Source organism: Sphaeramia orbicularis, chromosome 10 (genome assembly GCF_902148855.1).
Source record: "Sphaeramia orbicularis chromosome 10, fSphaOr1.1, whole genome shotgun sequence".
Taxonomy (NCBI): Eukaryota; Metazoa; Chordata; class Actinopteri; order Kurtiformes; family Apogonidae; genus Sphaeramia; species Sphaeramia orbicularis.
In genome coordinates this window covers 15694358-15761290 of record NC_043966.1, presented here as the reverse complement: position 1 = coordinate 15761290, position 66933 = coordinate 15694358, and the positions used below count along the sequence as shown (strand labels likewise).

Here is a 66933-nt window from a genome sequence, read left to right as displayed (position 1 = left end):
AGAGCACCATTATAACACTGAGTTCATCTGTCTATATGTTTAGTTTTTTGATTTGGACAGGAGGAGAAAGCTGCAGAGGTTAAATATGTATCTGTGAACAGTAGTTTTAGCTCTTGCAGATTCATTGGCTTTTACACACTATTCATATCAATTGACAGATCAACTGCAGTCCAACAGTGACTGTGACATCGGCTGGACCAAATTCAATGGCAGCTGTTACATGGTTTCATCCGGTAAAAAACCATGGACAGACAGCAGGAATGACTGCAAAGATCGAAACGCTGATTTGGTGACAATAGAGAGTCCAGACGAACAGGTGAGAAAAGAATAGCACAACGGCAAATATTTCACATAAATGATAGAAAGCCTTTACTTTACATTCTTTACATTCAATACACAGGCATTTGTCAATGGGTTGCTGAGGTCACGTGAACATGCCTGGATCGGTTTGACTAACAGGATGACCGAGGAGTGGAAGCTGGAGTGGGTGGGTGGACGGGACCCCAGTCACTACTAAGTAAGTTCAAGATAACCTCTAAACGTCATCAACTCCAAATGTTTTCTATTGTTTTAATGTGAAAAAAGTAAAATCACATTGTAAAAAGGTTTCCATTTACAAACTACCCTTTCACACACACACACACACAAAAAAGACAAATCTTGCATTTTTTGGGGATCCACGCAGCCACAGTATGACCGTAGCAGAAACAAACACAGAAACAGCTTCAATTCCTTTGTGCTACTGCAGCTGTGTCCCGAAAAAAACCTGAGTGACGGTTTCGTTTATGGTTCGTTTTGCTATATAAACAAATGGAGTGTTTATGGTGGAGTACACTTTGGGCCTGATTTACTAAGATCGCAAATAACAGGCGCAAATGTGCTTGCTTGTGCTAAAAAAAAAGGGGCATGCTATTGATTTGTGTGTCACGAGTGATCAACTAAGATTGCAAAGTCTTGGAGACCGCCCAAATTAAATGAGGATTTTGCGTGCGCTACTGGTTGTTTGGAGACAGTATACTTTAAAAATGAGTTGTTTATTAAATCAGGATTGTTAAGTTTAAAGAAGTGGCTGAATTAAGGACATTGCTGATTGTGTTTAGAGCAAGAAACTTTTGCTTTTGGACTTTTGCTGCAAATGTGCAGAAATTATTTGTTTTAGTATCACAGGATGAAGAACATAGAAGGAGGTTTAATTTTAAACAGCAAAGGGTTCGGATTAATGTGAAGAAAATGTGTATTTCTGTTGTGGGTGTCAGAATGTGGAATTCTTTGGCAGTGGAAAAGAAGAGCTGTACAAATATTTTTCAGTTTAAGAGGTTGTATAAGGAAAGAATAGAGAAGCTTAATGAAAGCATGTAATGACATACAGGGGTTGGACAAAATAATGGAAACACCTTCACCTCAATGATAATGCCCCAGTCCATACAGCTAGAATTGTTAAAGAATGGCATGAGGAACATTCTAATGAAGTTGAGCATCTCGTATGGCCGGCACAGTCCCCAGACCTCAACATTATTGAGCATTTATGGTCAGTTTTAGAGATTCAAGTAAGACGTCGATTTCCACCGCCATCGTCTCTAAAAGAGTTGGAGGGTATTCTAACTGAAGAATGGCTTAAAATTCCTTTGGAAACAATTCACAAGTTGTATGACAATACCTCGGAGAATTGAGGCTGTAATTGCCGCAAAAGGCGGACCTACACCATATTAAATTATATTTTGTTGATTTTTTAAGGTGTTTCCATTATTTTGTCCAACCCCTGTAATTCAGTTTATGGATGTTGGATTTCTTTTATTTGCATTGACTATTATGTAAACTGTTTACTGTAATAACTGTAATGGCAACGTATCTGATGTAAGCATGTGTTTCAAGAAAGGGGCAGGTATTATAAGTTCTTTTCATCCTGCTCCTTTCCAATCATTTAGATTGGAATGAATGAATGAATAAAATGAAATGAAATGAAAAACTGCTCTGGGATACCCCAACACTCATGAATATGAAGTTGCTTTTTTTCCACATAGAGGGATGAATGGGTATTTCTCTGTTGTTGTTTATCAGCGGTGAAGTGTGTTATTAGTGAAATAAATACTTTCTCTTTTTATGTCGCTCTGTTCAGTGAATGAAAACTTTTAAGTCCATGGCATGAGAGAAAACCCTCCGCATCAGTGATTATATAGAAGGTTTAGGAGTCCAGTCACAACACTGTGGACAGCCCTGACTGTGTGTGTGTGTGTGTGGTGTGTGTTGTTGTGCAGCACTAGAACCCATCCCGTTCGGTCTCCCTTGTGTACCAGAGAAAGAGAGGCGTCCTTCAGGAGTCGGGTCCTGGCCTAATGGTGATGTGCCACTGGTGGAACTGGCAGGCCCATAAAGTGTGTGTGTGTGTGTGTGGGGGGGGGCATATGTCTGAAATTATCATTGTTTTTCTTCCATCATTCCATAAATGTTGATGTGATCAGATCAGATTTGTTTAGTGCGTCTCCTTTGGTTGGGCCGATGCCTCCTCCTCACCACAACAACTGCATACAGTTTTGCGTGAAGCTGTTCCAGTTAAAACCTGCTGGTCAGACATGTTAAATATAGACGCAAAATCAGCCACCACAACCAGTTTCAGGTTTGGTAAATCACATTGTGCGCTGTAGAAGCTAATAATGTAATAAATGCCAATAACGTAATAACGGCTGATAACGTAATAAATTTGCCATTTTTAAAAAAAAATGTAATAAGCCAATAACATAATAAAAGTCCTGAACCAATAAGATAATAACTTTTGGCCAATACTGTTATAACTTATTGGCTGGTTATTATGTTATTGGCCTGGTAAAAAAAAAAAAAACTTTCCAAATGTGATAACTGTGCCAATAAGTAATAAGTTATAATGCTATTGGCCAAAAGCTATTACGTTAGCAGTTCAGGACTTTTATTACATTATTGGCCAGATATTACGTTATTGGCCTATTACATTTTAAAAATGGCAAATTTACTACATTATCGGCCATTATTACGTTATTGGTGTTTATTACATTATTGGCTTCTACACACGCGCTAAATAAATATTTGCATCTACTCCCCAATAATTTGTGCATTCTGGCAGAAACGCCCTATTGCATATTCATCAAGGCAAACACGCTAAATGGGTTGCACGAGCTATTTTGCCCATTTGGGAGGTGCAACCCTTGGTGCGATTTCTCCCTGTTTGCATCACAACATTTCTTATTTATTGTGTTTAAGAAAATCTAAAGATTTACTTTATTTCATTTTTTTTTTAATTAAGGCTTCAACTCCATTATTGTTTCCTGTTGTTTGCGTCCTGAACTGCAAAAGAAATGACACAGAATTGACAAAAGTAGATAGAGAAGACTCTCTCTCCCACTCTTTATCAACCCGTCAGCATTTATTTTGCCAGTACCAACTTGTGGTTTTTTAGTGCCTACTGCCATCTGGAGCTGCGAACTTGCCCACATTACACAGATTCTGGGAAGAAGTGAAGTTTCACAGCGCTGTTTTGCATCCAGAACACAAAGAAACTCAACAGCAACATAACAACAGGACTTAAAATACATTCTGTTACCACTATTTTGTCCTAATTTTGTATTTTATAAATAACCTGTGTACAAAAGCATTTCCATGACCTTTTTTCTTCTGTTTATCGTCAGGTTTTGGGAGCCCAGCAAATACAACTTGTTCAGAAGTTCGGTACTGTACTGTGGAGAACTTGTACAAACCTCATCAAACGGAAAGTGGAATGATGAGTTCTGTTTTTCTCCTAACGTCTGGATCTGTGAGAAAAATAAGATGAACAAGCTTTAAACTACTGATGTGACAATGAGTGGCTTGAAAATGCAGGTCTAATATTGAACTGTGATGGTTAAAAAAAAAAAAACAACTGTGATTTTGTGGAAATAAAAACAGTAACAGATGCTTTAATGGGAAAAAATGGATGTATGTGAAGGGGACAGGGATGGAATGCATAAATAAGAGAAGGACTGCTGCAAATAATCAATAATCGATGGTAAATCACAATAATAAACATTTATGAGTGACTCTAGCTGTTGTATTTTTGCACCACTTTACTCCTGAACATCAATTACAGTTTTTTTTACTACAATTATTTTTGGGCTTTTGTTTATCACCAGTGATTTTGTGTTTTTCTTCATAACAAATCCAATAAAAAGATAAGAACAAACACTCAAAATTGCTGACAGACAGATCATGCATCATGTGTTGCTGCTTCCAATATTATCCACAAACTATTAAATCAGAATACTTTATAAAGTCAGCAGAAATTGTTGCATGTTACAGTTACTCAAGTACAAGTATAACATAACGCCACAGCAAAGAAAGTATCAATTTAAAAAAATTTGCTGAATTTTTTTTAGACCACCCCTTGTTTTCTTCAATTTCTTGTTCATGTTAATGCCTGGTACAACTAAAGGTACATTTGTTTGGACAAATATAATGATAACTAGAAGCACTCGGAGAGCGCAGACCTCCACCAAGGCTGATCAGTGGCCCCCCCTGTGGGCCCCCCCACCCCCCATCACCACCAAAATTTAATCATTTCTTTCTTATCCTATTTCCAACAAACCCTGAAAATTTCATCCAAATCTGTCCATAACTTTTTGAGTTATGTTGCACACTAACGGACAGACAAACAAACAAACAAACAAACAAACAAACAGACAAACAAACAAACCCTGGCAAAAACATAACCTCCTTGGCGGAGGTAACAACAAAAACAGCTCATAAGACTGTAATTTCAGAGCTGATATCTATCTATTTTCCTTGTTTTTCTTGATAATGAGTGAGTACTTGACTGCATAACCATGGTTTTTGATGACTTTTGATGGTTTATTTTTGATGGTCTAATTTTTTCCACGACTGTATATACCAAATACACATATATAAAAACACAGTTGTACAATGTACTTCAAAAATATTATCAATATGACGAGTAAAATAAATATGAATAAATGATCAGAATATGTGCTGTTTGTTTTCTTTGTGCACTTTTCCCTTATGAAACAAAAATATATGGCAATATTGAAAAATATAATGCATTATATTAAAAAATACATTTCCATATATGGGAAAGTAGTGCATATATTTTCCAATATACTGCATATATGCTTTAATCATATATTGATACATATAAAACATATATTGTAATGAAGACAAACACTGCCCTATATTTTTACATACAGTTTTATTGAAACTCAATTTCTTTCCATTGACACAAGCTTACATAAAGCAGATATTTATCAACACTTACATTACTTGGAATGCATAATAACATATTTTTGAAAATATGCATCGTGATATACATGAAAAAAGTGTTAACTGAAAAAAGATGCCTTCTTAGTCATTTTGGCAACATAGGATGAAAAAGATGTATATGTATATATATATATATATATATATATATACATGCATATTTTTTGAAGTGTATTCACTAGACAATATATGTATGTATATGGACACATTCATTATGAAGTGTATTACTAAATATATAATGACATTATTACATATATAAGTAAATATATTGTCACATATGTTCCAATATATGGAAAGCGGCAATTCCTTATGTATTTTTCAATATATTGTAATATAATACAAAATATATTGACACAATATGTTATTCTGTATATTTTAAATATAAATATATATTATACAGTAATATATTTTCAGTCAGTAATACACTGACAGTCTATATAGAGAAATATATTTTCTGCGCATAAGGGTTTCTTAACCTTTTAACATTTTACTGAGGTCTCATCTGTCTGTCCATCCTGAAAAAAGCAAAACACTGAATCAATGTAAAAAAAAAAAAAAAAGTTCTTCAGTTGGTCACATCTAATAAAAATTTGAGTGAACTAAATTAAAGTCAATAAAAGTCAGTTTTATTTAGTTCACTCAACTTAATTTTATTAGATGTGGCCAGTTGAAGAACTTTTTTTTTTTTTTTTTTAAACACTGATTCAATGTTTTGCTTTTTTCAGTGCATATATCCGACCGTCCGTCCATCCATCCACCATTGCATGAAGTGGTTGAATTCTGATTTTACTTTCTCTTTTAGTGAAGATTAACTCAGGAAGTTTATTAGCAAAAAAGAGAGAAGAGAACCTTTGACAATCCACAGCCTTAGAGAGAAAAAGGAACAACAACTGATCTACCTATTTCAGTTGTCTTGGAATTACACAAAAAATTAAATACAGGTAAGGACAACCAAACGGTTGGTGAATGCAACAAACGAATGATTGAAAAAATACTGTCACATTGTTAATGATATCCTCCTGAGACCCAGCAATGCATTTTTGTCCTCTGTAGGGACAAGAGTTTCACAGCTTTACTTAAAAAACAAACAAAAACTGCACTGCAAAGGACATTCCATTTAAAAAAACAAAAACAAAATGTACTGGAAAAAACCTTTACATGATGCTGTTTCCAATCAAGACCATTATTTAATGTAAAAAAAGTCAAACTTACTTTCCTGGGTCTCAGGAGGATATAAGTAGGTTTTACAGAAAGAGAGAGGTGTTAGAAAGGCTCTGAAATCAAGATTAGAAATTATTTGCTTCATCCTGGCTAAAATAATGGAATTTTATAAGAAACTCTACAGATTTCATAAAAGACTCAAAGCCAAAACCTAAAATACAATCAGATATACTTTGAATCATCTTATAAACTCAGGGATCATATAATATACTTACATGAGCAGACAGTGTGTGAATTGGTATATTAATAACCAGGCATAAATTTCGGTTCCTAAAAAAAAAAAAAAAAAAAAAAAATCCCTACAGACAATCTATGTCCTACAGTGAGAATACAGATATAAACACCAGTTCCCTTCTACTGAACACACCTATTATGGCTATATGAATAAAATCATTGCGAGTTTGAATATGAGTTTTGTCATCTTTGGGCTTCCATTGTGGTCAAATTTAAGCCAGTAATGAGTATTTTTCAGTTTTTACCTTGTGTTCACAGAGTTAAAGAAATATATGCCTGTAAGTATCATTGTCCATGTTCTGTATAAAGTATGTTGAATTAAAAAAATTAAGTTAAAACTTTCAGTTGCAATGCTAACTTCTGCTAGCCTGTCAATGGCATTTTCCATTATATGTTAGCATCAGGCTAACTGTCACTGTCCTTGTTACGTTCTGTTTGACCTGTCGTCCTTCTTTGGTCTGATCCAATGTGTATAAATATTTCCAAGGCTGCTATATTTATTCATAATTCTACCAATATATAAGTTTTTAGAATGGGATAAGTGGATATCAAGATTCCTAAGAAGTACATATTGAACATTGAGTGAATATATGAGCCGAGTTATTTAACTATATGGAATATTGTCCTATTATTACTGTAAGAATATCTAAAATCATGATCATGAGAAAAAAAAAAAACTAAAATAAGATTAGACATAATCTGAACTGGAAGTGAGAATAATCCAACCTATAATTTGATGAGACAGGCAACTTCCTCAAAAGTAACATCCTATTTTGTACCTAATAAATATAACAGCTGGTGTACTTTCATTATTACTGTGTTTCTGTAACTCGTCAGATCTGAAATCAGTGCAACCCATTATTGAAGCTTTCATCTCAAGGCAAGTGGATATTTTATTTAACTTCCTGGTTAAATTTAGATTGAACTAAATGAAATAATGATGCATAAATATTAAAAACAACACAAATTCATCCATTTTGACTCCGTTTTTGAAAATAATCCACAATGTTTTATGGTTGTTTATGTGTAGCTCTGTAGTTTACACACTTTGCCTCAATATTGAATTAAATAGTGTTGGACAGGTTTTAAATCTATTTTGTTTTGACAATTATTATTGAGTTTTCCATTAATTATGTACATTTTGTTTGCAGCATACATTGCAGGTGAGCATATTCAAAGCATAGCAATATTTTAGTTTTAACGATCAAGAAATCAGGGGAGAAAAAAAGGGTGGGTGGGTGGTTTAAATAGTCGTGGAAAAAAATTATTAGACTATCAAAAGTCAGCAAAAACAATAGTTATGCAATCAAGTACTAACTCGTGTGTGTATCATGTGACTAAAACAGACAAAAGAAAACATGGAATGCCTAAAAGCACTGTTTTTGTCAGTACAATGCCATAGATATTGATGTAAGAACTGAAGTAATTTTGGTTATTATCAAGAAAACATGGAAAACGGATAGATATCAGCTCTGAAATTAAACTCTTATGCTATTTTTGTTGTTATCAATATTTGTCCAAACAAATGTACCTTTAGTTGTACCAGGCATTAAAATGAACAAGAAATTGAAGAAAACAAGGGTGCACTCATAATTTTTTCTGCGACTGTATATTTTTCACATAATATATGCAGCAAACAAAAATATGCAATGTGTTCCTGCTGCTCTTCATACACATACTGTGTAAACACTTTACACAGTGAATGCGTTAAAATTACCACAACAAACACTCCACATTCCCACCTACTGCTGTGAAAAATTTACCTGTTTGTTGCCAGTCTTAATGCATCCTTTCTGAGGCTTCAAAGACTGATCGTTGAGCATGTTTTTTTTTTTTTTTTTTTTTTTTAAATAACAAATAATTTGCCTCACTCAATGAAACTGAAGGGAACCAAAATCATTTAGGCAGATCATAGATAAGACTGTCACTGGAAAATCACAGTAAAATCATCTCATTCTGCAAAATGTGTTTTAATTAAGACCATGAAGACAATGGTGTTCTGTGAATTTTAGCAAATGTATCTGATATGAGCAGTTTGAGGCTCTGAGAAACACTGTGTTTTCTGAAGAAAAGCCTATTTGCATGGACTTGTTCAAAACTGTGGAGCTCTGCTGATTTGGAAATGAATCCCACATGTTTATGTTTCATGTGGCACATTCTGACAGAATAAAAAAGTCTGTTTTATACTTAAATTTACTGACATTATTCCAAAGTTCTGATGTCTAGGGCAGGTTCACCACTCAAAGACAACTGCATGCATGTTAACTTTGCTCTTTCAGTCTACGCCCTTCCTGTATCACAACATGAGCATCCTGGATTTCCACCTAAAAAATGTTCATTCATCACTACTGGTGCAGCCTCCATCATCCTCCACCAGGAAATAGAGTGAATAATCACAGAGGGAGCAAAAAAAATTTGCATATTCCTGCTCATTATAGGGATGTTCATTCACATGGGTCTAATATTTTCACAGGACCTCTGTGTTTGCTGATTTGCGATGAAAATTTACTGAACAAACTACTGACATGATTCATTTGCATGTAGTAAAATCATTGACAGACTCTAAAATTATTACAATTTACCAGAGATTCACAGGTGATACTTGTCTGTCTGTCTGTCTGCCTATATGTGTGTGTGTGTGGTGATGGGTTTATTGTACTCCTGTTGTGCAATAAACTTTACATACTGTTTTACATATATACACATAATGTTTTATAGGAAATGCATACTGTTGATACTAGAGATACATACTGTTTCATAATATACATACTGTTGTTCATGGGTAATACATACTGTTAATATTGTTCATATATATACTGTCACATACTGTTTATACTGTAAATTCTGCCTATTCATATTTTATCCAATTTTGTTTTTTATTCTACTAAGCTCTATTTTTATGTTACTTTTTTAAAATGTAAATGTTTATCATATTTTCTTATCTTATTTTAGTTTTTGTACTTTTATATTCACTTTATTCTTATTTTTGTAACACTGGTATTTGTAAATATTACTGCACTGACTGGAGTTGATCCCCTGATTTCATTATACACACAATGACAATAAAGGCTATTCTATTCTATTCTATTCTATTCTATTCTATTCTATTCTATTCTATTCTATTCTATTCTATAAACTCAGACTCAGAAGACCATTCTATTTTGAGCGTCTGGTCACACACTACTAATGAAACACTATTTAAAATGAGTTTCCACATCTTATTTTACTCTCCACTTGTAAAAAAAAAGATTAGTGGACTATGACTAAGTTCTGAAAATGAGAAACTGTGGCTTTTCAAACAGGAAAGCAGCAGAAAACCTCACCGTCAGCATTACAAGAATGGATTCCCAAGAAAGAAATGACACCGAATATGAGAAGTTTGCAGTGGAGAACTTCAATACCCAAGGTACAGTTTCACTGTGGACAGAACGTACACAGCCACAAATACAAGACATTTCTCACAATTATTAGATTAATGAACCCAAGATGTAAATATGAAACATTTCACTCTAGTTTCTATACGTATCTCTGTTGTAAAACATAAAAGGAATCATTTTATGAGTTTTCATTGTACAGGGTTCAATACTTGACCTTGATGCCTCAGCAAAACACAAACTAATAAATGGTGCCAGGCAAACAAACCCCGCCCCTCACATGTATTGTCACTTATTTTGGCATCGATCCAACTGATGTCATCATGTCTATGCGTATGTTGATGTCAGCATATCAATTGCCTCTATATATGTGCCAAGTTTGAAGTAAATAAAAACAAAATTGCTGTTTTTATAAACATGAAATTTCACCCATGATAAGTAAATGGGAGAAAAAAACGATTTTAAAACTTCATAAAATTTTTAACTTTGAACTACTTTTCCCAAATATAACCATATCTATTCTGGGTCACTGGCAATCTATAAACCCAGTTTGGTATGAATTCAACCAATAGTTCTGTTGCTACAGACATTTGAAATTTCGGACATTATAAAGAAATTGTGTGAGGGGGAGGGGTGTTAAAAATTCATAAAAAATTTTAACTTTCATCTATTTTTCCCAAAATGTAATGAGATCTATTCTGGATCACTAGCAATCTATAAACGCAATTTGGTATGAATTCAACCAATAGTTTTGCTGCTACAGACATTTAAAATTTTGCCCATTATAAGTAAAAGGGGGGGAAAAAAATGATTAAAAAAAAAAAAAAATCATAAAAAAACTGAAACTTTGACCTATTTTTCCCAAAATGTAATCACGTCTATTTTGGGTCACTAGCAGTCTATAAACGCAATTTGATAGGAATTCAACCAATAGTTTTACTGCTGGAGTGTTAACAAACAAACAAACAAACAAACCCCCAAAAACAATACCCCTTGCGTCCCCTTTGGGGGTGGGGTAAAAATTAGATAATGTTCAGAAACTAAAAATAAGATAAAATAATCCTTCATTCATCCCATCGGGGAGATTTACTATGTTACAGCAAAAAAACTGCAGCAAAAGCAAGACATTATTAGTAGGTTAACTGGTTAATCTAAATTACCCATAGGTGTGAATGTGGAGTGTTGTTTGTCTCTATATGTTCAGGTCGATATTGAAAATGCGAATCAGTTCTCAACTAAACTACCTGGTTGAATTGAACTTAAATTATTAACAGTAAAAACAATAGACAACTATACTATACTAAAAGTGTTAAGAGTTGGAAAAAAACTACCAAAAAATAATAATAATAATAAAAATAGAGAGCAAATGAACTCCCATAAAAAAGTCTAAAATACATAGAAAAAGTATAAAAAGAAGATGCATACAATATATAGAGTACAGTAGTGTTAATACAATATAAAACAGGATTGTGACTTTTTGTTGCAGTGTTTAATGTAGAGGATTTTCAGAGGAGAAGGCGGATCTACAGACGTGCTGTGGTGTGTCTGGGTTTGCTCTGTGTCGTCCTATTGGCTGCAAACATCGGACAGTTTGTGAACAGTAAGTGATCCGTTCATTGTCAATAAAGATGTCAATACTTCACAGCTAGCTTATTTATTTATGTTTTTCTTTCGCAGATAAGATTCAAAACCGTCCGGAGTTGGGAGACCATCCCAAAATTGAGGCACTCAGCGCAGAGAAAGACCAACTGTGGCGCAACTGGACCACCATTCAGACCCAGAACCAACAGTTACATCTGCAGAATCGGATCCTGACGTTAGAGAAAGAAGAACTGCAGAGGAATTACACCACAGTCCAGAGTCAAAATGAGCAGCTGCAGACAGGAAGAGATCAGTTACAGAAGATGGTGAATGTGATGAAAGTAAAAATCAATGGTAAGTTTTTCAATCAATTCAATTTTAATTATAGCGCCAAATCATAACAAAAGATATCTCATGACACTTTACATCGAAACCAGAATGTCAAGAACATATTTACTGCACAAATCCAACGGCAGCTCAGACTGACTTCCACGTAACAAAAAAAAAAAAAAAATTCTGTTGTTTTACTAGGTATTTTTATTTCACCGTTTTAATTGTACAGCTGTTTTTATGTCTTTTTAATCTATTGTTGTATTTTAGTCTTTTATTTTGTTTAACTTAAAAAGTTATGGATGGATTTTCATGAAATTTTCAGGAAATGTTGATACTGGCACAAGGAAGAAATGATTAAATTTTGGTGGTGATCGGGGGTGGGGGGGGGGTCTGTCTCTCTTCTATCATTAATTGCCTTTTCCTTTTTTTTCCATTTTTATAGTAACACACTACTTTCTGCAGTCCAATACTGTTCAAATAATGCTCCCAACGGTATGGTACTAAAGTGTGTTCCAACACTACTTTTATGCAGAAAGAGGGGGTTGGAAGGAATTGACAAACGTTGGGACACCTGTAGGAATTGGTAGCACCAACTTACGAGGCTTGATCAACCTCCATTGCTGCAGAACTCCTTTAAGTTGTTAACCCATTTCTTGTTCGCCTTTGTGTATAATTCTGAAATCTACATTATTTTCAGTTTTGTTAAACCTTACCTTTTTTTTTAACCTCTGACAGTTCACCGCTTACCTTTGTACTATTTCAAACTGTTCATTGGACTTGAACTGCTTGAATTTCAATACAAAACTGGAAAAATTGGGGTGTTCTAAAACTTTTGACTGGTAGTGTGTATAGAGGCAATTGATATGCTGACATCAACACACGCATAGACAGGATGACATCAGCTGGATCAATGCCAAAATAAGCTACAATACGTGCGAGGGGCGGGGTTTGTTGTGCCTGGCACCACTTGTTATCGTTGTTGTTAAGGTTAGGATAAAGTTGGTGAGAAGAATAAAAATGAGACAAATGTTGTAAAAATATTATCTTTCTTCCTTTCAGCTGCACGAAGTTGCTAAGTGACTGTAATAGGAACAGCTGTACAGATCAGTTTATACTGTTGCTTGTACAAAGCATCATACTGGTATTCTTCATTGTATTGATTTCTTTTTTTTTTTAACTTCCTCATTTGCAGGTATGTCCTGTGAAACAGGGTGGAGCAAGTTTGGTATGAACTGCTACTATGATTCTGTCACTGAGTTAGACTGGGTGCACAGCAGATTGGTTTGTCTCAGTATGGGAGCGGATTTGGTCAGTATCAACACCGCAGAGGAACAGGTGAGAAAGGAAGATCAGTGCAGTCCCTATTATTATTATTATTATTATTATTATTATTTTATTATCATTATTTTTAACCCCCCCAAGTTGCTCCCAGTGACTGTTTCACTAGTGTGTGAATGTGTGAGGGTTTGAGTATCATCAAGGGACAAAGGTGCTGTAATATAAGCCCAATCCAAGGTTATTATCGTTAACGAAAACTAGCGAAATGACAAAAACTAGAATTGAAAAACCACTTTCTAAACTATACTATATACTATAAAGAAAAACAATAAGTTTATGTTTATGCATTTGGCAGATGCTTTTTTCCAAAGTGACTTACAGGGGAAAACCAATCAAATCACTCAATCAATCAAATTTTATTTACATAGCGCCAGATCACAAAAAAGTTATCTCATGACACTTTATATATAGAGTTGGTCAAAACCAGACTCTAAGCCAATTTACAGAAACCCAACAGAATCCTCCAGGAGCAAACACTTGTGACTGGTGACAGTGGCAGGAAAAACTTCCCTTTAACAGCAGAAACCTCAAGCAGACCCAGACTCCTGGAGGATGGCCGTCTGCCTTGACCAGTTGGGGTTAAAGAGAGAGGGTAAAGAAAGAGAAAAAGAGAGAGCGATAGAGAAAGAGACTGGGGGAGTAGGGGAGACACATAGAGGCAGTTGAGGATAAGTGAGTGGTGATGATGAGGGCAGGGAAGAGGCCGGACCACCGCAGCAGGTCCAGAGATAATCGTGAAAGAATCTGTGGTTATCCTGGGAAAAACCTTATTAAAATTTAAAATGGAATGTTTGAAAGTGCTAGGATAGGAGGTGCTCTCGAAGAGCTGGGTCTTCAGGAGCTTCTTGAAGATAGGCAGGGATGCCTCTGTTCTTGAAGCACTTGGTAGAGCGTTCCACCAATGTGGAACGACCCATGAAAAGAGCCTGGATTGTCTTGTACAAGGTCTGGGGACCACCAGACAACGTTCCCCAGATGAGCGGAGTGGTCGTGGGGCGACATAAGCTTTTATCAGTGCACCTAAGTAGGTAGGAGCAGACCCACGGAGAATTTGTAGGCTAGGATTAAAGATTTGAATTTGATGCGGCAGCTATGGGTAGCCAGTGTAACTCAATGAGTAGGGGGGTGACATGTGCCCTTTTAGGCTGATTGAAGACCAGACGCGCTGCTGCATTCTGGACCATCTGTAGTGGTCTGACAACACAAGCTGGGAGGCCCGTTAGAAGAGCATTGGAGTAGTCAAGACGGGAGATAACCATAGTCTAAGATAACCAGATAACCAGAGCTGGTGGCCTGTTCGGTTAGGTATGGCCTGATCTTTCTTAGGTTGAACAGAGTGAAACGACATGATCGGGTGACAGAGGCAACGTGATCTGTGAAGGTCAACTGATTATCAATCATGACTCCCAAGTTACGTACTACACTGGTAGGAGCCAGAGATAAGGAGTCAATACTGATGGAGATGTCCTGCTGTATGATTGGCTTAGCTGGAAAGACCAGCAGTTCAGTTTTGGACAGGTTCAGCTGAAGGTGATGGGCTTTCATCCATGCAGATATGTCAGAGAGACAATCTGAGATTCGCACTGAGACTGTGGAGTCATCAGGTGGGAATGACAGATAGAGCTGGGTATCATCAGCATAGCAATGATATGAGAAGCCGTGTGAGTGGATCTGACCGAGTGAGGTGGTGTATATGGCAAAAAGGAGGGGGCCCAACACAGAGCCCTGGGGGACCCCCATGGTGAGGCGTGAACTGCTGATGTGCCCTGGCCAGGACACACTGAAGGACCGACCAGTAAGGTAAGATTGAAACCAGGAGTGCGTGGCCTGTGATGCCCATGTTCCAGAGTATGGATAACAGGATATCATGATTGACAGTGTCAAATGCTGCTGATAAGTCCAGTAGAATGTGCTGAAGACTTGGCTGCTGCTCTAGCCTCTTTCAAGGCTTCTGTCACAGACAACAGAGCCGTTTCAGTGGAGTGGCCGATTTTGAAGCCAGATTGGTTGATGTCAAGGAGATTATTTTGGGAGAGGAATTCTGTGACCTTTTTGAAAACCGCCCTTTCGATGGTCTTAGAAAGGTATGGGAGGGGTGAGACTGGTCGATAATTCTCCACTTGAGTTGGGGTGAGGGAAGGTTTTTTGAGTAGTGGTGTTACCTGCGCTTGTTTAAATACTATAGGAAATGTTCCTGATGTCAGTGAAGCATTAATCACATGTGTGATTGGTGCTGTGATAGTAGGGGCTACAGACTGTAAGAGGTTGGATGGAATAGGGTCCAACAGGCATGTTGTAGGACGGCTAGAGGAAAGGAGTTTAGACACCTCGTTCTCTGTGAGGGGAGTAAATGAGGGAATGACGCAGTTGGACTGTTGTCTGTTGAGTTAGTAGTACCCATAGTCAGGGAGAGGCAGTGTGGATGGATGATTTGAAGAAGGAGGCGTGCAGTCTATGGGTGGATCAGTGAACTGACTGCTGATAGTAGACACTTTATTTGTGAAAAATGAAGCAAAATTGTCTGCTGTCAGGTTAGTAGTGGGCGGTGGAGGTGGAGGGTTGAGTAGTGTTTTAAAGGTTGAGAATAGTTTCTTGGTGTCGGTGGCAGAATGAATTTTGTTATTATAGTAAGCCTTCTTCGCAGCAGTGACACTGGTTGAGAAGGATACCAATAGTGACTGGAATGTGATCAGGTCAGAAGAGCTTTTTGTTTTGTGCCATTTTCTCTCTGCGGCTCTGAGATTGGTACGCAGCGACCGGAGGTATCATTGAGCCATGGGTGGGACTGGGAGGATCGAGCGGGTCTTGTGGATAGAGGGCACAGACTATCCAGACAGGAGCTAAGTGTAGAGCACAGAGACTCAGTGGCATCATTAACCTCTAAGGAGAAAAAGTGCTGGGGGAGGGAGAGGGAGGCTACGACGGTGGAGAAGTGAGTGGGGGACAAGTAACTGAAACTGTATTGTGTGCTTACAAAACTAATTAAAACGTATAAAAATGATGGATAAAATTTCCTTTGTTTTTGTCTTTCTCAATGTCGGATTGATATGAAATCAATTTATTTCATTTGAGCAATTTGAGCTGGAGTCACCATATGGCGCTTCACGGTCCATCACTTGTGCTTTAGAGTCATCTTCTCATCCCCACTCTACCTGGCAACATGGAGACTAAAGTTGGGGGAAAGCAGCAGAGTTCTGTATGGGATTTATTTGAATACGACGGCAAGAAAAATACAAAATATGAAAAAAACTAAAACTGAGCTAAAACTAAGCATTTAGAAAAAATTGAAACTAATAAAACTAGCAAACCTGCTCTAAAACTAATTAAAACTAAATGAATTAGAGAAAAAAAGTCGAAACTAAATAAACTAAACTATAATGAAAAATCCAAAACTATTATAGCCTTGGCCCATTGTACTTGTTTCAATTCCCAGATGCAATTTTTTTATGAAACCAAAACTGCTTGGTCGGGCTTAGAAAAACTGTTTTGCAAAAGTATTATTTCATCATTAAATACAAGACAGAAGGGTTTTCTTGACTTTAAATATCTTACAATATTTCAACACAGATGAAAAACATGGATGGGTTGAACTATTAAAGCTGCTCTAATTAAAAGACTAGGTTTCACTAAAGTCTGTAGATTCATCATGATCAAATATGACCATGAGCTTTAATGAAAACTATCGTCTCTGTTCCATATTTACTGTGCAGGCCTTTATCAATGGACTGCTGAGTCCCCAAGTGAACGCCTGGATTGGTCTGAATGACATTCACAGTGAAGGGAAGTGGAAGTGGGTGGACGGGACCGCGGTCACTACTACGTAAGTTCAACTGTTCATCACAGGATCGAAACCTCTCTAGTCAGCTGTGCAACAGTACAAGGTGGTATTATTTTATTTTCTGAGGATTTACGCTGAACAGAACTTCTTTTGAACAATTGTCATGGACCATCCTTTCTCCATTCCCAATATATGATGAGAGAATAGCGTCACTGTTTTCCTGCATCTGATCCATACTTACATAATCACATAGACTTCCTAATACTTTAGGATACAGTACTTTCACACCTGTATGTATATAGTGTTTATTTACTTCCATTTCCTGTAGATTTGTACATATGCAAATCTTGTATTTTTTTCTGCTTTATTAGTGTATTCTATTTCTATTCTTTATTGTATTTATCTTTTCACATTTACTTTAACTTTTTTTGTGCCTTTTTGCTAGTGACACACACACAGATAGATAGATAGATAGATAGATAGATAGATAGATAGATGAGATAGATAGATAGATAGATAGATAGATAGATAGATAGATAGATAGATAGATAGATAGATAGATAGACAAAACAAAATTTACTTAGGGGGTCAAATGAGTGGCCATTTTGCATAGCAGAAATGCATAAACTGTGTTGAAATAATGCTCATACATTTGTGCACAGACTACTGATATTATTTGACAGTGGAAGCTCTATTTTCAGAAATATTGGATTTTGAATAGCACGTGTATGTAAAACTTTTGCTGGTGGACGGACGTGACATTACCCATGATGCTCTGGTCAGTATCAGGACTTTATTAGTAATAAACTTATAGACTTACTATTGCTAATTCTGCTCTTATTCATAAATGTTAGTATTGTGAATCTAAAACAATAACAGCTGAACAAAAACACAAAATGCGGCAGTGGACGGATGTGACATGGTTGTTACAGATCCCATCATACTGATGCTCGGCAGCCATGTCACCGATTCCACAAATGATCCCTGTGCAAAAACTAGTATCAGAATTATTTATTGTATAGTTTATCATCAAACTAAAGAGTAAATAACAATATAGAATTGTTATTTCTTTATAAAAATGTTCATTATTAGAAAACTGTTGATTTAAAAAGTGACGTGTGACATTCTTAATGTATGTATTGGCATAACATAAGCAGGATGGATCAGCATGATACTCCATACTGAACCTGTAAAAATAAAACTGTGATATGTAGGATAGAATCTTGTAAGAAAAATTGAGGAATCTAAAGAATAGAATATTTGTTTTTCAGATAAATTCAGTTAGAATATAACTTGGCTATTTGTGACATGAAATATAGCATTAATTGTGATGAAATTGGACATTTTGAGCTGAAAACATAGTTCATATGACCATCAACATGTTGAAACAGAACTGAAATCCTGTCAATTTGCAGAACTTGCATTTACCAACACAGAGTTCCTTTGGGGATTCACTTATATTGATTTCTTATGCACAAAGACATAAAGAAGACCTCTAAGCAAATTTTAGCCGATATAATATATATATATATATATATAATTATATATATATATATTATATATATATATACACACACACACACACCACACACACATATATATATATACACACACACACATATATATATATTATACACACACACACACACACACACACACATATATATATAATATATATATATATATTATATATATTATATATATATATATATATATTAAAAAAAACACTAGGGGTGTAACAGTACAGAAAAATGTCGGTTTGGTATGTTTTTGGTACAGGGGTCTTTGGTTCGATATATTTTTGGTACGTTTTCAGTACAGTGAAGGAGATCAGTGATGGGGGGGGTATATGACCGGTATACGACCCAGCTTCTGTGCCTCAGAATAAAGTGGGTTTTTTTGCAGCGCTAACAATGTATAGAGAAACCCTGCACATGGGTTCTGCTTGCAGCCACCCTACTCATACTGTGTGTGTTCTGCTTCAAGGTCCATGTGGAAATTTTAGGCAAGTGTTTGCGTTCTTCACATAGCCTACACGTATTCATTCGGTACACCTCCATATTGTAGTGAAGGCCCCAAACCGAAACGGTTTGGTACAAACAAGTGCACCATCACATCCCTATTACACACTCAGGTAAATGAGTCTATTTTTGTTTTTTAAGTTAGATTTTGTAAACATGACATTGTCTCAAGAAAAATGTAGAGGACTTGTGATAAAACTTCAACACAAGTTGTAATACAAGTATGTGGTATTTTCTGTTACTGTTTTCCCGTTGCTAATAAGCCAAATCTCTATCGTCAGTTGAACAGTTAATAGTGCTAAGCCTGCTACTGTAGGAGCCAAAGTGGTCTCATTTCAATAGGAACAGTCCAATTAATTTTTGGTTTAGGCTCACACTTACAGAAATGTCAGATCAAATTGCCCGTTTGTGTCGTAAACACCACATGGATCTGCACAAACAGCATGCAGTAATCTAACGGTGGAGCGAGGATTTTCTGGTATTTGTCATGGATACGGGGATATGAAGGATCAGACGTCTATGTGTTCTGTATAAACAGTAAATCCAGAGTACTGTTAAGATTTAAACCACAGAATTAACTCAACGAAATTGAAGAATAACATAAATTAAGAGATAAAATTTGCATTTGTTGCCATTCTTGTGGTGCAACACGAGTTTAGAAACAACAGTTGTGTAAAACCTGTTAGATTAATTCATTTTTTCTTCCTCTTTTAACATTTACATTAGGTTCTGGGGACCCGGGCAGCCCAACAGCTACAATGGAACAAACCAGGACTGTGGAGAACTTGTAGAAAACTCATTAATGGGGCAGTGGAATGATGAGGACTGTTCTGCTGAAAATCTGGATTTGTGAGAAATAAGATGATCAAGCTTTAAGGGGTTCTATGTAGTACTAATATCCCAAACTCTCAACCACAGGAAGTCACGTACCAGAATACAGGACTACCAGAACCACCAACAAATCAATGCTATGCACCCACAGACTGTACCGCTCACTGAATAAAGAATTAAGCTCATTGTTTCTACACATCTGTATTATGGTATCATCAAGTTCTCTTCTTCAAACTAAAACTCACAGTGCTTATTTTAACAGTCGGTCAAAAATAACACTGTGTCTTAGAATCTGCATGTGCTGTGTGTGCTGATAGTTTACATTAGAGCTCTGTTAGCTTAGCTCTGTTAGCTTAGCGCTGTTTTTAGATGGAAAACAGTCACAGTAAAACCACAAATCACCCTTTTCTGTACAGTTTGTGTTGTCAGTAGCTGAACTAAAGATCTGATCAGAATTGTCCAAACAAGGTCAGAACTGTCTCAGTTTATTCAGAACTGTGGATCAACAAACGGTAATTTAGCAAAGATAATAACATCACATAATGGTCCAATCCTAATTCACCCCTTGGCCCTCCCCCTTACCCCTAACCCACTGTTTTGCGCGTACACGTGAAGGGGTAGTGTTGTCCCGATTCTCAATTAGACGGAGGTGAAGGGCTAAGGTGGAGAGGTGTTTGACCTTCGAAATGGTGATTTTCCAGGACCACACTACGAACAGAGGAATAGGAGGTTTTTCCTATAATTCTATTCAATTCATTGGCAAGATGGAGGTAAACACAGCCAAAAAGTGCAGCAGTGTGATGAAAGAAACTCACAAATGTATGTATTTTCTTCGTAAACAACTTAATCATTTGATCGACCGTTTAATGGCATTTCAGTGTGTAACAGATCGCATTTCTGAGGTTTACAGGGTGGGGAAGCAAAATTTACAATGAACATTTATTTGTTTTTTCTCAGCAGGCACTACGTCAATTGTTTTGAAACCAAACATATGTTAATGTCATAATCATACCTAACACTATTATCCATACCTTTTCAGAAACTTTTGCCCATATGAGTAATCAGGAAAGCAAACGTCAAAGAGTGTGTGATTTGCTGAATGCGCTCGTCACACCAAAGGAGATTTCAAAAATAGTTGGAGTGTCCATAAAGACTGTTTATAATGGAAGAAGAATGACTATGAGCAAAACTATTACGAGAAAGTCTGGAAGATACTATTAAAGAAGAATGGGTGAAGTTGTCACCCGAATATTTGAGGAACACTTGCGCAAGTTTCAGGAAGCGTGTGAAGGCAGTTATTGAGAAAGAAGGAGGACACATAGAATAAAACATTTTCTATTATGTAAATTTTCTTGTGGCAAATAAATTCTCATGACTTTCAATAAACTAATTGGTCATACACTGTCTTTCAATCCCTGCCTCAAAATATTGTAAATTTTGCTTCCCCACCCTGTATAGTTGATAGACACAAAAAGATGACCAAAGCCCATGGAACAGAGACGGTTACAGTACTGAAGGTATGATGAATACTTTCAGAAACAAAGTTTTTGCATCTGTTTACAGCGGCATCGATGACTGCTGATGACGTAACAGGTCTGGAAGGGTCGTCCCATTTCATAGGGAAATGATTCAACTCCTAACCCTTGGAGCTCCATTTCAAGGGTAGTGCCAAGTGCAAGGGCTAAGGGGTGAATTGGGACTGGGCTAATAACTTTATATCTTCGGAATCAAAGACATCCCTGTTGAAGAACACTGCCATTTCAACATCAAACTCCATTCTTTTCATTTACAGCTGTCCAGTGGAAAAATCAATGACTTCTATTTTGTTACCCCACCCCCAAAGGGGAGGCAAGGGGTATTGTTTTTGGTTTGGTTACTTTGTTAACACTTTAGCAGCAAAACTATTGGTTGAATTCATACCAAATTGGGTTTATAGATTGCCAGTGACCCAGAATAGATGTCATTACATTTTGGAAAAAGTAGGTCAAAGTTCACATTTTTTATGAATTTTTAACCCCCCCCCATTCAGTTATAATGGGCAAAATTTCACATGTCTATAAAAACATCAATCAATCAAATTTTATTTATATAGCACCAAATCATAACAAAGGTTATCTTATGACATTTTACATGTAGAGCCGGTCAAAACCAGACTCTGAAGCCAATTTACAGAAACCCAACAGAATCCTTCGGGAGCAAAACACTTGTGACTCGTGACAGTGGCAAGTAAAAACTCTTTTTTTCCCATCAATTTTGTTTCAATTTACCTGAAACTTGCCACATATATAGAGGTAATTGATATGCTGACATCAGCACATGCATAAACATGACATCAGCTGGATCGATGCCAAAATAAGCTACAATACATGCAAGGGGCGGGGTTTGTTGTGGCTGGAACCACGTGTTATCACTTCTTTTCTTTGATTTTAAAAGTTGTTTCTTAATGGTTCTCATCCCATCTGGTCACTTTCTGATGCTTTAGTGAAAGTTCCTATGGCTTTAGTTTTCATCAACATGGAAGAAGTGACTTACTACTCCTCTAGTGGTCACATAAATCTCAACCAGTGTAATTAAATTCAGTTCATATCTATATGGCATAATTTCAGAGCTCTCTATTGAAACACTTTAATGATAATTTTAAGACATTTCTTAGTTTTTTAAAGTGGAAATACTACATATAACCCCTGTAACACATCATATTTTCTCCTTGGGATTAGTAAAGTATTCTGATTCTGATTATTTAAACTGCTGATAATGGTGTGTGTGGCTTTAAAACATGGTCATAATATTTCACTTACTCAGTTTATTACAAAATTATTACAAACCGTTAAAATCAACTTCATTTACAAGATCCATTTTGTAATAGGACACCCTAGAAGCAGTCCTCAGCTTATAAACGGGGGCCCTTAAACATGTGGTAAGAGACACAATTCACATTATAATCTTTGATAAATTCAAACGTTCTAAATAACTGCAAACATATTTTAAAATATTTGCCTCTTTACCTAAAGAAGTTTCATTTCCTTTTCCTGAGTCCTATTGTAGTTAGCATATTCCAGTAGTCTCAGATAATTTAACAGTCAGACATTGTCTTCAGTGTGTATTTTTTCTTAATAAATCCTCTAAAAAAAAGACAACTAACTGATTTAACACATATTACCTGTGCCATAAAACCTGACACATCACATTCCTCTGTGTTGTAACCGCCACTGTTGTCCAGAAACTAATAAAAACACATTAATGAGCTGGAACGTTCCATCATTACGAAGAATATGGCTGTTGTAATTTATTTTTAGCTGATGCCACATATGTCACCCTGCTGTTTTAAATATTTAACAATGCACCAAATATGCCTCCGTTATCTTGTGCTTAAAATCTGCAGTGAAAATAATGACTCGCAGATGTGGGGAACATACTTTTAATGGCTTTCACTAAAAACAATAGTGTTCAGGCGTTTCAGCAAATACGGGAGCAATTCTGAGGCACTCCCAGTATTTTACCAAGAAGTATAAGAGTTAAGTTTAATTGTACTTAATGATATTATTCACTAATATTATAGCCATATTAAATATTATAGAAATAGCCTCAAAAGTGTTAAATGCTGATGTTAACTATTAGTTCAGGAGTTCATTCATTACATCATTACAGGGAATAAATGATCAATTTCTGTTATTTTTTATGTTTCTTCAGTAAAATAAAGGCTTTAAAGAGTCAAAAGTAAAACTATTTGTAGTATTTTAAAATTATATTACTCCTTTTATTTCAAGGTTAAGAGAATTTTAATGTTGTTATATATATTACAATGTGTGTATCTCAATGTTTTTCCTTTTTTTTTTGTCCTTACCCATATTAACCCATAAAGATTACTTCCGTGCTACTTTCGTGGCAGTTCCCAAATGATTTTTTTCCTATTTTTAACTTTTCTGAAGTGATTTATCTCCATTTATTCTAGTAATATGGTCAGTATTTTACATTTTTGAAAATCTGGTATTTTTCCACATTCCACATTTCCATTGTTCACTATAGCTTTAAATAAAAGTCATAATTGTTCATAATACATTCATATAAAAGTATGAAAACCATGTGTCAGGCATTTACTGTAAAAAAACTTTTTTTTTTAATTATGAAAGTATGATTAAACTTTATTTAAATTTATCAAAATCAAGAGGAATTAAAATGATTAGAATCGATGTTATATTATTATTAAATGTAGAATCATAGAATTTTCCTCACTCATATTGTTTAAAATGTAATCAATACATGATGATTAATGTTTAATTCAACTCCATATTTGTTAAATGTATTAATTTCATTAAGCAAATGTTATATTTATTGATTAAAGTATGAATTCTTATCTTATTTCATAGTGTTATATTGCAGGTGTGATCCGCAGCTTTACCTAATGACTGTGTTTGAACTGTGGATTTATACCTTCCTTACATTTATATGAGATTGTGCAGACAGTGGGAAGTTTATCTGTGAGAAAAGGGAAGAGAAACCAGAGGAGGAGACAGTTGGAGCCTGATCCACCAACCTACTTGACCTTGGATTTCATTAGACCCAGAATGTGAGCTGACATGATGGATATACGGCATGTGCTTCACATTTTTAGATCGTGTGTAATTTGATAACAAAGTGTGAGACGCAACATTACTTTTTCCTGACAGATATATTGACCCTTTGAGAATAGTGTTCACCTTTTAAGAAGCAAGGTAAGACATTATCGATCATCCTACTACATACAGTCGCGGAAAAAATTCTAAGACCATCAAAAATCATCAAAAACAATGGCTATGCAATCCAGTACTAACTCCTGTGTGTATCATGTGACTAAAACAGACAGAAAAGAAAACATGGAATGCCTAAAAGCACTGTTTTTGGCATTACAATGCCATAGATATTAGGGGTGTAAGAAAATATCGGTTCTGCAATATATCGTGGTACAGTCTACTCTCGTATACCGCCAACTTCCGTTCACGGCCAAATTGGCGGTATAGCGAAAATGGCGTTACAACGGGTTGCGTCCATAATGTGCATGTCTTTACTATTGATGTCTATGCTGCCTCCGTTAACCCGTTCTAATTGCGTTTCTAAATAAATCTTGATTCTGTTATTTGTAAGGGATCATTTAAAGTGGGGAAACATTTTAAGCATTATTATACCGTGTCGGGAAATGACACCCCATCATCTTGAGGCTTTGGCTTAATCCCACGTCCTCTTCCTCTCCTGACCTACTGAGTGTTCTGCGATAAATGAACGGTGGCCGTTCCGTAGACCTACTCGTAGCTTGTAGCGATCAGCGTCTGGCGCGTTTGTTTCAGTGCATTGTTAAAATTTATGTGTACTCGATGGCAATCACGCTGGCGGTATAACGGTCGGGAAATCAATGGTATAAGTGTTGTTTGTGCATGGAACTGGGCTGGCGGATGGCGATAGGCGGAAATGGCGGTATAACGGGGCGGTTTAACGTGAGTAGACTTTTCATTTCACAATACTGTATCGATATTAAAAAGTACTGTATCGATATTTGTAGGTATTTATTCAAATGTAGTTATGGTAGAGGTTCATTTTTGTTTTTTGGTTTTCTTTTTAGTTTGTATTTTATTTATTATTTAACACTGTTTTATTAAATAATGGTTATTTGAAGCATCCTAAAAGCACTTTTAGTGTCTGAGAGTGGCAGATTTTAGTTCCTTTGGAAACCAGGAGAATTTGAAAAATTTGGTGATACAGCATTAGATCCTGTTCTGATCAAATTGTGTTTAGTTTTGTCCATATTTCCGGTGTAATTCAATTGTTCCAGGAAATAATCTTAGAAAAAAAGAAACAAAAAAAAATTACTTTTTTAACAGTATCATGATGTATCGTGATCCTGGTATTGTGATTTGTATTGTATCGGTAGATTCTTGCCAATACACACCCCTAATAGCAATTGATATAGATATATAGAACTGAAGTGATTTTGGTTATTATCAACAAAACCATGGAAAATGGATAGATATCAGCTCTGAAATTAAATTCTTATGAGGTATTTTTGTTGTTATCATTATATTTGTCCAAAAAAAATGAACCTTTAGTTGTACCAGGCATTAAAATGAACAAGAAATTGAAGGAAACAAGGGTGGTCTAATAATTTTTTCCGTGACTGTATATTATCAGATTTAATCCTTACTTCCCTCCAATTTTATTTACAGTAATAGCATGAATAATTCAATTTATGTTACCTGCAGCATAGTTAAAATGCATGCTTTAGTACAAATAGTCATAATCAACAGTCACTGAAAGAACATTTTCAGTTTTTTTCTATGTGCATCTAACTTTCTCTGTATATATTAATAAACCTTATTCAAGTACAGATAAGTTTGATACAATGCAATACAAATAAGACAATAAGAAGCTGCAAAAGTTCAGGGTTTAAGAACCTAATGTGTAAATTTTACAGGAAAAACAGGAAAAAAAGAAGTCATTATCAGCATGGACTCACTGGAAATCGATGACAACGTATCAGGATTTGAGAACCTCACGATGACACGGCTCATTACTCCAGGTACAGTTTCACCCACGGACAGAACGCAGCGTTAAATATAAAATATAATTAGCACACATTTGGTTTTAGTGAGTATATTAGAAACAATGCACTGTAAAGACAATTTAGAGTCTTGTACCAATTATTAAAATGGGTCTATGCTGCATACTTGTAAAAAAAAAAAAATAAATAAATTGATGATTTTTCTGAATGTTTTTATTACTTAATTATTCAATAACCAACAACAGACACTGATGGTTTAATGATGGTGAAGAATAATTCAGATTTTTATTTTTCTTTAACTATCTTTTTACAGAAAGTTTAGAGAAACACTAAAATGGTAGAAAACGTTGGTAGCATTGACAGAACAGTGCTTTTAGGCATTCCATGTTTTCTTTTCTGTCTGTTTTTGTCACATGATACACACAGGAGTTAGTACTTGATTGTATAACCATTGTTTTTGATGACTTTTCATGGTCTAATAATTTTTTCCGTGAATGAATAAAGTCATCTGGCACTCTGAAACTGTGTGTATGTATATGTGTACAATGAAGCATAAATGTATGATGTGTTTTATTTGTCTGTTGAGTGAGTCCACTGAATTGGACTGTATTACGTAAATTTTGCAGTTTTATGTAGGGACGAAAGATGGAAATTAGCCTCGGCAGTAATCTTGCATATTAGCACGTATTGTGTTTATTAATGCACTGTCCCTTTGAAAAAAAAACAAAAAACTTCAAACTTTAAACTTCAATAAACCCCAGATTATAACACTGTCCCTATCTATTTATGCTGTACAGTCATGGAAAAAATGATTAGACCATCAAAAGTCATCAAAAATAATGGTTATGTAATCAAGAAGTAACTTCTGTGTGTATCATGTGACTAAAACAGACAGAAAAGAAAACATGGAATGCCTAAAAGCACTGTTTTGTCAGTACAATGGCATAGATATGATGTAAGACTGAAGTGATTTTGGTTATTATCAAGAAAACATGGAAAATGGATAGATATCAGCTCTGAAATTAAACTACTATGAGTTATTTTTGTTATTATTATATTTGTCCAAACAAATGTACCTTAGTTGTACCAGGCATTAAAATGAACAAGAAATTAGGCTCCATTTTTTTTTTTTTTTGTATTGTGATTATGAATACTACTTTGTGTGTGTACATATACATGTATTTGTGCATAGTTTTCTTTGTCTTATTTCCTAGAGGTGTGATTGGCTATGTGTGCAAGCTTGTTCATATCATTATTATTATTATCCATTTTTACTTATATACTTTATTTACATATTTTTTCCCCTTTCTTTTGTTCCTTTCAGTGAGCATTATTGATCCTTATTTCTTTGCAAAAAAAAAAAAAAGAAGAGAGAGAGAGAGAGAGAGAACAGTGTGCTTCAAGCCATTGCTGTCCATTGATCTTGTGAGACTGTTCTGAGTAAAAATTTGAACTAAAAAAAACTAAACAAAACAAAAACTAAAAGACCAAGAAATTGAAAAAAACAAGGGTGGTCTAATAATTTTTCCATGACTCTAGGCACTAGGCATGATGGGTAATCACTTCATCTGTCTCCACTGAAACACAGTCCAGTGTTTATGCTCTATCAAACTGATGGATGTTTAAGGAATGAAAAGCTACTCATTTCATCACTTAAAGCTCTACCGTATGATGTGGCATTTTTACACTTTTCATTTGTCATCTTAAAATGCTCCTAATAAGCGTGTGTCAAACTAAAATGTAAAAGAAATCCACCAGGTATTGAAACTCAAAAATGTTTAATTCTCATATATTCTGATAAAAGTCTGACCAATCATTTTATTCGGTCTGAATGAAATAATTGGCCGAACCTGGCTGAGCCTCCTGTCAATCATCCATTACGGCCGTCCAGCATCCGATATGTGTCCCTCTGAATCTGACGCTTAACTCACGCTGCTCCTCCTGTCACTGACCACAGTCTACTGTCTGCACATGCACATGTGGAAGGGATTAAACGGATTTATTAAAAGAAACAACAACTAAGGGGAACAATCAGGAGTCCGATGAATGAAGGATGGAGATAAAAGTCCGGAAGTCTGGTGTACTGGACTAAACAGGTCTGCATAAAGCTCAGCTTTTATGACCGTGGGACTCATACAGGTACATGTACATGGTGTCACACAATGTAGTGATAAAGTATGGACTATGAAACCTCAAATGTCCACAGAAAATTCACAGAGGCCACGCATTCACAGTGCGCACCCCCGTTGCCTAGGCACCTCATCTCCGTGGTGCAGTGAAGACACTGACCCTACCGCACAGACCACACCCTTAAATACAGGGTTTACTGATGGAACAGGGGCCGCAGGCCCGCGGCAGGTGGATGATGCACCTCATTTCTGAGGGAGGGGTCCACGGACACACCGAAGTGGACCGGACCTCCACCTCTGCTTCCTCTGTGTGCATCAGATGAGAGGAGAGAGGAGCGTAGGAGCTCAGGCAGAGGGAAGTGGACGGGGCTTTGGAGGGAGGCGGGTGTTCATGTTCAAACTTTACTAAGTGCTGTGAGAAATGCCACATCGGTAGGTATAAGTTTTATTAAAGAACTTTTTGACGCTGAAACATATTATTCACGGCAGTAATTATCCAGTGGAAGGATCTGAAACTATGTGTTTTGTTAAATCCAGGTGGAGACTTTTTTTGTTTTGTTTTTTGGCCGTGCAGTGCATAAAACTTGAGATTGTTCATTTTTTTTGTGCTATATTTGCTTTAGATTTCCAGAGAAGTCAAACCCCCAGAAGTGCTGTGTGTGTCTTGGATTACTCTGTGCCGTCCTGTTGGCTGGGAAACATAGGACAGATTGTGAACTGTAAGTCATTCATAATAAAAAACTCAACACTTATGCCCAGCCCACACACAGATATTTTTTATAAACGATATTTTCTCTGTGCATTAAAAATAATTACAAATAATCCAATTGCGCCACCTTCATTGAGCTAAATATCTCGTCCACATGACAAAAATGATTCCAAGCTGATATAAAATTCAAGTCACTGTTTCTGGTGAACTTAAAACTGCAAATATCATGTATAATGTTGGCCGTAGCAGACGCCGAAGCTTTAATTGTCCTGAATAGTGAAGCGGGAACAACAAATTTACTTAGAAACTTAAGTTTCATTAAGTGTTGGTTCATGTTTTCAAAGTGTATTCTTTATAGGATGTGGATTTGTCCATAACAGCGGTCCGATCTGCCCTCCACAGGTATCTTTACTGACCTCAATCTACTGCAGGTCAAACACTGATTCACACGCCTGATTTGATGTTTCAGGGGCAGGTTTATTACACCAAACAATAACAGACATCAGCAAAATGGGATGTGACGCCAAAATGTTCCAATCTCTTTGTTTTTCCCTGCACAAACGGATACACACAACAGTGTATGATTAAAAATCTCAGTTTTTATGACCTAAAATGTCATTTATATGTGGACAAAGGCCCAAACGAAGAAAAAAAACCTCACATTAGAATGGATGGAGCATGGGAAAGCAATCAATACATGGTAGACAAAACTGGTACTGTCAAACGATTATTATTATTATTTTTTTACCTTTATTTAACCAGGAAAACCTCATTGAGATTAAGAATCTGTTTTTCAAGAGTTGTCCTTGCCAAGACAGGCAGCAGTACATTAAATAGTTACAGACAGACTTCCACTACATAAAACGAACACATAACAAGCACATAGACAAGTCAAACCTTCCAAAGTCAACTCAACAAGTGCTCATGAAATGTAGACAAAAGTGTGTCAGGTAAAACATCTGCAGCTAGATATCTCAGAAATTTTTAATCAGATTAATCACAGGGTTGCTGTGGATTAATTTAGATTAATTACGATTAAATATCATTCATTTTAATCATAATAATACATTTTATTTGTAATGCACTTTACATTTTATCTAAAAACCTCAAAGTGCTACAAGCAGGGTATAATAATACGATTAAAAGGGAAGTTAAGAAATAGAAAGCAAGTAAGACAGATAAAAACAGTTAAAACAGGTGAAGCATGCACAGAACAGGGAAGATTATAGATATGCTTTCCTGAAGAGAAAGGTCTTCAGACCTTTTTTTAAAAGTGTCCTCAGTCTGTGGGGCCCAGAGGTGGTCTGGCAGGGCATTCCACAGACAGGAGCAGCAGCTTCGAAAGCCCTTTCACCCATGGTCTTCAGCTTGTCCTGGGGGGGGGCGCACCGACAGAACGATTGACCTGATTTTTAATCTATATTAATCACGTTTCATTTTGCATGAGCAGACTCGTAAAAGAAGGAAATATAAAGTGGTGTGCAAAAATATTAGAACACTTGTCAAATCTTAAGAAACTGGTGGTTTATTTATTCCCAGAGCCTGAATTTCACTTTTTTGCCACTGCAAAAGGTAAAGGCAAAGGTACTGATACAAATTTATCAGTCCAGTCCTTTTTTTTTTACATTTTACTGTAATATTTAGTGTGGCCCCCCCTTTGGCAACAATCTAAGGAAACTCTAAAGAAACTGTCTGGAATGAACTTCTGAGAGCGTGGAATGACATTGGGGTTGAAACTCTCAGAAAATACATCGACACAATGCCAGAAAGATGCGCTGCTGTGATTGTTGCCAAGGGCGGCCACACTAAGTATTAGAGTAAATGTTAAAAAAAAAAAAAAAAAAAAGGACTGGACTGATAAATTTGTAGGTGAAATATTCTCAGTACATTTGCCTTTAGCCTTTTGCAATGGCAAAAAAGTGAAATTCAGGCTCTGGGAAACAAATACACCACCAGTTTCTTAAGATTTGACATGTCTAATATTTTTGCACACCACTGTATATGCACTTAACATGTTTGTCTTAAGATGAGTGACGTATTAGCCAAAGTGCTAACAGAATCCCCGACTAATGTATGCTTCGCGTTAATGTGATATTTTAAGCTGTCACTACCGGATCAATTGCCCATTTGCGTATGCGTGACGGTAGCTCTACTTGGACAAACTGCCCCAAAATGTGTTGGCAGAGACGTTCAGAGCCATTCTCTGCAGTAGATGGGTTAATTGCGTTAAAATTTTGAATCAGATTAATCATGATGATGGATTAATCTGCGTTAATGTGTTAATTTTGACAGCCCTACCTATAATACTTAATTTATTCTCTGTAAATATTTTTGACGCTTCTTTTCACAGATGAACTGAAGATCCGTCCAGTCTTGGCAGATCTAAATCAAGTTCATCGCCACACTCCGCAGCAAGCGCAGCACTTTCTCCAAAATGATACCCTGAATAAAGAGAAAGATCAACTAAAGACTAATTTAGATGCTTTAGTGACTAGACTGAACAACCTGACAAAAGAAAAGACCAGTTGCTGACCAGTTACAAAACTCTGGCTAAAGAAAAAGAAGATCTTGAAAGTGTTCACCTGGCCTTGACTACTGAAAGAAATGAGTTCAAGGCCAGTGTCAATAATCTGACCGACGAGAAAGACCAGTTGAAAGAGAGTTACAACATCTTAAAGCAGACGAGCGATCAATTACAGATGAGCTACGATGCTCTGCAGGCTGACCACAATGTTCTGACTGAGAGCAAAGATGAGCTGCAGAACAATTATGCAACGCTTCAAACAGAAAAAGATGAGCTACAGACACGTTTGAGTTCAGTGGAGGCACACAGGAATCAGTTAAGATTACTATTAAGCAATTACACTGCACTGAGGAGAGAAAAAGACCGGCTGCAAAGACAGTTCGATTACCTAAACTTAAGAAGAGATCTGCTTGAAACCAGCTACAGTTCACTGTTCAAAGCCAAAGACAGGTTACAATATGATTTGACCAATACTCAGAGGCGAAACCAGCAGCTGCAGACCAGTCGAGACCAGTTACAGAAGATGGTGAATGAGATGGAAGCAAAAATAAGAGGTAAGACTGAAACAAATTTAACCCATAAGGACCCAGTGTGACATTTTGTAGCAGTTCCCAAATGAATTTTTCTCTATATTTAAGTGATTTATCACATTTGTTGCAATATTATCTTCTGTATTTGTGTTTTTTTTCAGTGAAAATCAGGTATTTTTCTACATTTAATTTACTAATCATGTAGCCGTTCATAAAAGCTCAGAGTAAAGTCGAGGATTACTATATCAAAAATAGAGAAAACTGAAGAAAAACTTTTTCAGTCCAGTGTCTCATTAACTGAACATAATCCAAGTGTCTCCATACAATGTCAGTGATCCAACTCCATGGGTTTTACTGGTGAGTCAATGTTGTAGAAGATGATGGTGTTTCCACGGTAACTACGGAGCCTCTGAATGTCCAAATGGGTCATATCTGATGATCATAAAAAGATGACAACTGTATTTTACACCAGTTACACCGGTCTACAATTTTTTAGAAATGATTTGCTTCAGACATTAAATGTGCTAAATGTTACGTATTTTAATAAGATTAATTGGAAAATAAATGACAAAAGTGCCGGTTTGCTGATGTTTTCAAGGTATATGATTAAGTGTTATTACACATATATATTGGTTTATGTACATTTATATAATAGTTTTATAAATCTTCCACTAAATAGAACCTGTAAGGTGAATGTATTCTAATGTGCAGATAGTGTTTTGAAGTAGATCTTGTAGCTCTGAGACAAATATTCCTTTTGAGTCAAACCCATTCTCTCGTTAATCCTTGAGTTTCTCATTTTGACCCAAGGCTGTATGTTGGAAAGTTCAGCCACCCAGCATTTTTGACTTGATTTTTCTTCATCAGTGACTCTCATGTGGTAAAATTTCATTACTTTTATTCTGGAAGCATTTTCCTTGTAGACCAGTGTAATTGACATGGATTGATAGGATTAGTGGATCAACAGGTATTAAACAGTTTAGATCAGTAGATGCTTTTGGTCACCAGTGGCTGTTTGGGTCTTTATGGGTTAAGTTCAGTAAATACTAGATACTTAAAAACTTTAACTTCACTTGCATTTCAGTTGGTAACTTGAACTTCTACTGAAGTCATTTTTTGGTAAGGTACCTGTACTTCTACTCAAGTATGACTTTCCAGTACTTTATACAACACTGGTTTTGTTTCTGGATTTGTTTCTTTACCCCGCGACCCGGCCCTGGATAAATCGGAAGATAATGGATGGATGGTTTTGTTTCTGGATTTGTTTCTTTAATTTGCAGGTATGAACTGTCAGATGGGGTGGAGGAAGTTCGGCATGAGCTGTTACTTCACCTCAGGAAGCAAGAAAAACTGGACGGAAAGCAGGAAGGCTTGCATCGCTGAGGGATCTGATTTGGTCATCATAAACACCGGAGATGAACAGGTGAGTAATAAAGAATAAAGCTAGAAAGACCGAAAGAAAGATCAGATTTTATTAATATGCATCTGTCTTCTCTCCGTTCTACTGTACAGGCATTCGTCAACTCATTACTGAATTCAGGTGAAAATGCCTGGATTGGTTTGACTGACAGTCTTACTGAGGGGGAGTGGAAGTGGGTGGACGGGACCCCGGTCACAACGGCGTAAGTTCAAGAGGGTCTTAATTACATAATGTCATAGTTTCTTGAAATTGATTTGCAGAAGAACCACTCTGAAATAGTCCAACACCTATTTGCTTTATAAATCATAGAGAACAGAGGTGGTCAAATCCCCAGCTCAAATCCATGTGTTACGGAGTCCTTGTTTTAGTTCACACAAAGTTCAAGTACAATTTTGAGACAACAAATTCAACATCCTCAGAATTAATGTCAACACATATCTAGTGTTTATAGGAACTACTGCTGAGGTGTTAAAATGATCAATAATAGTTCTAGAGTCAATATTTAACCATTTGATAGTGTCCATGGTACCATTAGCGATACTGTTGCTAATCTCTACAGTCTTTAAAGTTTAACCTGCAGGAGTTTGTGTGCACACATCAGGATTTTACAGCATCCACAAAACATATCAAGATATGTTTTGTGGATGCTGTAAAATCCTGATGTTAGGCTGTATTAGATAAGCAAAGCCACCGGGGTAAACAGAGATAGGGTGGGAATAGAATGGTACAGAAGTGTCTTGTTCTGCCAAGAACTCAAAGCTGCAAGTTGTTATGATATCATCTATTCTACCTTTTGACCACAGGTGGAACTCTAAAAAGCATTTGTATTTTCTCGGCCTCTCCAGCCCTGTACTGTAGCACCAAACTTAATTCTGTTCATAGAGTAGAGGTGTAACGGTGCACTCGTTTGTACCGAACCATTTTGGTTCAGGGCCTTTGATAGAATACTAAGCTGTACTGAACAAATTCATGTAGCCTATGTGAAGAACGCAAATACAGGGTGACACAAAAAAACAGGAACTTTTTAATAATCCAATAAAACCAAGAGAGATGGAAGAAAAATATTTTATTCATAGTAACTGAAACCTTAAAACATGCCATTTAAGAAACAATGATGGAATTTTCATTTTTTTAAATTACAGGGTGACCCAAAAAAACGGGAATTTTTGAAGTGCGTATTGGCAGACATGAGCAAGTGGCAGCACTGCGAGACAGTGACCTTGAGCAAGTAAACACACCCCCATTTTAGTAACCATTGGCGGCTGTGCGAGAATTGTTCGGTAACCGTGTGATCTCAAGATTCGGTAACGTTCCCTGGCCCCCTAGATCGCCAGATTTGTCCGTTTGTGATTTTTTTCTTGTGGGGCTATTTCAAGAGTAAAGTGTACACGACTCGACCAAGAACTTTGGATGAGTTAAAACAGAGAATTCAGGATGAAATTCACAGTATCCCAGCTGAGATGTTGCAGCGGTCAATGAGGAATCTCAACAGCAGATTTCAAGAATGCATTCGTACAGGAGGACGCCATCTACAGGAAGTAATTTTAAAAAAATGAAAATTCCATCATTGTTTCTTAAATGGCATGGTTTAAGGTTTCAATTATTATGAATAAATATTTTCTTCCATCACTCTTGGTTTTATTGGATTGTTAAAAAGTTCCCGTTTTTTTGTGTCACCCTGTACTTGGGAAGCAGGATGGCTGCAAGCAGAACTCATGTGAAGGGTTTCCCCTATATACATTTGCACTGCTGAATTCTGAGCGCCACTGCAAAAAAACAAAAACAAAAAAAAAACCAAACCCACAACACTTTATTCTGAGGCTGGGGCACCGATAAGGGGGGGGGGACATGACAACAGAGAGGATAACAGAGGCCACAGAAGCCAGGTTAGATGTTCGAAGCATGTTAAATTCACTTTTGGTTTACAGTAGTTACGGAACACCCCCCCCCCCCCCATACCCCCTACCCCCCTTCACTTGTCTCCTTCACTGTAATGAAAATGTATTAAAACCAAAGACCCCTGTAGCGAAAAACATACCGAACTGAAATTTTTCTGTACCGTTATACCCTTACCATAGAGCCAACTTTGCTTTGGTCTCCATCAATACGGAGCTGTATCAAAGTGGAGCTAAGCTAACTGACCTTCCATAACAGTGAGCTAAACTTATTCTGTATCAATCAATCATCAAAATTTCTTTATATAGCATCATATTATAACAAAAGTTATCTCATGACACTTTACACATGAAGTAGACCAGACTCTTAATAAGCCAGATCAACAGTATCAACAGCTAAGCTAAGCCACTTTGCCCTAAAAGAAAGCTAAGCTAACTTGGTCTATGTCAAAAGGGAGCAAAGCTAACTTGCTCTGTACCAACATGGATTTAAGTCATAGTATGCAGAGATTTCATGGACTTTGTATATTTACGTGTAATTTTGGTTCTTTTTCTTCAACTGCTGGTCTTTTCCAGAGCAGCTCCTTTTCAAATGAATGGCTTTATCTGCAGAGCATCACTGTTTAATATAAACCTACAACAGAGGAACACAGCTTTATCCACCCTGCAGCCTGCTTTACTCATGGTGTAACATCCTAATCTAACAGAATGGCAAATAAAAAACAGCATTTTGAACTGCACCATGGACAGAAAAGGGTAGAACAACAGCAAAACTGACTACGACAACCTGACATTAGCCATGCCCTGTGGCCTTGGGACCATCCCCATGAGGTCCAATAATAAGACTGCATTAACCCATGAAGACCCAGGGTTTCCAAATGAATTTTTCCTCTATATTTAACCTTTCTTAAGTGATTTAAAATTTAATGTTGTGGGTTATTATATCAAAAACAGAGAAAACTGAAGAAAAAGTGACTTTTTCAGCAAAATATATCAGTAACTGAACAAAAACTAAGTGTTTCCATCCGCTGTCATTGATCCAATTCCATGGGTTTTACTGGTGAATCTGTTGTAGAAGATGACTGTGTTTCCATGGTAACTATGGAGCCTCTGAACGTCCAAATGGGTCATATCTGATGACCATGAAAAGATGACAAACTGTATTTTACACCAATTATTTACATGTATTAATAGGGTTAGTGGATCAACAGCTATTAAATCATCAGTCATTCATCCTTTACATCAGTAGATGGTTTTGGTGAATGTTTGGGTCTTTATGGGTTCAGACCATGTGTACAATTAGCTTCGCTCATAGAGCTCTTCTTTAACACTGCAAGAGTTAAAACCCCACGGAAATCAACACTATAAAAATAACACTGCTGATTTTGCTGTGCAGGAAAGGTTATCCCACAAAGACCCAGTGTTACTTTTGTGGTAGTTCTGAAATTATTTTTTCTCTTTATTTAACCATTCTTAAGTGATTTATCACCATTTATTATAATATTATTCTTTGTATTTGGCGTTTCTTCAATAAAAATCATGTAGACGTTCATAAAAGCTCAGATTAAAGTTAATTGTCATAATATCAAAAACAGAGAAAAATAAAGAAAATGTGACTTTTTCATCAAAGTTTATCATTAACTGAACATAAACCAAGTGTTTCCATCCACTCATTGATCCAACTGCATGGGTTTTACTGGTGAATCAATGTTGTAGAAGATGATGGTGTTTCCATGGTAACTACGGAGCCTCTGAACGTCCAAATGGGTCATATCTAATGACAATGAAAAAATGACAAACTGTTTTTTACACCAATTATTTACATGTATTGATAGTTTTAGTGGATCAACAGCTATTAAATCATCAGTCATTCATCCTTTACATCAGTAGATGGTTTTGGTGAATGTTTGGGTCTTTATGGGTTCAGACCATGTGTACAATTAGCTCCCCCCATAGAGCTCTTCTTTAACACTGCAAGAGTTAAAACCCCACTGAAATCACCACTATAAAATAACACAATTCCAAAATGAATTTATCTTCTTTTAACGATTCTTATTTGATTTATCACCATTTATTTTAAATTTACTCTGTATTTGGCGTTTCTTCAATAAAAATCATGTAGACGTTCATAAAAGCTTAGATTAAAGTTCATTGTCATAATATCAGAAACAGAGAAAAATAAAGAAAATGTGACTTTTTCAACAAAGTTTATCATTAACTGAACATAAACCAAGTGTTTCCATCCACTCATGGATCCAACTCCATGGGTTTTACTGGTGAATCAGTGTTGTAGAAGATGATGGTGTTTCCACGGTAACTACGGAGCCACTGAATGTCCAAATGAGTCATATCTGATGACCATGAAAAGATGACAAACTGTATTTTACACCAATTACTTACATGAATCGATAGTTTTAGTGGATCAACAGGTATTAAATCATCAGTCATTCATTATTTACATCAGTAGATGGTTTTGGCGAATGTTTGGGTCTTTATGGGTTAAAACCAGGGGTGTCCAGATCCGGTCCTCGAGGGCTGGTATCCTGCATGTTTTCGATATTTCCCTGGTATTGTCTTTAGTGTCTTTACTTATTGTTTTAATATTTTTAATGCATGAACTATATGCCAGTAGTGTTTTATTCTATTTATTGTCTTTTACTCCTATCCTGTTTCATGATTTTGTATTGCACTTTGGGACAGTAGTGTCTGTTTTTAAGTATGCTATATAAATAAACCTTGACCTCTTCTAGCACACCTGGAAACCATCACATTGTTACCAGACTTCTGTGGAGATTGATAATGAGCTGATCATTAATTGAACCAGGTGTGCAGGAAGAGGGAACTATCTAAAATACGCAGAATGCCGGCCCTTGAGGACTGGATTTGGACACCCCTGGTTAAGACCATGTGTACTACTAGCTCCGCCCATAGAGCTCTTTAACACTGCAAGAGTTAAAGGTAGGGTAGGAGGTCCTGGAAAAATGGTTCGAGCAAGCTACATTTTGAAAGTACACAATTCAAAAGTCCAAACCCCTTTCTTCAGACTTCCCCCCTCCTGAAGCCACACCTCCAGAATACTGGATTGTACTCTCAGAGGGGGGGAGGGCCAAATGGCAGTTGAATTTGATCGACATATCACCATTCAATCATTTCGATGGGCCGGTTAAAATGATTGGATGGTGTTTTTTCAGTCCTGTTCGTTCCGCAGGTGACTAAAAGTTTTTATTTTTGTGTTAGAGCATTTAATTAATTGGTTACAATCGGGGTGTGAAGAGGATTTTAAGTAATATAGTAAAAAAAAAAAAAAAAAGCTCCAGGAAAACATCTCCTACCCTATCTTTAAAACCCCACCGAAATCAACACTATAAAAATAACACTGCTGATTTTGCTGTGCAGTAAATTAAATACATATTTAGAGCAACGTAGTGCACATTCAGCTCAAACATCCACATGGTAAAACAGGAAGTGGAAGTGGAGTCACTGATTTCAGCAAAATTCATTATGTGATGTGACTGCAGTATTAATAATGTAGACGTGGTTAAAAAAAAAAGACGATTTTTACATTTAGAAGCAGCGGAGTGGGCTGCAACTTTTTTTCAAAGTATGATTCTATCTTAACTTCAGTCAGCAGTTATGAAACAGTGATTGTTTGCAAAGAAAAAAAAAAGCTTCTGACTGGTTTCTGTGTCCGTTTTTGTATATTTCAGGTACTGGCAGCCTGGGCAGCCGAACAACAAGTTTGTGGAACAGGACTGTGGAGAAATAGTGCAAAACTCACCAGTGGGCGACTGGAATGACGATGGCTGTTTCGCCGACCAGAAATGGATCTGTGAGAAATAAGATCATTAAGATTTAACCCACTGATATCATATGACTTTAAATCACAGTCCTAATATTTGTCTTTGGCGTTTGGAGTCTACATTTGCAGCACATTTTCAATAATATATAAACAGACCGAGAGACTGGACGGTGCAGACTGTGGGCGGATCTGACAGTTTTATGGGATATTTTTTTTACTGCTGGTGATAAAAAATACAGAATATTACAGCCTTGTCCTTTAATAGTGTTAAGGTTTTGGTTTACCTTGGAAGAGATTCCTGCCAAATATATTAAACTGAAGTGCAAGAAGTACTCGTATTTTTCACTAAAATAAAAACAGAATGACCACAGTGTATAAATAAGTCCTGAATTCCAAATGTAACATGATTAATGAGATATTTGTCACTGCAACAACAGCAATTTAATATGATGAATAGCATAAAAATCGCAATTAAATAAAGAATAACAACAACATTATCGGGTACAATTATTCATGGATAAAATTAACATTACATAGTTTTTCTAAACCATTTTTACGACTTCTCGCAGAGTTAAGGATCAGGTCACCCACTTTTCCTCAGATAATAGCAGCATTGAAAAGAACAAAAACAGTCATTTACACCCAGAGAAATACAACATAGAGGCTGCGCAACTTCCTATTGACCCTTGAACCCTCGGTTTTTTTCAGGTTTGCTCAATACTCCACCTACTGTCCAGAACTGGAATAAATAAGTAATTGAGATCAATGAATAAAGGGATTTTTTTGATGTTTTAACATTTTTTAAACCTGGTTGCATTATGATAGTGTTTAATTTCTAACAGATACACATAGAATCAGTTGAATCAAATAATAAAATAATAAAAATATTTTCCTCTGAAATGCAAATGACAAACCGCATGGAAATATAAGCTAAAATTTTTGTAATCGAGTGAATGTACAATCATGGTCAAAAACATGTATTGACTTAAACGTGAATTACTTGCAAACAAAAGTAAAGAAACTCATAAAACTAAGAAAATGCTTTTACTTCTTCCACATTGTAGCTCAGAAATACAAAATAAAGACGAAATAAGTTAGCATTTGGGGTATTTGCAGTGAAATGAGAAAGAGTAAGAAAAAAACTTGATACAACACACTGGTCGCTTTTCCATTGACCCTAAAATTGTGCGAATATTACTTGCGCATAAAAATATACCTAATGGAATAACAACAATTTCGCCAAAATTAAAAGTTTTTGCGCTGGCAAGAAGTGGTATTTTGGGCGTAGCGCAATGGGTGTATCACGCAAAACTGTGATGGAAGAGTCACATGACTTAAAAAAAAACAACAAAAAACAGATGTTGACAGACGTTACAACAAGCGAAGAAGAGTTTTAAAAGAAACATGGCACGGTATGTGTGGACACACCAGGAAACTGAATAATTTTTTAATTTAGTACGAGATAGAGAGGTAATATATAGTAATAATGAATATATCTGTAAATCAACATGATATTTTAATTTGTTGCCATGTTTATGGAATGACTTCTCGTGTCATCTTGCGATAATAAATAAACAAGTCATCGCATTTGTGTTTTAATGGAAAAGACAACATTTTGCACTTCTGTTTTTTTCGACATTTTGTAAATATCGGTAAAGTTTTGCGCATATGTCCAATGGAAAAGCCACTACTGTCACCAGTTTTCACAGGAAACACTGACAGTTGTTTTAGTGCGATCAGCTGACAGTGGATGTTCCTGTTCTCACATCCGACTGTTTCATGTAAAAAATATCGGGTACTTCTTCAGTTCAGTGACATTAAACAGAACTAGTGTCTTGACCCGTGGGGATCCACAGGTTCAAGATGTGGTACTTTTTATGCTGTTGTGTATTTATGCATGCTGTACCACATTTGTCCAGCAGTCACCGCCAAAGCGTTCTGGCCATAGCAACGTGATTGTATGGCTTTTGTATTCCAAAATTACTAATATCTCCTAAAATATTGGTCCTATCAACTTGCCGTTTTCGCTAGTCTGTTTCTTGACTAAAAATACATAAGTATGCCAAATTGCAGCAGTCAGCTCTTTTTGTATTTTTTGTGAATCCCCAGACACACACAGACTTGGCTTTTATAATATAGATTTAACACATACACTGTTGGGGACAAAGTTGGAAGCATTTTGTTTTCAGACACATTCCTCTTTTTATTGGTATTTATACAGGTTTAATATTTTTATATCGGGTAGAATTGTTTAGAATACAGGTTCTATATTAGTTCAGTGATTATACACCGAGTCCCACTTACACTTTATCCATCAAGAATAAATCACATTCTCACAATCCTTTTGTAACCTTGAAATATTACTTGTCTGGCCAGGGCTGTGGGTAAGGCGGGTTACAATGGTATTCTTGGTGGTGATATGTTTTGCTATCTTCCGTGCTAATAATCACCAAACGGCAGGACAGTTTCAGCCAGCTTTACTGCCAGCAGCTCAGGACAACATACACAGAATGCGCTCCACTATGGACAACACTCTTGAGTCACCCCAAAACAGGTCGTACCACAAACAATAGTCAGGAACCAAAATATTAAGAAAGGCAAGAAGAAACATAAAAAAAGAATATATAATATAAACTGACTAAATAATTAATGAAATAATATGTCAACTAGAAGCACTCGGAGAGCGCAGACCTCCGCCAAGGCTAATCAGTGGGCCCCCCCGTGGGCCCCCCCACCCCCAATCACCACCAAAATTTAATCATTTCTTCCTTATCCCATTTCCAACAAACCCTGAAAATTTCATCCAAATCTGTCCATAACTTTTTGAGTTATGTTGCACACTAACGGACAGACAAACAAACAGACATACAGACAAACAAACAAACCCTGGCAAAAACATAACCTCCTTGGCGGAGGTAATTACAACATAAACAAATGTCAAAATAATAAACAAAAATTAATGATTTGGAAATAAAATAATATTCAAATTAAATGTTACACTTTCATAAGAACAGGTCAAAATATTTTATTCCAACTTTATGCGTAAAAGTATAAGATATGTATAAGGGAAATACACCAGTTGGTTCTTACTTTCTCCACATTTGAATCCACATTAATCAAGATTTTGCAGCTGGTTGAATATTATATCTCGCTTTTTTTTTTTTTTTTTTTTTTTAATCCCGTTGGTTTTATTATATCTATAACATTGAGAAAATTGTACATGTTTTGATAAATTCACTGCAAACCTATGATGCGATTCATGTTTGATATTAGAAATTAAATATTAATTCTCTGTTGTACAAAATGTTTGCATTCATTATTCATTTGCATTATTGTGCTTTTCTGTCTCTGTGGCCGGTGGCAAATCTCAAAATGTTTGCAAACTGCTGTGTGTTTAGTGGTTAATATGCAATGAATTCAGGTAAATTATGAATAATATGCCTCACTAATTTGCATATGCTCTTAATTAATAAGTCTGCTCATTTGCATTGATTACAAGATACTAAAATAAGATAACATAATTTTATTTGGTGTTTGTACACATTCAGGTACATACGAATTATTAATGTGTGTGTGTGTGTAAAACAAATTCTCTATTATCCCATTAGGACCCAAACAGCCACTGGCAACCAAAACAATTTACTGATCTAAAATGTTCAATAACTTCTGAACCACTAAACCTAACAATACGCTAAAATAATTGGCATAAAATACAATTTGTCATCTTTTCATGGTCATCACATATGACCCATTTGGACGTTCACAGGCTCCGTAGTTACCATGGAAACACAGTCATCTTCTACAACATTGATTCACCAGTAAAACCCATGGAGTTGGATCACATGTGCAACAATACTCCGATCATTATGCGATTTCTGGAGATTATTCAAGTGATAATGTAACCAAGATATTCTGATAGGTTTTATTCAATAATGGCAGTTATCTGATTATGAGAAATCGGATTAATGCACCTAGATTTCTCCCCAGTACTCCGATGTCTTCAAACATGCATACAAGTTAATCTGATTTATTTTGTTCTTCTACATCTGCACATGTGTAAATGCGATTAAAAATAGAAGAGGAACAGAATAGAACGGAACTTTGATAGGCAAACGTGAGCAGAAGACAACAGGAAGTTTAAGTCTATCATCACTACGTCTGATAATGGACTGGAGCGTCTACACCAGTGACGTGCAGTCAGAGGAGGCAGGGGAGGCAGAGCCTCCCTTGTCAATCTTGAAAAGAAAAAAAACTTGACTATAAAATATAATAAATGTTGATAGTTGTCAGCTGGTATGTCCTATAAACTCATTTTCCGTTCAAATCCAATATTGTTATTTTTTTTTTTTTGTCAATTAGAATAGCAGAATTTCCGCATGCTCTGTTGAAATACAGGGAGGAGGCAGCGCTGTGCTGTGCCTCCAGGAGAACTGTCTCCTCCCCTCATGAACTCTGCTGGTACTGGATGAAAGTATTGTGTCGCTGTCCCTCTGTATATCGCAGTTAAAATGCTTTCAAACACTCTGATTATATGCTCTATCCTTCCATAATCTGCATAACGTATGGAATGTATTTCTGTAATGTGTTTAGGCTCGCAGATTAATCATAAAACCGCAGTGAAAAAGTCACTAGGGGAGGCAAACAGTACCCCTGCCTCATGATAGATGGCGCCTGTGAGTCCACAGATTCATGCGCTTATAATCGTCTTTGTTCTTTTTTATACACTTTAATTCACCTCATCAAAAATGGAGGATTACATTTCTGAGCTGAGAATGGATGGATTTCATGTACAAATAAAGGTAATACCATAAACTTTTTTTATTTTTAGTTTGAAATGGCTCTTTTTGAAGGTTTCCTGTTGAGTTCCTGCCAGTCTACCTATGCTGACTTGATGCAGAGCCCATATACCCAGGCTGTTCCTTTTGCTCACTCTCTCTATTCCAGTTTCTCAGGCCACCATATATTTGTAGATCTGGCTCTGAAAGAGTCAGTGCCTCCCCAGCCATGAACCCCACTGCACGTCACTGGTCTACACCAGGAGGTTTCGATTGTCGCATTTCTTGAGAGCATGTAAATGCATTAGATTAGATTATTACAATTATCCGAGGTGTCAGACTTTTATGACCGTGTAAACAGGCTCAATGACAGTGGATGGAGTATTTTTTTTATTTTTATTTTTTTCAGTTTTCTCTGTTCTTGATATGACAATCTAAATAATTTAAACCGGGATTTTATGAACATATACATTATCAGTAAATTAAATACAGAAAAATACCTGATTTTCACTGAAAAAACATAAAATACGAGAGAGAGAGACAGAGAGAGAGATTCCCCCACTTATAATGCTGACTGTAAAATAAGTTGATGCATAACATATTGTTAAATTGCACTTCATGATGGGGGAGAGAGAGAGAGAGAGAAACATTTTCTCTATATTTGCCCTTAAGTGATTTATCACCATTTATTGTAATATTATCCTCTTTATTTTGCATCTCTCTCTCTCTCTCTCTCTCTCTCTCTATTAATGACATAAAACAGCTGTACAATTAAAAACTGAAAAATAAAAAATACCAAAGAAAACAAAAGAATAAACAATAGAAAGTGCCCCAAAAGTAGTTCTAGGTCTTTATGGTAGAGCCCAACCGATTAATCCGGCCGATTATAGCTTATCACCGATTAGTCAACATCGGCCAAAATGTAAACAATTTCTTAACTTTTTTGCTGCGGAGATTCTGTCGCTCGCTGCTCCTGTGTGAATCACAGAGAGTCAGAGGAACAGTAAAGCGTGTCAGTTTCACTTTCACTTCTGCTCGGACAACACCCGCCCCCCCCCCCCCCCCCCCCCGTTATGACAGGGATGGACCGCTAAACCCATTTGTGGTTGTGTAGATTATCTTTGTGAGATAAACAAAGATTTATGCATCTGTTAATCCACCTGTTCACAATTATCTAATACAAGATTATTATATCCGGTGTAGATCAATGTTCTTATTTCATATATCGGCCTTTTTTAGCCCCCAATATTGGTATCGGCCCCTAAAATCCCATATCGGTCGGGCTCTACTTTATGGTTTAAAGTTGTGTGTGATGTTTTTCCTTCTCAGGATATTTGACACTAACTGAAGATAAACCAAGTATGACAAACAAACCCACAGTGTTTATTGCATCATTTCCTACAGGTGTCCACCTCCACACGTCACCCCCTACATCCTGAACAGACGACGACGATACACTGACACATACCGATCCCCAAAGCTGACAAAGCTCCACGCAGACATCACGTTACATAACACAAGAAACAAACAACCCGTTTCCAAATCTGTGACATGTGAGCTGAACACAGATCTTTTTAGCACTCTGGCATGCGGCTCGTTTTGGGTGTGGTGGCGTTTGCATTGAGCGCGGTCGTTCTTGAAGGGGGCATCCCAACCATTAATTGGACTAAAGCTTTTCATTCCCCCCCAAGGGATGAGTCCAATCCAAACCGCCTGTGGTCGAGTGGGAAGATGAAGCCTCCACCACCACCCCATCCCCACCCCCACCCAGGACGAAGGCGGGTGTTGAGGTTACGCACTGGGCCGTCGGGATAAAAATAAAAGATCAAGGAGCCTTAACCAGACATGTTGGTCTGGTTAGACTCACAAAGTAGAGAAAAAAAAAGTTACAAGGGTGTTGTATGTGTTGAATATGATCATCTGACTTCTTTTTTTTTAGTGAATGAGGGATTCTGTTCAGACAGTTTGGGAATCTTTCTTTTTTCTTTTCTTTTTTTTTTTTTTTTTTTTTTTTATTAACTGACTAAAAATTCCATCTGAGGTACCATACTACCATGCTGTTATGTGCATTTTGCAGAATGTCTGAAATCTTACGATGCACTTTATTACAGTATGCTATTTTTGGAGTTATTGACATACACTAAGGGTCAAGGGTCAAGTTTATTTATTATAGCGCATTTACAACAATGCCCCACCACTGAAAACCAAGCACTGAACCTGGGGGAACAGAGCGTTTTCTATTGCTGCTCCAACCCTCTGGAACTCCACTTACTATCCGACACTGCCCTGACCTCAACATTTTAAAATCCCTTTTAAAAATTCATTTATTTAAGATCGCTTTTAATGTTTAAATATTTTATATTCATATACCTGTCTTCTGCACCTGCTTTTTATCTGTTTTAATATGTTTGGTTTCTGTTTTTATCTGCTGTATGTAAAGTATCTTTGAGTTCCATGAAAAACTATATAACTAAAATGTTTTATTATTATTAATGTTATTATTAAAGTGCCCAAAGTGCTGTACAAGGATATAGGTAAAAATACAAGATATAATAAAACTACTAAAATATATATAGATATAGAAGATAAGGTATACCAAAACTTAGTGATGCACCGATGCCGATACCAGTATTAGGTATCAGCTCGATACTGAGCGTGTATATTAACACTCATACTCGTAAAAATGCTCCGATACAAACACACCGATACCACTTTATGACAGCGTGACATTCACAGTTAAGTGCAGCAGGTACATGGCGGAGGAGTAATAAGTAAAAATACAAGACTTAATAAAAGGAATAAAAATATATAAATATCAGGGATGCACCGATACTGATATGAATATCGGCATTGGCTCCGATACTCACTGTGTGTACTCGTAAAAGATATCCGATACAACTGCACCGATACCACTTACGGCCATGTGACATTCACAGTTCAGGGCAGCAGGTACATGGCGGTGGAATAATGTGTGTGGAGTGTGAAGAGTGTGGAGATTTTTCAAAATAAATGACAATGATAAAGTAACGCTGACTGGAAGTAACGTTAAAGACACAGACAGCAGCGGCGATTTCTCATAGACTGCAAGGGAAGCCCGGCTTCCCCTAAAATTAAGAAAATTAAATGGTTAAATATGTACAGTTGTGTTGACATTTCATTGACTACAAATGTGAGACATTTGAATACATGAGAAAATGATCAATGTTTGTTTGCTCCATAGATGTTGATTTTAAATAAGTAAATAAATACTTTAGCAAAAGTGACTTAAAATGAAATAAGGGTGAGAATTGTCCACTCTGCAGGAGCTGAGCCAGTCAGATTCATGCTTTTCTAATGGAGTCTATCTTAAATACTTTAACCTGACGTTTCTTGCTGCTTCAGATCCTCTGAATGTAATCAGTATGATTGGATTTGGTTTTGTCCATTTCCAGAGGCATAGATTTTTAATTAAACTGAAAAACACAGTTTCAGCACATGAACCCAAAAGGGAAAACATACTGAACTAGTCCAAAATATTACACATGCGTCTGCAATAATCACAGCTATAACTAGAACCTAAAAACACACACAAATTCAGTAACTGCTCTGCTCACAGGTGAAGGTGATCTGTGTGTTCATGTAAACTGGAGTTTGGAAGAAACAAAGTGGACCAAGCAACAAAAGAAACTGAGACAAAAACCATGAAAAGGGGTCAAACCAAAGAAGGGCCATTTAGGGGTTGGAAAAGGAGACTGAAAAGACAATTTACAGTTACTCACTGAGTCTATCAGAGATAGATAACACAAAAAGATGGGAGTCCGTGCTCTGATTGGCTGACGTTCTGTGACGCTGCGCTCTCATTGGCTAACGTTCTGTGATGCTGCACTCTCATTGGCTGGCGTTCTGTGACGCTGCTCTCTCATTGGCTGACGTTCTGTGACGCTGCGCTGTGATTGGCTGGCGTTCTGTGACGCTGCCTTCTCATTGGCTGACGTTCTGTGACGCTGCGCTGTGATTGGCTGGCGTTCTGTGACGCTGCGCTGTGATTGGCTGACGTTCTGTGACGTTGCGCTCTGATTGGCTGGCGTTCTGTGACGCTGCTCTCTCATTGGCTGACGTTCTGTGACGCTGCGCTGTGATTGGCTGACGTTCTGTGACGCTGCGCTGTGATTGGCTGGCGTTCTGTGACGCTGCGCTCTCATTGGCTGACGTTCTGTGATGCTGCGCTCTGATTGGCTGGCGTTCTGTGACGCTGCGCTCTCATTGGCTGGCGTTCTGTGACGCTGCTCTCTCATTGGCTGGCGTTCTGTGACGATGCGCTGTGATTGGCTGGCGCTCTGTGACGCTGCGCTCTGATAGGCTGGCGTTCTGTGACGTTGCGCTCTGATTGGCTGGCATTCTGTGACACTGCTCTCTCATTGGCTGACGTTCTGTGACGCTGCGCTGTGATTGGCTGGTGTTCTGTGACGCTGCCTTCTCATTGGCTGACGTTCTGTGACGCTGCGCTCTGATTGGCTGACGTTCTGTGACGCTGCGCTGTGATTGGCTGGCGTTCTGTGACGCTGCTCTCTCATTGGCTGACGTTCTGTGATGCTGCGCTGTGATTGGCTGGCGTTCTGTGACACTGCGCTCTGATTGGCTGGCGTTCTGTGACACTGCGCTCTGATTGGCTGGCGTTCTGTGACGCTGTGCTGTGATTGGCTGACGTTCTGTGACGCTGCGCTGTGATTGGCTGACGTTCTGTGACGCTGCGCTCTCATTGGCTGACGTTCTGTGACGCTGCGCTGTGATTGGCTGACGTTCTGTGACGCTGTGCTGTGATTGGCTGACGTTTTGTGACGCTGCGCTGTGATTGGCTGGCGTTCTGTGACACTGCTCTCTCATTGGCTGACGTTCTGTGACGCTGCGCTGTCATTGGCTGACGTTCTGTGATGCTGCTCTCTCATTGGCTGATGTTCTGTGATGCTGCGCTGTGGTTGGCTGACATTCTGTGATGCTGCGCTGTGATTGGCTGACGTTCTGTGACGATGCGCTGTGATTGGCTGGCGTTCTGTGACGCTGCGCTGTGATTGGCTGGCGTTCTGTGACGCTGCTCTCTCATTGGCTGACGTTCTGTGACGCTGCGCTGTCATTGGCTGACGTTCTGTGATGCTGCTCTCTCATTGGCTGATGTTCTGTGATGCTGCGCTGTGATTGGCTGGCGTTCTGTGACACTGCATTCTCATTGGCTGATGTTCTGTGGCGCTGTGCTCCGATTTGCTCACGGTCTGTGAAGCTGCGCTCTCATTGGCTGCCATTTATTTATTTATTTATTCATTCATTCATTTACTTATTTTTTATCTCGCCAAAAACTACCTGTTAGCAAAATTTTCTTCTGTGCTCATAATGATAATAAACATTCTTGAAATCCTCAATCCTGAGTGGATTTCCTTCAACATTCAGGAAAACCTGATAAGTTCGATGAAAACTAGTGAAGTAGTATTTGTTAAATCATGTTGACACACAGGACTGATGACATGCCATCATACATAAACACAATGTCTATGGAAGGAGGTTAAGTTTATTAGATTTGCTGTCATGACTGAATAAACAGTCTAGTATAGTAATAATAATAATAATAATAATAATAATAATGCTATAAATAACTGGATTTCCTACTTGCTGATCTCTCAGGCTCTAACATTTGTCTGAACAGTGTGAAGAAGCTAAAGTCGGCTTCTCAGGAGGGAGATAAAATTCAGCCGACAGAAAACACGAGTCTATTTTTAGAAGCCGGACTGAATTTCCTAATCACCTCCAGGACTCCTGAATGAATAATGCATGGTACGGTGTCATTAATATCACAAAATCAAACCAGATTGAGGATCCAGATCCAGACATGACAGTTCTGGAAAATGTCTTCAAACCACGTCATCATCATCATCGAAGCGAGAGGGGATTATATTTGGGTTTATTTGTGCGTGTGTGTGTTTTTTACACAGGCGTTTGTGACCTCGGTGACCATGACGATGCAGATGTACACATGTCCCATCAACGCTAAAAGGAGGGTGTGAATGAGGAGGGTGAAGTTGGAGTGTTTGATGGAGATAAGAGGAAATGACTGTGGCTGAGAGACGCCATCCTTCAGCCTGTCACACCCATATGAATTAGCTCCAGCTGATCAGAAACACACACACACACACACTTTAGGAGAAACAGGGTTTAGAACGGTTCTGAAAACATCTGCTCTGAAACTCAAACCTTCATATTTTAATGTTCTTACTCAGCACTTCATTTCATTTGTTTCGTCTTTGCAGCAACAACCCAGTCGTACCAGTTAACCCAGTTCTCCAAACAGGTCATTATTGAAGGATTGTTGAGCTGCATTATGTAATAAATTCCCATTATGTAATAAAAGTTCAAAATGTAATAAGAATGTCACGTCATCTTGTAATAAAGCCGCATTTTGTAATAAATTACGTCAACGCATTATAGAGTACATTTTTTCACATTATGTAGTAAGTTATTACAATTTGAGAGATTTATTATAAAATGCACTTGACACATTTAAAAAAAAATGTAATAACATGGTTCATTATGGAATAACAATCCAAATTAATATAATTTCAGAGCAATTTAGAAGAAATTAGTCACAAGAGCTACAGGTAATGTAATCAGAACTTTAACCACACAGTTTAAAGATGAAAATAAAAATGTGTCCAGTGCATTTTGTAATAAATTTCTCAAATTGTAATAACTTACTACATATTGTGAAAACATTTACTACATAATGCATTGAGGTAGTTTATTACAAAATGCGTCAGTTTATTACATAATATGGCTTTATTACAGGATGACGTGACATTCTTATTACATTTTGAACTTTTATTACATAATTGGAATTAATGACATAATGTGTATTTATTTATTTATTTATTTATTCATTCATTCATTCATTCATTCATTTATTTATTTATGAGATAACAGCAGTAATCTGATTATGGGAATTCACATTAACCCATAAAGACCCAGTACTACTTTTGTGGCAGTTCCCAAATGGATTTTTGTCTATTTCTACCTTTCTTAACTGATTTATCGCCAATTAACAAAATAATAATAATAATAATAATAATAATAATAATAATAATATCCTCTGGATTTTGCATGTTTGGTGTAAATCAGAAAACTCAGAGTAAATTCCAAGTTAATTACATTTACATTTATGCATTTGGCAGACGCTTTTTTACAAAGCAACTTTCAGGGGAAAACCAAAAAAAAAGATAAAAAATGAAATACAAGAATAGATTAAAAACATAAAGCAGCTGTACAATTAAAAACAGTGTCGTACAGAAGATTAAAAAGCAAAATTATAGACTAAAAATACAAGAATAGATTAAGAAGACACAAAAACAGCTGTACAATTAAAACAGTGAAATAAAAATGCCAAGTAAAACAGAATAGACATGATAATACATTTAAAATGGAATGTTTGAAAGTGCTAGGACAGGAGGTGCTCTCGGAAGAGCTGGGTCTGCAGGAGCTTCTTGATTATATTTATATTATATTACTTGATTATAATATATTATATTATATTACTTGATTCTTAATTATATCAAAATAGAAAAAAAATTAAGAAAAAGTTATACATTTTCAACAAAGATTTTGCTAACAGAATGTTAAAACAAGTGTTTCCATCCACTGTCATTGATCCAACTCCTTGGATTTTACAAATGAGTCAATGTTGTAGAAGATGACGGTGTTTCCACGTTCACTACGGAGCCTCTGAACGTCCAAATGGGTCATATCTGATGACCATGAAAAGATGACAAACTGCATTTTACTACAATTATTTACATGTATTGATAGAATTAGTGGATCAACCGGTATTTAACAGTTTCGATCAGTAGATGGTTTGGGTTTTTATGGGTTGATACACCTGGATTTCTCCCCAGTACTCTGACTTCTTCATGCACATACACCCTTTAATCTGATTTATTTAGTTCTTTTACATCTGCTCATTAAAAAAAACAAAAAAACACAGAAAATGAATGTGATGTGAGCCTGTTTACATGAACACTAATACTCTGATAATTATCCAGTTTCTGTAGTTATCATATTATTCATTTGATCATAGAAACTGCATAAGATAATTAGATTTTAACCTTTTTTTTTTTTTTTTAGCTCTTTTTTTAAATGTACAAAAAGTGGAGATTTCTGGAATAGTCGTTGGAAGACTATTCCAGCTCTTATTGCCTATAACTGAGATGGTGTTTTGACTTGTTTTAGTTCATCTGAAGTCCTCTTATTGTTATTTTATAAGATCATTCTCACTCTATGCAAAAATAAGAAAAATAAAATGAGCTTTTCAAATACTAACATTTATATACAAGTTCATAATGTTGACATAAAGCGTATTTGTGAGCAGAGAAGCAGCTGAAGGGGACGGCAGGACCGAGTGTGACGGCAGATCCCATTAAAGTGTACAACACCTTCGAGGATGGCAGATAGACTAAACACTGCACTGGACCACTTCAGCTCTATACGACTGTGTTTACATGGACACTAGTGGGGAACGTCCTGGGTCTGATCACAGTACAGATATACGGCTTACATGACACACAGAGAACTCCACATACTCAGATCCCTGTATGTATGATATGAAAAACTATCAGGGGGGTCATCATGGATTCAGGGCCCTGTGAAAAAAATACCACTTAATGTCCCAGCACTTCAGCACAGAAAACCAAAAAAAAAAAAAAAGTTTACATTCACAAACTATCCTTCAAAAAATGTGAATAACCTGATCAAATATCAACAACCTGAAATTTCTCAAGAAAAATAAGTTGATTTTACCAATATTGTGTCTCAGTTTATCATTTACTCACACTGTAATAAATGATTTTGTGGTCATGTAGATTTGAACCCTTTCATGCACGAATTATGAGAACCTTAATAAAAAAAATTTTCCTGAGTGTTTTTATTCCTCTTTAGGCATGAAAAAAACAATGCGATTAAAAATTTTCTTCTGAAAAAAAAAAAAAAAAAAAAAAACATTAAAAAAATAATAATGAAAAAAAATTCTTTTGAGCATATTTTTCATGAAGTTGCAAAAATGTCCACTCAGCTGGACACCGCACGTTTAATTTTTGATGCACAGAAACATGTATTTACTGATGAACTGTGTGAAAACTATAGGGAGGGTTTGTGATTCTGGGGGTTTATGTTCAGGAGAGATCTCCATAATATTACCAATTCATGTCAGAAAAGATATGTAGTGTCTTAAAACTTTAATAAAGGTATGTATAAAAAAAAAAAAAAAAAAACCACAACGAAAAGAACAAAATTCATGAATGTACAAGAGAACAGCTGAAGAATAGCTGTCCACTGTGGTGACCAATATGCATGAAAGGGTTAATTAATGTATTTGGTAAAATATATTCAATATAGTTGTGTCTTTGGTTTTGTGTTTATTATTTAATTAAATTTCAAATAAAAATGTTTGAAATAAAATCTACTCATTGTAGTTAAATAAAACATAAGCATTCTATTTATTTAATTCCAAACACAGAGAATATTGAGTGAATTCAAAACAATGTAATCAGGCAATTTTTAAACTGAAAAGCACTTCCTGCCAAAGTGTTGTTATTAGCTTACCGGTCGACAGGCTGTAACTACTGTCGTCATGCGGCGTCTGGAAGCGGCGGCGTCTGTCGTCCGTTACAAAAATTTAAATCGTCTTCTTCTCCGAAACTACAACTCCGATTGACTTCAAACTTGGTATACAGCTTCTTTATGATGACGTCAGCAAAAGTTAGTGAAATTATTTGGATCCGGATCTGATTCTGGATTTGGTGCGACTTTGAAAAATTTCCCCATTATAAGAGATAGGAAGTGGATTGATCCAATAACTCAGTAAATATAAATGATATCAAGTGTAAATTTCTACAGTCCAGCCCTGATGGGGAGATGACCAAAACATAATGTCCACATGCTGATCAGGATCTTCTTCTGGATCCGGGAACTTACGGAAAATTTAACATGGGCTCTTATGGGGAAAACATTTCAATCGTCTTTTTCTCTGAAACTCCAGTTCTGATTGACTTCAAACTTGGTATACAGCTTCTGTATGATGATGTCAACACAAGGTATTGAAATTATTTCAATCCGGATCTGATTCTGGATTTGGTGCGACTTTGAAAAATGTTCCCATTATCAGAGATAGGAAGTGGATTGATCCAATAAATCAGTAAATATCAATGATAACATGTTGGAATTTGAATTTCTCATTAACAGCTCACAGGTAGTCTTTTTAACCCTTTCATGCATACTGGTCACTACAGTGGACAGCTATTCTTCTCTTGTTAAATTCTTTGGTTTTGTTGTTTTAGTTTCATATCATCCAACACAGTGGACACTTAATGCATCATCCCATACACTGCAATTCACACCATTACTATAATTTTGCTGTTCTTGATAAACTTGATCTGCAGTAACATGTTTTACTGTAAATCAGTTGTTAATTGTTATAAGACTATTAATAAAAGTTGTCTTAATCAAAAAGTTGTTTTTTTTTTTGCATATCATCTCCATGAAGTGAGTAATAGGGTATGTTAAAATGTGAGAAAACATCAGCTACATGAAAAATGTTATTATTTCATAGTTTTCACACAGTATATCACTTTCTGATGGTGGGTTTTAAATACATGTTTCTATGCTTCAAAAATTAAACGCATGGTGTTCAGCTGAGTGGACATTTTTGTAACTCCATGAAAAATAAGCTCATAAAACAACATAAAAAAAAAAATTCAATCGCATCTTTTTTCATGCCTAAAGAGGAATAAAAACAGTAAAAAAAAAAAAAAAAAAAAAAAAAAATCTAGACTAAGGATCTCATAATTCATGCATGAAAGGGTTAAATATGATCAGCGCATGAATTCACAAACGTCATCATTCAGATTTTTCATTTCTCACAGTAATAAACAGTCTTTTCATGTCTTTTTATTAATTTAATGCAGCCTAACAGAAGGTTCGGAACTTCTCCTGTACTGTGTAAGTGGTATTTTAAAAAGGATAACAGTTCCATAAAATACAGATCTTTAGCTTAAAAAATGAGTCCACTTGATAAATGATGTGTGCAAATGTACTTTTTCATGTTAATCAGACCCACATGTGTGTTTCTGTGTACGGCAGCGGATCAGAACAGTATTTTATTTTCATTTTAAGCTACAGGTCAATTGAATTTCCCGGAGGATGATAATACACTCAATTTCCTCTCATCTCTGGCTCTGAAATGTTTAACATATTGAGTTTGCAGTAATTACGCTTCAGTCACATAAATGTACATATGCAGTTGGGTCTTGGTGTGGAGCTTGTTTTCTCACAGGCTGACGGTTCAACTTCCAGATGATGTTACACCGATCACATTTCAGACCAAACTTAAGGCCTTTGTACCCATCTCATTAGCTCATGACTTAAGAGCTTCAGTAGTATCGCCCCCATAAGGCACTGCCTCTGTTTTAGTTACAACCTTGAGATGAGAGCATATGGGTCCCCGAGGAGCGACTGGAGGAGGGGTCGTTATCATTTTTGGCATTCCTCCCATGTAAACCCGAAGGCCCTCCTCCATATTCATCAGGGCTGATTATGTGCCGACCTCCGCCTGCCGTTAAATCCTAAAATGATGTATGCCCGGCAGGCAGACGTCATGGAGAAGCGTGAACAAACCTGACACTTGGGCCAATTAGGGGTCTGAGGTGAGAGGGGGGAGGCACAAGAAGAGGCAGATAAATAAAAGAAACAGGAAGGGTAGCGGATTCACTCCTGATTATTGCACCAATATGGGTTAGCAGCGTGGTGCAGTTCATGTAAATGAGGACCACACTGGTGGATTAGAATAGAAATCCATCTCTGTGTTTGGGTAGAAAACTGTGACAATAAGCTCAAAGACGCCCGAGAAGACTGCAGACATTCAATGAATTATTAACCCATAAAGACCAAACATCCACCAGCACCCTGTGTTTAATACATGTGGATCCATTAATTCTATCAATACAGTCTACTCTCGTTATACCGCCAACTTCCGTTCACGGCCAAATTGGCGGTATAGCGAAAATGGCGTTACAACGGGTTTGCTTCCATAATGTGCATGTCTTTACTATATGACGTCTATGCTACCTCCGTTAACCCGTTCTAATCACGTTTCTAAATAAATCTTGATTCTGTTATGTTGTAAGGGATCATTTAAAGTGGGGAAACATTTTAAGCATTATTATACCGTGTCGGGAAATGACACCCCATCATCTTGAGGCTTTGGCTTAATCCCACGTCCTCTTCCCGACATCCTGACCTACTGAGTGTTCTGCGATAAATGAACGGTGGCCGTTCCGTACACCTACTCGTAGCTTGTCACGATCAGCGTCTGGCGCGTTTGTTTCAGTGCATTGTTAAAATTTATGTGTACTCGATGGCAGTCACGCTGGCGGTATAACGGTCGGGAAATCAATGGTATAAGTGTTGTTTGTGCATGGAACTGGGCTGGCGGATGGCGATAGGCGGAAATGGCGGTAGCTAATGGAATAATGCATTGGGGATTTTTGTGCAATGGTTTTGGTCGGCGGTGAGCGAAAATGGCGGTATAACGGCAGGCGGTTTAACGAAAGTAGACTGTACATGTAAATAATTGGTGTAAAATACAGTTTGTCATCTTTTCATGGTCATCAGATATGACCCATTTGGACGTTCAGAGGCTCCGTAGTGAACATGGAAACACCGTCATCTTCTACAACATTGATTCACCAGTAAAACCCATGGAGTTGGATCACTGACAGTGGATGGACCAAGGTTATAATAGTTTTGGATTTTTAATTATAGTTTAGTTTTATTTAGTTTTGACATTTTTTTCTCTAATTCAGTTAGTTTTAATTAGTTTTTAGAGCAGGTTTGCTAGTTTTTATTAGTTATTGTTTTTTTTCTGAACGCTTAGTTTTAGTTTAGTTTAATTTTAGTATTAGTTTTAGTTATTTCATACATATATTTTATCTTCCTCACCATCCTATTCAAAGAAATTAGTGAGGCGCGAATCAGCGGGTTACTCTGGACACTTTATTTGGGGGTCGGGTTAGGGCGGCTCATTGACTGAGCAGAGACACAAACACATGTTCATTATGATGTATAAATTCCCTATAGCAGGTTGGGGGGGTGATCCATACACACCGTAACTTACGTGAAAAGAGTGCGAAGATGTGCAAAGCGTGAGAGGAGAGGCAGAAAGCAGCCAGCAGTTAAACCAGATAGAAACATATATAAACCAGCTAACCAGCAGTTAAACCGCATAGAGAAAAAAAAAAAAAAAACCTGACCCCACTCATCCCACTCATCCCAAAAGTAAATCCCAGACAGGACTGTGCTGTTTTGTCCCAGCTTTAGTCTGTATGTTCCAGGTAGAGTGGGGACCAGAAGACGACTGGAAACCACCAGTGACCAGACATGACAGACTGTGAAGTGTCGTATGGTGTCACCAGCTAAAACTGCTGGAGCGAAATAACTCAATTTGATCTCAATCCGACATTGACAAAGACGAAAACGAAGGAAATTTTATCCATAATTTTTTATACGTTTTAGTTAGTTTTGTAAGCACACAATTCAGTTTCAGTTAGTTATCATTTTTTCCCTTTTAATTAGAGTTTTTATTTATTTCAGTTAACGAAAATGTTTTTTCAATTTTTGTTTTCGTCATTTTGTTCGTTTTCGTTAACGATTAGAACCTCGGGATGGACACACTGGTTTATGTTCAGTTAATGATATGTTTGCTTAAAAAGTCAGTTTTTCTTTAGTTTTCTCTGCTTTGATATAATAACCTTTGAAGTTACTGAGTTTTCTTGAACATCTAAATTAAATACAGGAAATTAAATGTAAGACAATGCATGACTTACAGTGAAAAATGCAAAATGTGGAAAAAATATTATGATGAATGGTGATAAATCACTTAAAGCTTAAATAGAAAGAAAAATTATTTGGGAACTGACAAAAGTATCGCTCCATGATCGCCCACAACTATGTACTGATCTAAACTGTTTAATACCTTTTGATCCACTAATCCTATCAATACATGTAAATAATTGTTTTAAAATACCAACGGGATATCATGAATTGCGTACAGTTACGCCACTTTTAACTGGCATGTTATCGGTACGAATTATAAGCTTTCAGCTTATATATTTACGCTGCGTAAAATCGCACTCCATTAGTGCGATTAGGGTTAGGCTTAGTGATTAGCGCAATTAATGGCTAGTGCAATTAGCGGCTAGCACATTGACACACCATCAAATGGTGTTAAATAACACGTGAAAAGATGGAAATGCATACGTGTAGCACCCCAAATGCAATAAACTGGCATCACATACAGTGCGATTTCATGAGATCAGTCTGAAAATACAGATATTCATCTTTTCACGGTCATCAGATATGACCCATTTGGATGTTCAGAGGCTCCGTAGTTACCATGGAAACACCGTCATCGTCTACAACATTGCTTCACCAGTAAAACCCATGGAGTTGGATCAACGACAGTGGATGGACACACTGGTTTTATGTTTAGTTAACCTGCCTATCTACCTCATTGAACCCAAACTGGGGAATTGTAGTGAAGCATGACAGACAGTAAAAATATAAGATTAACAATCCAATACAAGAGCAAACACACTGTCCATAATAAATTAGAAGTATAAAAAACAGAAATTGGAGAAAATTTGGACAATAAAAACAGTAAGATTCAACAATAAACTGTAAAATGGAATTTATTAAATAATTCTTCTTCTACTTTCACACTTCCACCTGCCACAACAGTGTCAGAATGCAACGATACACTTCCTTATAGCGCTCAAAACAACATCAGGACTAAAACTGTCTGGCATCCAATGAGGAATGCAGGTTGGTTTGTTTTATCTGTGGATCATTATGTAGGATATAATTATAACAATACTGTATCATTATAAAAATAAATAGTGTGTAGAATAATACATTTCTGACTGGATTTGCGTCTTTTCTGCAAAAAAAAAAAAAAAAAAAAAAAAAAAATCTAAACTAATGGAAAGAAACAAAGGTTTGTCAGTAACTTTTGAAGCAAACATTCTTTTATGGTGGTGGTTAATCAGAATCAGAATCGTATTTATTGCCATGTCGTCAGCGGTTTGGTGCATAATACATAGAACATGGAGTAAATCAGAAGTATGCAGTAAAAAATAAAATAAATAAACAAGTTTGGAAGAGTTTCATTCTATCATGTACCATTGATTGAATAACAATAAAGCTGAGTCTGATTAATCACAATAAAAGAATGTTTAGTTCAAAGATACTAGCAAGCATTTGTTTTGATTTATTTTTGATAGGAAAGAATAGAATATCTTTTTCATGCTACAAAAACATAAAGGATAGAAAACAGAATAAAATATATAAAAAGTAAATAGGATAGAATAAAAACTACCATCAAATATGCATAAATAAATACAATAACTCAATATGTACAATATTACACAGTATGCAGCAACAGTACAGTTAAACTAGTCATTTTTATAATTGACTCTTTTCTCTGGGTCCATGTCAGTCCTGGATCCTTAGAGTCATTATCACTGTTCTCCTCCGCTGGGTAGGAGTGTCATTGGTGAAATCAGTCTGCGCTATTTGCTTTACACCACATTAATAAGAGCCGCGGTATCCACAGGGGTGTTCAACCATCCAATTTGGAACCCCAGAGCAGACGGTTTTCATAAGTTGTAGCTAAAACCAGCAGTGAAAGATCAGTCGCTATCAAATTAAGTGCACTGTAATTCATGTGTATATCCTGCTGCATTATTAAAGCGTCACTGCTGCTTTTTCATGACAAGATCAATTAAGGGTATGTTTGGTGTTTTAGCGTGTAATTAGTGGCATAACCAGGGAAAGTACTGTTTAAATATGTTATCTGACATTTAGGATCTTAGACTAGCACGAGATGCTGGACTGGTGGAGTTTAGCACCAGGCAAAAAAAAATTAAAAATTTTTAAAAAAAATAACAAATGCAGATTTCTTCTTTTACCCTTAATTGGAAAGGGGACTGTTTTTGGTCATTTCTGCAAACATTAAATATGGGTCCAATCCTGTGTTTCAGTGAGATCAAGAAACATGTGGGTTTTTCTGGCTGTTTTCACTCATAGTTCCTTTAAAAGAACTGAACTCAGTCCTCTAAAAGTGAACAAACTCAGTTCTTTTTGTGTTCACATTAACAGGACTGGGTTCTTTTTCTGGTCCATTTCAGCTCTAACGGGGCCTCAGTCCGCTTTCTGTTCACGCTAGTTGCTTTTCTATTGGACATATACACAAAACTTTACCGATATTTACTAAAAAATTTTCGAAAAAACAGAAGTGCGTAATGTCAGTTTTTCCATTAAATCACAAACATGATGATTTATTTATTTCTTATCGTCTAAAAACGCACTTTTTCTCATTGGCTTTTAATCAATGAGTGATATGTCTATTTTTGGTTTTTTTGTTTTGTTTTTTTAATGCTGTTTTTATCAGATTTTAATTTGTCTTTGTTTTATGATGGTTGTATTTTGTTTTTCTTAGCCTGCTTTACACCCTGTGTTATCACTAGTTTTACTTATTTAATCCCTTGTTTTATGTTTGGTGTACGGCACTTTGGCCAGCTGTAAAGTTCTTAAAGTGCATTATAAATGAAGTTGGTATGGTATGGTATTCCATAAACACGGTGATGAACATAAATATCATGCTGATTTACAGATGTGTTCATAATTATTATATATTACCCCTCTATCTTGTACTAAATTAAGAAAGGATTTGGTTTCGGCCTGGGTGTATGCAGCCAGTGGAAAACCCTTAGTATGTGAGATGCTGTTTACATTATGGTTAAAGAAGGAGTACAGCATAATTGTCTATGACTATCCTGATCACCTCTCTGTTCTGTAAATTATATTCTCTTTCATCTATATATGTGTATTTGTTTTTATTTGTGGTTTTCGTATTTTGAGATCCAGGTTGGGTTGGTATGGGGGTCGCCATTGGTTCTGGGGGGGTGGAGTTTATACTTTGTGTGTCACAAAATCTTGTATCATAAAATATGAATTTCTTTTTTGTGTTGTGCTTTTGGAGATGCACAATGAAAACAAATTAAAAATTGATTTAAAAAAAAAAAGATTTGGTTTCCTGGTGTGTCCACATATGCGCGCCATGTTTTTTTAAAAACTCTTCTTCACTTGTTGTAGTGCCTGTCAACATCCTTTTTTTTTTTTTTTTTTTTTTAAATTCATGTGAGTCTAGTTGTGGAAAAAGGTCTCTCCATTGCAGTTTTGCATAATATACCAATTGCACTACGGCCAAAAACCCACCTCTTGCAACTGCAAAATCTTTTAATCAGAAAATGAGAGTTCTGGACTGCTTACCCCCCCCACCCCCCCCGGCGAAAATCACAGACCGCCTGCTCCGAAAATCACGGACACCACACCCCCCCCGTCTTATGAAGTATTCACCCCCCCACACACCCATGTCCGTGCACTTCCTGTCTCCCTCACAGTTTCATTCTGCCAGCAGGCCTGGGTGTTAATAGTGTAGGGGAGACTGGGGACAGTTGTAACACAGGTCAGTTGTAACTTTTGCAATTGCTCCAATCATGAACAACTTAGGACTCACCTAATTCACTCTGCACATGCTCAGTTTAGTCCTTAGTCCACATAAGAAGTTGTAGTGCCATGAGGCAGACACATCAAAACTTGTGAGTGAAAACATAATTGTGTGGTCAGTCATATTTTTTGCTCTAATTATTTTTGTGATTGCATAGTTTGTATTTGAAAGTTGTGTAAATTATATTTGTGAGATAAACAAAGATTTATGCAACTGTTTATCCACCTGTCCACAATTATCTAATAGAAGATTATTATCTCCTGTGTAGATCAGAGTTCTTATTTCTTATATCAGCCAATATATCAGTTATCGGCCAATATTGAATATCAGCAGATATATTGGATATCGGCTTTTTTTAGCCCCCAATATCGGTATCGGCATTGGCCCCAAAAATCTCATATCGGTCGGGCTCTAATTCCAACCCCCCTACAAGTAGAAATATGCAGACATCTCTACCTCAAAGTTTCTACTGACTGTCCGTATAGATCGAGAGGAAAACCTGGTACATCCTGACCACGTGTTGAACAGACTGTGTAGCTTCATGACCAATAGAGCTGATGTTAAGACACTGGTTTTATTCTCTTGTGAACAGGGATTTGGTTGTAATTAAATACGACAGTAAAGCTTTCATCAACAGACTTCATGTGTGGTTGAGGATATTGCTTTTCCAAATGAAGCATCTGAGCAAACAAAGCGGACCAAGTAAATCCATACATACAAAACCTGGATTTTCCCACTTCCACTCCTCTGCCATTCCCTTTTGTTGTTAAAATCTTTTTCTTTTTTTTTGTAAATGTAACGTGGTGTTTAATGTTAATTTAAAATTCACTTCTTCTTCTTCTTTGAAAAGCAGATTCAGCAGCCGCGGCCTCTGGAGATTCATCGGCCTGTGAATGATAATCGCTGGTAATTACCTCTCAGCTGAGTTTCACCGTTTCCAAATTAAATCAGCCTCTCTCCTCCGCTTTCACATCTCTGACACCAACACCAGAATGGGGCTGGTCGGTCTGATGACGCCAAACAACTCAATTAAAACCGCCGCGCTCCATCTGCGAGCGGCGGGCTGAACTGGGCGTGTTGATTTGCAGCAGGCGGAGTCTGTCTCCGATTACACGTTGCGGAAAATGTGTATTCTCCGCTTGGTGTCTGACGGTTAAGTACCTGTCCAGTTCCATCAGCGAGGGGGAGTGAATTATAAGGCCAGGGCAGGTCTATCCTCTGGAGCTCACAGCGTTTAGTTTCCTGAAAATAATTAATGGCTGACTGTCAGAGCGGTGGAGGACAACGCATACGACTGGCATCGACAGCTACTAATTAACTCAGTGTATTTTCAATATTATTCCATTTAAACGTCATGTTTCCGCTACGTTTTAGGCCTTTGACACTCAGTCTGTTTACAGGAGCGTAAAATTGTGATAACTCGGAGTATCTTATTACCCTGCCGACCAAAGGGGAGGTAAGGGCTATTGTTTTTGGTTCGGTTTGTTTGTTTGTTAACTCTCTAGCAGCAAAACTATTGGTTAAATTCATACCACATTGGGTTTATAGATTGCCAGTGACCCAAAATAGATGTGAATGCGTTTTGGGAACAGTAGGTCACAGTTCAAATTTGTTATGAATTTTCAAAATCTTTTTTTCTCCCATTTCCTTATAAAGGGCGAAATTTCACGTCTATAAAAACATCAGTTTTGTTTCAATTTACTTCAAACCTGCCACATACAGGGTGGGGAAGCAAAATTTACAATGAATATTTAGTTGTTTTTTCTCAGCAGGCACTACGTCAATTGTTTTGAAACCAAACATATATTGATGTCATAATCATACCTAACACTATTATCCATACCTTTTCAGAAACTTTTGCCCATATGAGTAATCAGGAAAGCAAACGTCAAAGAGTGTGTGATTTGCTGAATGCACTCGTCACACCAACGGAGATTTCAAAAATAGTTGGTGTGTCCATAAAGACTGTTTATAATGGAAAGAAGAGAATGACTATGAGCAAAACTATTACAAGAAAGTCTGGAAGTGGAGGAAGCAACAAAAAACGTACCAAAGCTTTTATTAAAGCTCTCAAATCCAAAATCCTAAAGGATCCAACCAAATCCATGAGAAAAATGGCAATTGAACTTGAGGTAGACAACAAGACCGTTAGAAATGCAGTAAAATATGATTTGAAGTTAAAATCTTACACAAGAACACCAAAACACTTGTTGACAACAGCAACAAATCCAACTTGAGCAATTTTGGGGAATCATGTTTATGGCCGCCTTCTAGCCCAGATCTAAACCCTCTGGATTCTGCTATTTGGGGCGTTTTAGAACATGCTACCAATAGAACATCACACAGCAATGTCGACTTTCTTAAAGATGACATCAATACATGTTTGGTTTCAAAACAATTGACATAGTGCCTGCTGAGAAAAAACAACTAAATGTTCATTGTAAATTTTGCTTCCCCACCCTGTATACATGCATGACGATGTCATAGTACTGGAGACAATTCTATATGTTAATGTTGTCATGATAAGGCTGGATGTATTCAGTTCCATACTTTGTTAAATACTCTCCTTCTGTTTAGTAACAAGAACTACAGTGAATAGCCTTGTCAATTCAACATGTTCCTCAAGCCGCGAATACTTAAATCACCTCTAAAACAATTAAAACAAGCATATGTGATACTCTTTGGACATATGTGATATATATATATAGTACTCCCCACAGTATTAAATCACTAAGAACAGCTAAATCCCTGCCAAGGCTCCACTGTGGATGTTTACTCCGGCCTATAGGTAACCTGAGGAGAATCCATCTGTCCATCTATCTGTGCTGCCAGTGGAGAAACTAGACAGATCTATGTTCAGTGTTTTACACATGGATGCTCCTGTTTTGGATGTGAACAAGGAATTCTTTATTGTGAAAAGTCATCTTGCCTTGACGGTGGTTTGTTAATTTTAGCTACAGTAGCATGACAGCAGATGCATTCTGGGTAAGTTAGTGCAGTATCTTATGACGTAAATCTAACTTAAATGCGTTTCCAGTGTCAGGTCAATATTTTCAACAGTGTGGCCTCCACTGACACTTGTCTGCCAGTGTTAAGAAAAAAAAAATCTGTATGTGTCTTTTCTCTTTTAACCCATAAAGACCCAAACAGCCACTACCGATCAAAATCATCTATCTATTGTTACTGGTATTATTTGTTATAGGTATTATATGTGCGAATGGGGTATACAACATTTTGTTCATGCTTTCTTATATTCTTCATTTCATAGGTCTTATGTATCTCATTGTTGTGTTTTGTTTTTTTTGTAGTTTGTTTGTTTTGTTTTGGTTTTTTTCTCTCTCTTCTGCCCAGTTTACTCAGTTCTGGTTGTAGTTATTGTTTCCATTATAATTGTCTTCATGGTTGTTGCTGTTTGTATTGTTGGTACTTTCTTGTGAGGGTCTTCGCCACCTTCTTCTCTCTTGTTCTCTCTCCTTCTTCTACCCCCCCACCCCCACCCCCCATGTCAGGTCCGGCATCGAAATGTGGTTCAACAAAACTCATAATAAACAGTAGAATATCAAAGGGCGCTTCATATACTTTCTGAAGTTACCCTTGGCAAAGCAAATTTGTTCAGCACCAAAAGGAACCAGACTAACATTCTGCTGTTAGGATGCTGGACAAGACAAGTAGGAAAAAAAAAAAAAAAAAAAAAGTAGTGTGAGATACTCCCTGGTAAAATGTCCAAATAAAAGAGGATACACAAGCAAAGGTGTGAGAAAAATGGGCAATGATGACTGGGAGTACAGTTGGTGTTGGCTGCTGCCTTATCGGTACAGACAGCTGCCTGTCAGCCAGCTGAGCCCATAAAAAAAGATTAAAAAAAAAAAAAAAAAATCATCTATCAGTCTAAAATGTTTAATAACCTCTGATCCACTAATCCTGTCGATCCATGTAAATAACTGGTGTAAAATACAGTTTGTCATCTTTTCATGGTCATCAGATGTGACCCATTTGGACGTTCAGAGGCTCCGTAGTTACCATGGAAACACCGTCATCTTCTACAACATTGATTCACAAGTAAAATGCATGAAGTTGGATCAATGACAACGGATGAAGACACTTGGTTTATGATCAGTTAATGATATTTTTCATGACAAATTCACTTGTTCTTCAGTTTTCTCTATTTTTGACATAAGTTTCAACTTTAATCTGAATTTTTATGAACATCTACACGATCAGTAAATTACATATAGGAAAATACCTGATTTTCATTTCATAAAAATGCAAAATGCAGAAGATAATATTATAATAAATGTGATATAACACTTAAGGAAAGTGAAATAAAGACAGAAATTCTTTTTTTTTTTAATTGCCACAAGTGCAGCACTGGGTCTCTGTGGATTAAACAGGGTTCTGCAGGAGCTTAACCCAGTCTTGCATCCTTGTCAGTTATGATGAAAAACATAGCATTTTTTTTGGGAAAAAAAAAAAAAAATCTGGTGAAATAACTGGGCAACAGATAAAAAAAAGCTTTGATTTACTCTGCAGTGACATCATGTGAAAACTGAAAATAACTATGACTGCATTTTATGCAACACCGAAATGTAATTGTATTTGTCTTACTATTGCATCTGTCTTACCTCAGAACCCAGAGGTTTACAGTCTGAAATACCAAGTAGAGCTTATAACTCAACAAACTGAACTGAGGCATGCAGCTGTAGGTGCAGAGAAGCTGGAGTTCTGACTCATGTAGAGTAAATATGGACCTGTAGAAAACCTCCGCTTCCTTAGTTTGCATCTGAAGGGAGTAAACAATATACAACTGCTTTATACCAACACAAGTGGAGGCACAGAGACACCGGTGCAAAAAATACAGGAAATATTTACATATGGTAAAAACACCTACACTGATATACATGAAAAACAGAAACTACTGCAAATGTAAACCACTGTATAATGACAAAAACACACTCGCATCGTTATAGGTTCTGTTCAAAGCAAGTCAAAAACAGGGTAAATGTAAT

At 36.7% G+C, this 66933-nt stretch overlaps 2 protein-coding genes across 2 annotated transcripts; both read left to right on the top strand.

Moving 5' to 3' along the window:
- The first annotated feature begins 7560 nt into the window (after nt 1-7560).
- Nucleotides 7561-20157, top strand: LOC115426793 (low affinity immunoglobulin epsilon Fc receptor-like). Its single transcript, XM_030145028.1, has 8 exons — nt 7561-7609; nt 10032-10135; nt 11590-11703; nt 11781-12038; nt 13210-13352; nt 17066-17175; nt 19881-20003; nt 20073-20157. The coding sequence occupies exons 2-8, from the start codon at nt 10069-10071 to the stop codon at nt 20155-20157; spliced, it is 900 nt and encodes a 299-aa protein (XP_030000888.1). The 5' UTR covers nt 7561-7609; nt 10032-10068.
- A 6302-nt stretch (nt 20158-26459) lies between these two features.
- LOC115426792 (C-type lectin domain family 4 member M-like) lies at nt 26460-39813 on the top strand. Its single transcript, XM_030145027.1, has 5 exons — nt 26460-26532; nt 31909-32430; nt 33687-33829; nt 33919-34028; nt 39429-39813. The coding sequence occupies exons 1-5, from the start codon at nt 26460-26462 to the stop codon at nt 39559-39561; spliced, it is 981 nt and encodes a 326-aa protein (XP_030000887.1). The 3' UTR covers nt 39562-39813.
- Nucleotides 39814-66933: the final 27120 nt, after the last annotated feature.

What these genes read in the sequence shown, in the direction of transcription:
- LOC115426793 (XM_030145028.1), top strand. Translation starts at nt 10,069, where the DNA reads ATGGATTCCCAAGAAAGAAATGACACCGAATATGAGAAGTTTGCAGTG. An exon ending in GGAGAACTTCAATACCCAAG is followed by an intron (nt 10,136 to 11,589) that starts GTACAGTTTCAC and finishes TTTTTGTTGCAG; the next exon opens with TGTTTAATGTAGAGGATTTT. An exon ending in GGGACCGCGGTCACTACTAC is followed by an intron (nt 17,176 to 19,880) that starts GTAAGTTCAACT and finishes CATTTACATTAG; the next exon opens with GTTCTGGGGACCCGGGCAGC.
- LOC115426792 (XM_030145027.1), top strand. Translation starts at nt 26,460, where the DNA reads ATGGACTCACTGGAAATCGATGACAACGTATCAGGATTTGAGAACCTC. An exon ending in GATGGAAGCAAAAATAAGAG is followed by an intron (nt 32,431 to 33,686) that starts GTAAGACTGAAA and finishes TTTAATTTGCAG; the next exon opens with GTATGAACTGTCAGATGGGG. An exon ending in GGGACCCCGGTCACAACGGC is followed by an intron (nt 34,029 to 39,428) that starts GTAAGTTCAAGA and finishes TGTATATTTCAG; the next exon opens with GTACTGGCAGCCTGGGCAGC.